Source organism: Bos javanicus, chromosome 11 (assembly GCF_032452875.1).
Source record: "Bos javanicus breed banteng chromosome 11, ARS-OSU_banteng_1.0, whole genome shotgun sequence".
In the NCBI taxonomy this organism is placed as follows: Eukaryota; Metazoa; Chordata; class Mammalia; order Artiodactyla; family Bovidae; genus Bos; species Bos javanicus.
In genome coordinates, this window is record NC_083878.1 from 87573176 (window position 1) to 87633317 (window position 60142).

A 60142-nucleotide genomic window follows, 5' to 3' on the forward strand; every position below is an offset into this window, starting at 1 on the left:
ATGTCTCATCCATCGTCTCGCCAGTATCTTCTCATTCAGCAGAGTTCACACGGGCCCCTGCTTTGTCCTGGATGTGGTCTAGCACCTGCTCACACACCATCAGCTGGCTCAGAGCTCAAAGCCCCATCGTCCAAGGCTTTAGATGAGTTTCTGTGCCCAGAATACACCTTTCAAAAGGGCACCAAAGAGGAGTTCCAAAAGCCAAGGAAGGCAGAGAGAGGCTGTGTGCAGGCTCTGAGAAAGAACCAGCAGGACAGCTGAGCTGCGGAGGAAGACAGACGGCTGTGGTCCAAGACAGCAGAGAGCGAGGAGGGCCTGAGTCGTCCACCTCCTGTGCTCCCAGACCCGGCAGGAGATACAGACATCATCCGGACCAGAAAGGAAACATCTCAGCTGCTAAAGAAGACCTGGGCAGGGTGACTGGAACCAGAGCAAGTTGGAAGAAGAAATGAGAAGCTGGAGAGTGAGGCTCGCAGACGCATCATGTGCAATGTTTTCTCCTGCAGAACAGCTAAGCCCGAGTTTTCAGGGAGGGAGGGAGACCCTGCAGGGAGCGGGCAAGTCCTTCCTTTCAGAACCACAAGGAATGGACAATTCCATCTCCGTCCAAGAACAGCTGCCAGGCACAGGGTTTCAGCACTGCAAGAGGCCTCAGAAGCAATGATGCTGATCATCATCACCACCATCAGGATTGTAGCAATAGCCACACAAACCGAGCACTTACTGTAGGGCAGATGCTGCTGTGCTTTATACAAATCAGCTCATTTAATCAACAACCACTTTACTAAAGAGGACACAGAAATGCAAAGAGGTTAAGTAAATTGCCCAGGGCCACACTGCTGGTGAATGGCAGAGCTGGGCTGAAATCCAGGGTTTTTTTGAGATCCACTCCAGACTCTATGAGTAGTCAGCTGTCTTTTGAATGCAAGTTTCAGATAATTTTTTCCTAGCACAGAAACTGTTCTGAGTTGCCACTGAACATTTAATGATCACAAACTATTCTTGTAAATTATTTCTCTTTAATAAAATTGATCAAAGTGTGCAGTGATCAAGGTCTATTCCAAAGTCACAGCACGTATCCTACAGTAATGATGTGGGAAAGTAGTTTGCCATCTACATAGGCTGTAATTTTGAAATATTTGTGAGCCAATAGGGTCAGAGGGGCTATTTAAAAATCAATTTTATAGGATCATAAATCCTCTCTCTTCCTCACACAAGAAGGGATGTGGGGGTCAATATAGAGAGAATAAAATAGAAAAAGATGCCTTGGAATAATCAACTCCTACATCTAATCAATATCTCTGAAATTTAGTCTTTCCGGCCTGTCTGGTCACCATCGCATTGCTTCCATTCAGCCTTCTTGGTTCTTCTGGAGTTTTCTGCAGCTGCTTTCTACCTTAAGTCTTCTAAGCCGTCTTTCATATCGTAGGCAGAGGGATCCTTCTAGAAAATTCCATCAGTTCATTCTCTTGCTTACAAGTATTTAATGAGGGACATCGCTGGTGGTCCACTGGCTAAGACTCCATGATCCCAATGCAAGGTGCTTGGCATTTGATCCTGGTCAGGGTACTAGATCACACGTGTGGCAACTAAGAGTCTGCATGCCCACAACTAAAGATCCTGTGTGCCACCTTGAAGACCCAACACAGCCAAGTAAATAAATATTTTAAAACAAATAAATAAAAGTATCTGATGACATAGACAGGAAGTAGATGGGAGTTGCCTGGGCTGGGGGGTGGGGGAGGCAGAATGAGAAGTTGTTGTCGATTGGGCACAGAGTTTCAGTTTGGGAAGATCAGAAATTTCTGGAGATGGACAGCGGCAGCTGGCGCACAAAGATGTGAATGTACTTAATACCAATGTAACCTAAGTTGCAAAATGGTTAAAATGGTCAATTTTATGTTATGTATATATGAATTAGTAGAATAAAAAAAAGAGAGTATCAGATGATCCCTGATGTCTCAGGATACCACCCCCCCCTTCCTGAGAAAGACATTCAAGGGTTCTCAGAATGTGGTCCCCTCTTCACTGGCAACCGTATTCCCCACTCCCTTGCTGAGTTGCACACGTCCCATGTCCCACCCACTCTGTTTCCCAAACACACCACAACTTCTCACGACTCCTTGCCTCTGTCTACGCTGTTCCTTCTGTCTGGAAGGCACTACTTACCCCCACCCGCCAAATGGCCGAGAACATCTTAATCTTGGAGATCCATTTAAACCAGGTCAGGAGGCTTTACACCTCCACGTCTGCACCAGCAACGATCTTCTTTTCTAAGGCACAGGCCCTGTCTTTGTCCCCTCGGGCTCCCCAAGGCCTCACAGACACTCAATAAATGTTTGTTGACTATTAAATGAATAAGATTTTTGTCTCCATCCTAGAGGAGCTTTATAAGTCATATATAAATGAAGTGATTCATTTCTAAAAAGTATGATGCAATTTAGAGGTGAAATAGCATCTTAGACCAGAGAGAGATCTTTGTGGATCTGGGAGGAGGTCAAGCTTGAATGGGGACAAGCCTTCCAGGTAGGGATAATGATGACAGCAAAGCAACCCCCCCCACCCCTTTTTTTCCAGAGAAAGAAAGATGAGATCCCTGCAGGCTAAGGCTTCTCTCAGGCTCCTAATTTCATGTACCAGCCCCCCACCCCCAACAGCTTTTGCTTTTCTTCATCATGTGGACCTGAAGCTCCAGTGTAATTGCAAGAAACTGGGCTATTTTGGGAGCCACCCAGCATTGAAGCCTCTTCTTTTATTGGAGGAATTCTTCACTTTATGAATCTTATGGGGGAGGGGAGGTGGAGGCATAGCCCACTTTCCTTTTTGGAAGACGTATACTTGAGGTACCAACCTCCTAGCTTGTCTTGTAGCATGACACAGCACTTAACTTAGGCCTGGCCAGACAACCCCACATTGGGATTCTGAATCTCAGGTGAGTGGCTCAAACAAGCAGGGCTTGTGGAGAGTTCTTTCTGGGGGCAGTAGTAAAGCTGCCTTGGGATTTCTATGAAGATGAACCCAGTATCCAGGGTCCAGGGTCTGGTGCCCATGGAGTCAGTGCAGTAGGGACCAATCAAGGTCTGGGGTCCAGCCGCAGAAGCAACGGGAATCCCTCTGGCTGAAGTCTGCGGTGAAATTTTGGCCATAGTTCTGGCTGCACACTGTCCCCAGTACCCACCCATCTTGACTGACTGGCTGGTTCCCCAGCCTTCTTCACAATTGATAAGGAGTAATGGTCTTACATTTAAGTCAGAATCAGTTTCTGCTATTTACAACTAAGGACTCTGATGCAGAAATTAACCTTGACCAAACTGCGTCCCTGGTCTTCAGGAAGGGAAAGGGAAGCATGCATTTTCTGAGCACCTCCTAGCCTTGTGACTAAATGTGCTTTTATGTGCGGAGGCTCCAAGGACCCTGGTGGCCCTCTCATGACTCCGTCTGGGCTGGCCAGACTTCTGACAGCAGAATGGCTGTCAGATTCCTGCCCCCTCATCATCACATCCTGGCTGAGCTTCAGCATCAGCCCCCCAATCCCTAACCCTTCAGGGACTGCTTATGTGACAGCTAAAACTTTCTGTCCATGACCCCAGACTGCCTACTTTGGCCCAGTGAGCCAAGTTCTCATTTCACCGACTTCCTGTATTTTTTTTTTTTTTCATCGCTCTTACTTGATCTCGTGTTTTAAATGCATTGGCTCAAGAGCAACAGTTTGTTGCTGCCTTTTCCCCTTTATTTCAGGAAGCTTGCTTGACAGCTGTAGCAGCTGCTGCTACCGCATTCTGTTTGAACACATTTCGGCAATTTGGCTGCTATAGGATCCTTCAAAGTGGTCCTGGGCTCATCAGTCTGCCTGGCATGTCTCTGAGTTTCAGAACCAGGAGTAGGGAGAGCGGCTGGGGATCATTCGCTTATTCACATTGATTAGAATGATGGCCGCCTCCAAGCGCTCCGTGGTCCATTAAAAACAGAGCAAGGCAGCATCTGCTCCTTCCTTCCAGGGGTGGCTTTTGATAGAACAGGCTTTCATGTATTTTGTTTAGATATATGACGTCCCTGGGGGCTTCCCTCATAGTTCAGTCAGTAAAGAATCTGCCTGCAATTTAGGAGACCAGGGTTCAATCCCTGGGATTGGGAAGATCCCCTGGAGAAGGAAATGGCAACCCACTCCAGTATTCTTGCCTGGAGAATCCCAGGGACAGAGGAGCCTGGAAGGCTACAGTCCATGGGGTCGCAAAGAGTCGGACACAACTGAGTGACTAAACCACCACCACCACGATATCACTAAATTTCTTACCTGGGTTTTAAGGAAATCCAGAAGAGAAACTGTCCAAATAAATCAGGGGGTTATTCATTTTCAAAAGGGATTTCCCTCTGCAACATTTCCTTCACTTGTCAGCAAGTCTATATCTGACTCTCTGTGACCCCATGAACTGTAACACACCAGGCTGCCCTGTCCTTCACTGTCTCCCTGAGTTTCGTCACTGGGTTCTCTTAATCACCATCCTTCTGGAGCAACTGGGAATTTGTCTATAGAGCTGGACAGGATGGAGGGAAGGGGAAGACACCAGGGGTTGCCTGGGGCTTCCAGCCCCTCCCAGTGAGTCACAGGTGCCTCCAGCCAGGGTTTGGGCTCTGGCCAGAGCCTGAGGCCATCCTGAGCCTTGCCCTCAATTCGCCCTGTCCTGTGGCTGATGTACACTTGTCTGTGACTCCTCCTTCCAGCGGTTGTTGACTTGTCTCTTCAGTTGTCCATCTCCTGGTACCCAGTCTAGCCACCAAGCACTCTGCTGGGCACTGGGGCTACCTGGACAAGTTACAGAGACATAGTTACAGAGATATATCCCCACCTTCCTGGTGCAGGGGGTGGGGAGGTGATGTCCCATGCTTCCTGCTTGCAGAGCACAGGATAGGGGAGCTTGCGTTGCTGGGAGGGGAGAGGAATCCAAGGACAGCCCCGAGAGGCAGTCATTTCTGCAGACTCAGGAGATGACGGGTGAACTAGGTGAAGATGTAAGGAAAGAGGGGATGGAAGGAGCAGAGCTCAGAAGAAGCCAAAGCACAGGTGAAGCAACAGATCAGACAGAAGAGAAACTGGCGTGCCATCACTGGGGGGTTTGTGAGTTATCTTAAGGATTTAGAGTTGATTGTAATGGCAACCCACTCCAGTGTTCTTGCCTGGAGAATCCCATGGACGGAGAAGCCTGGTGGGCTGCAGTCCATGGGGTTGCACAGAGTCGGACATGACTGAAGCGACTTAGTAGTAGTAGTAGTCTTCATCTAACAAACACATATGTGAGTGTGCTGCGTGCGAAGCCGCTTCAGTCGTGTCTGACTCTTTGCAGCCCCATGGACTGTAGCCCACCAGGCTTCTCTGTCCATGGGATTTTCCAGGCAAGAGTACTGGAGTGGGTTGCCATTCCCTTCTCCAGGGGATCTTCCCGACCCAGGGGCGGAACCTGTATCACTTAGATCTCCTGCATTGGCAGACGGGTTCTTTACCACTAGTGCCACTTACATGTCACTGTTCAAAGCACATTCTATTATAAATTCATTGAATCCTGATAACAACCTCGGAGCTAGGTCATCATCCCGTCTTACAAGTGAGGAGAGTGAAGCTCCGTGCACTTAACTAACCTCCTAGGATCCCCTATCCTGTGGGTAGCGGAGCTAGGCCATCTGGCTTCTGAATCCAACCACCATGTTGAGCTGCAGTTAAACGAAGCTGAAGGGTTTTAAGCAGGAAAGTAAAGCAGAGACCTGCATTTTTATGAGATCCACCCTGCCCAACGGCCCAGGACATTAATGGAACCAGTCTCCCCAACTTGCAGTGCACTTGTTAAGCTGCCTGTGTGATTGGGCTGTTATGCAGAGGGAATTTAAGAGACTGAAGAGGGTCCACCTCCACATTGTGGAGGCTGAGCCCTCCTCGGGTGGTCTGAACTCCAGCCTTCTGTCCAGAACCCCCTTCTTAGGGCTCAGGCCCATCCAGAGCTGACTCCCTCACAAAGAGGAGATGCTACGGCCTTCCTGCCCTTCCAGAGGCCTCCACCAGGACAGCGGAAGATGGGTATCCACACCATCATCATCTGGGTGGCACCCCCGCCTTTTACCATGATCCCCCTCTCTCTGGAGCCTTCTGAGCCCTGACGTCTTCTGCAACGGCTCCGGCCCACACTCATGTCTCCCTGCTCTCCACTCCCATAGCTCTCATTGTGAGAGCCACACAATCGATGCTGTGTGCATTGTTCTCCGGCTGTTGTGTTCATTCATCCATTCAACTGTCCTGAATTGTCTGCAGATGAGTCATAATTTGGGAGATGGTTGAAGATGTGTTGCTTTATGTACCCAAACTTAAAAAAATATCTAAACGCTGTATACACATACACACAGTGTTTATATTTTTAATATCTATACATATATATATATATAGTTGACATGAGCAACAACAGCAAAAAAAATAAGAACATAATGAGCATTTTTGGTGGTAATTGAGGCTCCTTGCTGCTTACCTAGACCTGCCTAAGACATATGGGTTGTGTGCCCTTCCACTAAAAGGCACCAGCTTCTTGGGCTTTCTAATTTGTTTTTAAATTAAATAATCTCAAATTTTTATTATTTTCATAATAAAACAAAATTAGGAAGCTCAAAACTGGATCACTTGGCTCTTACTCTTCTTCTGTCTCCTTTCAGCTCAAAATGCACGCAGCTCTTAATAGCTTGAAGTCTCTCAGATCTGCCAGTTGGGCTCAATGCATTTAAGCCTTAGTACAATATTTGCTGTTTTAGCCTTTTTCCAGAAAATCGGCTTCATCTGCCCACCACAGCCACTCTGCTCTCTGTCCTAACGCTGCTTTCCCTGGGCATACAGACTCCTTGCCCTTCTTGCACTGGGTCACGTTGTGGGGCTGGTGCTTGCCACACCTTTTACAGAAAGTCTGGTGGGCTTTAGGAAAGCTCACCACATTCACGAGCGTGCTGTCAGCATGGCGAGCTCATTAGCTTTTCATAGGTCTGTCGTCTCTATCTGTCAACTGATTGCCTTGCACAGACCTTCCACAGAGACACAGGGACAGGCCCAGGCTGGCCCTGGAGCCCCAGCGCTTCCTCTGCTCTGAATCATTGGATGAGAAAGAAGGTCGAGTGGATTTCAGAGGGGCTTTCAGGAGTAATTCTATTCTGAAACTAATTCTACTTTCTGAACAGTCACTTAGAAACCGCTGTGGCTGGGAAGTCAGGTCGTCGAGCAACTGAGAACTGAGAAGCCAGGGAGAACTCCCTGCTGCCCCTCTGAGCTGTCCCACCTCCCTGCTCTCCATCAGGCTCTCACCAGGCAAATGCTGTGTCTTTATTCTTTTTGGAATCCCAGCCCCGAGGGTCGTGTCTGACCCAGGATAGACCCTTCGATATTTTGTTGAATGAACAGATAGGAAGTTGAGTCAGGGGTGGGCAACTCCTTGGAGAGCTCATTCACTCCTCCATGGGTGAGCATCAGTGTGGAAACTTTAGGACTATTTCTGATGTTCGGGTCCCTTCGGGGTCAACCTCAAGGTTTTTGGTGTGCTTGTCAAAGCGGATGCAATTCCGTATTCATAGAATCTATGAATCTGCTTCACATGCTTTCCTCTGTGAATTTACTAACCTTCTAGTGATTTCGTATATGGTTGGAAACAAAGTAAGCACAGAGCACCAACTGGTATCAGAAATGTCTCCCTTAACGGCCCAAAAGTGTGAAGTGTGAACGTGTTAGTCACTCAGGTGTGTCCAACTCTTTGCGACCCCATGGACCATAGCCTGCCAGGTTCCTCTGTCCGTGGGATTCTCCAGGCAAGAATACTGCAGTGGGTTGCCATGCCCTCCTCCAGGGGATCTTCCCCACTCTGGGAATGAACCCGTATCTCCTGCCTTGCAGGCAGATTCTTTACCATCTGAGACACCAGGGAAGCCCCAAAACAAACCCTCTATGAATGTCTTCCATTAGTCAGTCACCAGGGATATGGAAAGCAGATGAAACTCTGCCCACTGGAAGGTCACAGACTTAAGGGCGCACAGGGAGAAGAGAGGAGAGACAGACATGTAATTAATTAAAGGGGACAGATAAAGGATGAAGAGGTATCCTCTCCCTGCAGAGACACTGAGAGTAAAAACAGAGACTTCCACATGAAAATAAAATCAGCCGCTGACTCACCAGCAGATATATACTTAGCCACCCACGAGCCTCAGATAACTAAACATTGTTCCCAGGCCAGCAAACACTGGAGTTTTCATCTTCCATGGCCGGTAGTGCAGTCTTGTTTATTGTTGTAGAAGAAGATTGAAATCACCCAGACTTGTTTTTTAATCTTACCTCTGTAGTTTAGCAATTGAGACTGGTAATTTAACCTCCCTGGGCATCAGTTTATTCACCCGCAGAGGAGGGTGGCTCACCTCTGTTGAGAGGGCACTATGGATACAAGATCAAAGAAGAAAACCCTAGCTCTCAGGAAGCTCTCAGAGGTGAATCTGATGTCACGGACAAACACTTAAAGCCAGTTAAAGATATCATATCATTTGTTGAATGAAAGTATTAATCAAGATTCTCCAGAGAAAAATCATAAGATATACAGGTATGCTAAGTCGCTTCAGTCATGTCTGACTTTTCGTAACCCCGTGGACTGTGTAGCCTGCCAGGCTCCTCTGTTCATGGGGTTTCCCAGGGAAGAATACTGGAGTGGGTTGCCATTTCCTTCTCCAGAGAATCTTCCTAACCCAGGGATCGAACCTGTGTCTCCTGCGTTGTCACCACCATACATACACTTCCCAGGTGGCGCTAGTGGTAAAGAACCCACCTGTCAATACAGGAGAACTAAGGTATGCCGGTTTGATCCCTGGGTCAGGAAGATCCCCTGGAGGGTGGCATGGGAACCCACTCTAGTATTCTTGCCTGGAGAATCCCGTATACAGAGCAGCCTGGCAGGCCACAATCCATAAATTCTCAGAGTCAGACATGACTGAAGTGACTTAGCACGCATGCATGCATATATAAGATAATAATAAGATAGATATATAGAGAGATTTATTACAAGGAATTAGCAAATCCAAAATTTCCAAGATCAGCCTGTAGGGCGGAGATCTAGGAGAAACTGTATTTCTGTTAGAGTCTGAAGTTTGTGGGAGACCCAGGGAGAGCTGACATCACAGAGCAAGTTCGAAGTCCGTCTGCTGGAAAATTCTCTCTTGCTCAGGTAAGATCGTTCTTCTTATTCTATTCAGGCCTTCGACTGGTGGATTTGGCCCACCCATATTAGAAGGGGCAATCTGCTTACTCAGAGTCCACCAAGTTAAATGTTAATCTCTCCCTGAAACACTCTCACAGAAACATCTGGAATAATGTATGATCAAATACTGGGCACACTGTGACCCAGCCAAGTTGACACATAAAATTAACCATTGCCCTGAACAAAGTGAAGAATGTAATCTTACGCATGTAAAACCACATGCATGTCTCCACATGAAACCAGCAGCTGTGTCTAGCAGGAGGTTCCCCCAAATGCCTGCAATGGTCCCCTTGCAGAGACAGCTTCACCGGTTCTTTTTATACTTTCTTTTGTACATTTATGTATTGTTTCATTTTTAATATGATGTGTGCCGATGGTTTAGTCTCTAAGTCGTGTCCAACCCTTGTGACCCCATGGACTGTATGTAGCCTGCCAGGCTCCTCTGTCATGGGATTTTCCAGGCAAGAATACTGGAGTAGGTTGCCATTTCCTTCTCCAGGGGATCTTCCTGACCCAGGAATTGAACCCAGGTCTCCTGTACTATAGGCAGATTCTTTACCACTGAGCTACAAGGGAAGCCATGATGTGTGCTGTTACACTTTTAATCAATACTGTCATCATCACTATTATCATTACAAAAGCAATCTTTTTTTTTCTTAAAGTACCTTACTGACATATAGGAAATGCTGGAGAAATGTCAGAATGCTGAAGTCCTTCCCCAAAAGGCTAGTGGACCAAATGTTGGTTCAGAATGCATGAAATTCTACCAGTAAACTTTTTTCTTTTTTTGGCCATGTTACATGAGTCCTAACCATTGGACCACCAGGAAATTCCCCTACCAGTGAACTTTTATTCTTCAAATGTAAGAGCTTTCTTTCTTTTAAAATGCAAATCGTGCAGAAGAACTATTGCCGGAAGACTTATCTGTTTTTTAATGATGTAATGATTTGATTAGATTTTTCTCCCTGAGAACACACAGTGAGAGTCGGAAAACAATAAATAGCCCATGGGTATCCAGGAGGTGCCAGAAATGGGACACTGACAAGCACAGACGGATGCCTGCAGATGGCAAGAATGAGCTTTGCCCGCTGCAGGGCTGATGGGAGACTGAGTTCCATTGGCCTGACCCAGGCCCTCAGCCAGGAAATGTGTGGGAAGACCCTGCCCTGACCAAACTGTCCTGGCTCTCAGTGACTCTCATTCAGCCCCTCCCAGTGGAGTGGACAGTCAGGCAGTTTTTCAACCACCCTCTCAACAGAAGCACTGATGGTGATTATACAGAAATCTGCAGTGAAAAGTCCCACTCACATGTTTGTCAGTGAAATACCTGCCACAAGGCAGGAGAGGAAGAAGTTCCTCGGGATGACCCAGTGCTCTGGGCAAATAAACCACTGAAACAATTTATGAGAGTAAACTCAACCAGAAGGACTCATTCATTCAGAAGTGTACACTGAGTGTAGCCATTCTGCAGACCATTAACTCCACTAATTACAACAGTGATTCAAGAGATAAGCCTTCACTAACTTTTTATAAGGCTCTGAGGCTTATAACAGAACTGGCACTTACCTTCCTCCCCTGCACTCTACCACCAAGCAGAGGGAAAGAAGGGGGAAAAACCGCAGTATTTAATGAACGCCTGCTGTATGCCTAACGTTTCCTGTGGGATAGCTCCACGACGTCTTTGGGGTAAGGACTGCTTTTACAGGTTAGAAAACTGAGGTCCAGAGAGGATCATGGTGTTCAGGGTCAAATGTTAGTGGCTCAGTCTTGTCTCACTCTTTGGGACCCCGTGGACTGGAGCCCACCAGGCTTCTCTGTCCATGGGACTTCTCAGGCAAGAATACTGGGGTGGGTTACCATTTTCTACTCCAGCAGATCTTCCTGACCCAGGGATCGAACCTGTATCTTCTATGTCTCTTATACTGAGCCACCTGGGAAGTTCAAGGTCAAACTGCAAATAAATAACAGAGCTGGGATTTAGGATCTTCTGGCTTCAAGCTCAGTGTATTCCCTCCAGCAGCTTCTTCTCACCAAGCAATTTAGAAAAAATAACAAGAACATCAAACAGATAAAGTAAGAACTCAATGCTTTCTTTCTTAGCTCTCTGTTCCCTAGAATTCTTCCCAGCACGTTGAATGTGGACATTTAACACGTTTTATATTAAGCTAGGATGAAACTCCTAGAGAACAGAGACTAGTGTGGTCTTTCCTAGCATCCCTACAGTGGTGAGCAGAGGGCTGGCAGAGCCATTACAGGGACGGGCTTTGGTCACCAGGCAGTGCACACAGGGGTACATCCATCCAGGCTCTGCCATTGCTAGCTCTTCCACTCTATGCTCAATCCAAGCATCGTGCCTCAGTTTCCTTATCTGTGAAACGGAGAAGGTGATCATAAGAGTAGAGTAAGTCCCCTGCATATGAATGAGTTCTGTTCTAAGAGTGCATTTGTAAGTCCAATTTGTTCATAAATCCAACAAAATTAGCCCAATTACTCAACGAACTCAATCGGCTGTATAGTACTGTATTGTAATGGGTTTTAATACTTTTCACGCAAATAATACATACAAATCAAACACAAATAATAAAACATGTTTAATCTTTCAGGACAGTCCCTTGAAAAGTACATTAGTACAGTACAACAGCTGGCATACAAGGGCTGGCATCGTGGGAACAGCCAAGAAGAGTTACTGACTGGAGGAGGGAGGTGGCAGACTTGAAGGATCGTCAATATGAGATGGCAGACAAGCTGCAGTGTCACTCACACCTGACCTTTGTCAAAGGCACATTCACATCTTTGCAAGTTTGAAACTTGAAGGTTTGTAGGCAGGGGACTTACTGTACTACCTACTTCATAGTGGCTTTAAGCAGATTAAATGCGTTAAGACTTGCAAAAGACTTAAAACGGTGTTTGACACATGTGATCACTCAATAAGTGTTAGCTCTTTATGTGTCCAGGGGCTTCAAGTCCCCAGAGCTTTAATTTTTTCTGAGTTCTTTCAGGGGCAGAGGACTTTAGATTTAACCTACCCCTCTGGTCCCTGATGAAATATAATTTTATAGTGTGCCATTGCTTCCAAGCAGTTCTTATCCATGAGTTCAGGTGACTGTAACTATATGAGTTGGTGTTCAATAAATATCTGATTGGATGAAAGCAGAAATTATAGAGACTGAGTTACAGAGAGAAGTAAACCTTGCCCAAGGTCACCTCGGGAGATGGCAGTACAGTCCAGGCTTTCTGATAAAGAATTAGTGTTCTTGCCCTTACCCTCCCTCCCTACCAGAGGTTCTATCCCCTGACCATCCTGTTCGGGGTCTCCATCCCCCACTCACCTCTGCTGGGCTGTCTCTCCTCTCGCCTGAACTGTCTCTAATTCCAGTAAGCTCGAAATGCACTGGTCATACAGAAAGCATTTTATCTGCCCTTGCACATGCAAATTCTTTCCATGGGGATTTCTTGGTGTCCGGCTCCACCCCAGCCCACATGGCCATAAACACTCGTGTGTCTACAGCCTGGCCCCAGGGATTCCAGAAATAACAGCAGGGCCCTCCATTAGAACCCTGCAACATAGTAAGGCATTTCTGCACTAAGACTCAAGCCCTTTCCAGCCCAGCCCTCTCCTGTCTGTCAAAGCACAAAGCAACCTTTACAAGTCAGGATAGGGAGGGGCAGCTGGGAGGGAGTTTAGATTTCTGGAAAATTCGCACCTTCTCCTGCTATCTGTCAGTGCTCAGATCTTCCATTCTAGAGAGTCTCCAGATCTGCTTCTAAGACCTCCACTTAGAATGTGAAATTCTTTCTTGGCTGTGGCATTCTTTGCTCTCAATGATCTGTTTTTCCTTGGATGTGCTGGAACTGGAATCACGGCTGTGTGAGCCCAGATGGCACAAAGACCACTTTCCAGACACCCAGGACAGCCACCTTATTTGGAGTCTGGTACTGGGAACATTCCGGAGAGAAGGGAGTGGCAGGAGGGGAGCGCCCACTTTAAAGGGAAGGGAAAGGGCTGGTGATGACCCTGAATAGAAGCCATCTGAGGCGATCGCTCTCATTTCAGAGGGGTGTTCACAAGGGAAAGTCAGCAGTCAACATCTAGGGAGAGAAGTTTAGCTTTTCGATTGTCCTCTCAAAAATAGTACTAGAATATAAAAAGCATGTACATGTAAGACAGCAGTGATGTGAAAAATAAGTATTTAAACGCGTGACCTGGAAAGTCTGGAAAGAAATACAAAAACAGTTGCTTTGGCGGGGGGAGGCAGGATTAAATGTATGTTTTTCTTCCAATTATCCCTAAGGTTATTTCCCACTTGAAAGAAAATCATAATATCTGGCACTGCCTGGACTTTTTTGGAGGAGGGGGGTAATTTTCCAAGGGAATTTCAGGTTTTAGGTGCCGGTCTGAAAAAGAACGTATCGTGTAAAACCCAAGCTTATGCCACTTTCTCCAGGAACTAATTCCTCTTTAATGGGGATGGGATTATTTCTAATTCACGGTCCCCATCGCAACGTCATTAAAGGCTGTGTTCAGTGTCTCGAGCTCCAAACCTTTGTCACGAATAGGAAGGTGGAGGAAAGACAGGAGTTTGGGTAACAAAACAGCCAATGGTATTACCCTCCCAGGTCCGACCTCACCCGGGCCGACGAGAGCCGCAGCTGCATGGGGAGCCAACAAGATGCAGTGAACCGTCTGCAACGCCGCAGCAGCAAGAGAACCCGGCCACCGCAGAAGAGGTCGTGCGAGCCTCCCGCTCCCGTGCCGCGCCCACGAGTGCCGGGGGTGGCTGGGAGGATGAGGGGCGTTGGTAACAGCATTGCCATGGTAACAGTGACGTCCTTTTACCCTGGATCTAATTGGAGGAAACCCCGTGGCCGAAGCCGCAGCCTGCCGGCCAACCGAACTTGCCCAAGCCGACCCACCCTCCTAGCCTCCCCTTCCCCCCTACCGCCCCGCCCCCTTCTCCTCCGCCCCCGTTTCCGCGCGCTCAGTCTTCATTGGCCAGAGGCGGGGAGGGAGGCGGAACTCTCGGGGACATCTCGGCGCGCCATTGGCGGGGGTGGGCGGCCGCGAGGGGCCGGGCCGCGCGGCGGCCCCGCCTCTCGGCTCCGAGGTAGGCTGAGACGGGAGGGTCCTCGGCTAAAGCCAGAAGAGGGATCCAAGAGGTGGGACTCGCGCCGCGGCCGCGGAGACGTGAAGGTGAGCGCCGGGGTTGCCCCGGGGCGCGGGGCCGGGTTGGGGGGACGGGGAAATCCCTCCTCGAAGGTCTGGCGGGGCCTGCGAGTCCGGCGGGAGGCCTTCCCCGGGGTGGGGTCGGGGGGGCGGGAGGGAGAGCGGCGGGTCTCAACGCCCGCTCTCAGGGACAGGCTCCGGCGGGAAGGTGCGGGCCAACGGCCGCTTCCATCTTGGGCCCCAGGCGGGCGCGGGAGCGGCCCTTCCTCGTCACCCCCGCCTCACCTCACCTCAGCTTCTACCTCAGGCCGCGCAGCCCGGCTCGGCGGGCGTCCCCCCCACCCCCCAGACCCTCTGGGGCGCCCCGCGGTGTGGGGAGCGTGGGCGGGGGGAGGGAAATTCAACTGGGCCGCGCGCGCGGGGATGGACAAAAGGGGCGGCCGGGCGGCGGGGCGTATTGTCTGACGGCGCCGCCCCCGCCCTCCTGCCGCCCCCCCCCCCACCCACCCCGGCGCCCGCCCTCAGGCCTCCTCGCCGCGCCCCCCCACCCCGCGCCAGCCCCCCAGGTCCGCGCTCGACCTCGCTGTCCGCTCCCTCGGCCCCCATGGAGAAGACGGAGCTGATCCAGAAGGCCAAGCTGGCCGAGCAGGCCGAACGCTACGACGACATGGCCACCTGCATGAAGGCCGTGACGGAGCAGGGCGCCGAGCTGTCCAACGAAGAGCGCAACCTGCTGTCGGTGGCCTACAAGAACGTGGTCGGGGGCCGCCGGTCCGCCTGGAGGGTCATCTCCAGCATCGAGCAGAAGACCGACACCTCGGACAAGAAGTTGCAGCTGATCAAGGACTACCGGGAGAAAGTGGAGTCCGAGCTGAGGTCCATCTGCACCACGGTCCTGGTGAGTCCCGCGGACCTTCTCCGGGTGCAGGGAGAAGTTGGGGGCATGGGGGGCGGCGGCCTCCCCTCCTTCCCTCCAGCTTTGTGTGAGGCCCTCCCTGGGACTTTCATGGCAACGGAATGGGGGCCGGGGCTTGCCTGATGGTCTGCCGCTGTGTTTGAGGTGGTTAGCTTTGGCCTCTTTGATGTGTCACTTCAGTTCTTGAGATCAAGAAGCTCTTTTTCCTCCCCCACCTCTCCCTCCTCAGTGGTAAGTAGATCTTTTCCTAGATAGTGGGTTGTTGCATTTCAGTTTTTAAGATCAAGAAGCTCCCCGCCCCCAGCAGTGGTAAGTAGATCTTTTCCTAGATAGTGGGTTGGTGCATTTCAGTTCTTGAGATCAAGAAGCTTTTTGGTTTTTTTTTCTTCCTCCCCAGTGGTAAGTAGATCTTTCCTAGATAGTGGGTTGCTCCACACCAAGTAACTTTGAAACGTGCGAGTAGATTGGTACCAGACTGAAACTCGTTCCTCAGCTTATAGAGGCTATCTGGGAACCGTTCTTCACATGTATTTAATCAATTCATAGGCTCAGGCTTCCGTTGAAAGAAAGTGCGGGACCTTTTGGATAGTGACAGTGTGAAGTCGGTTCTCCTCCCAAACCTAGGAATAATGCAAATTTACTTCGAAAATCTGAATAGATTGTTCATTTTTCAAGTAGAGTAGCTGTTGAGCTTTTTCCTCAAAAACGGGGAAGGGGGAAAGTTTCTTAAATGTGGAAAAGGCACAGCTAAATAAAAAGAATGAAGTATCCTGGTTAATTTCAGTACGGGATAACGTTTCCTTGCTGCTACATAGCCACACTTAAACCCTGAGGTGTTGAAATGAATTCCTATCTGGCATAGAGTAAGCAGGGAAAGCTGTCCAGGTTTTGAACTGTCCGGTCCTAGCTAGGGTGGCTTTTGGGTGGAGCAGGGTGACTGCTATGATTCACGCTTATTACTGAGAAAGAACATTTTAGCTTTGTCATTGTATGGATCTTTTGATTAGTAAGGTAAGATTTTAAAATTTCAGTACCAGCATTGTATCCGGAATGTTTTTAAGGGTCTGCTAATAAAATACGAAATACCTGATGTCGTTACCTGTTTTCAGTGCCACTTTTACAAGAGGGCTACTAATTTTTGATGTGACTGTTACACATGTTTTAGATGGGCTTATGAAAGACACATCTTGTAGATTGGTGATTTTTCAAGAGGGACAAGAGGGGATAATAACCTCTTGCTCTCCCAACCTTTTTTTCCTTGCTCCATCAAATTCATGGGGCAGGATTTTTTTTCTTTCACCTCCTTTTCCAGTACAAATAATAGGTGATCTGAACAAAATTGGGCTGATGAAGATAGCTGGTAAAGGGGGAAAGGAAGCAATGCTGAGAGTGTGTACAAAGTGGAGAAAACCATACTGAGATTTTTTGTTTTATGAAAGTCATAAGTTCATCTCTGTCTTCCACTCCCTGCCTAGTGTAGAAGAGGCATGTAGGATTTTTAAACTGAATTGCTTACATTAAAAAAATTTGCCAACTTAGAAATAAAAGTGATTGGAGACTTCAGTAGCATGTGGTAGCAGTTGTTGGCAACATCCACCGTGTCATCAAGGAAGACTGTAAGAACTCCCTCTGTTAACAAGAAGCATTTCTGTACAGGTGTTACTTTGGGGCGCTCTCACATCATATTTCAGTCTCTTGTTCTGTGCTGTTACTTCTTTGGAGTTTGTTACTTACCCTGCAGCAATTCAGAATGACCACAGAATTTTTCCTGTTCTCTAGCAAATTAACCGGGAATACTTGTTTTATTTTCTGGCTCCTATAAATTTTAGTTTTTATGATGGCTTAAGTAAAGGCGAGTTTGCTTAGTTGATAAGTGACTTCAAAGAGAGACCAAGAAGATCGTTTCAATAGGCCAGATCCCCTGAAATTAGGACAGGTTTTTTGTTTCTGTTTTTTAAACTAAGTGAAAGAGTTCAGATGCCAGGGTATAAATAAAACATTTTTATTAGTAAAATGGCTTAAGAAACCAATTGTGACTTATTGGCCAACTTACCAAAAAATCCTGAGAAAGCCCATCTTCAGGTTGGCTGTGTTTGAGAGGTTAGCATGTACAGGGCACTGTGCTAAGCAGCAGGGGAAGAACAAAGCTGAGAACCGGAGATTTTGCCCTCCAGTAATTTATAAAAAGGAGTGTATGTGAAAGTACTCAAATGTAAATATGTAATTCCCAGCAGACAGTTCTGAACAAAATGCTCTGTCGTTTGAAGGAAGAAGAAACCTCAGGAAAGGCTTTACAAGGAGTGGCTTTTGGAGTGAGCATCGAGGAGGAGGATGGGAATGGGAGTGTCAATATTTCAGGCAGAACAGACAGAAGGAATATACAGGATCAGCCTTATTCATGGAAAAGGGTTTGTGTGAAGAGCAGGGTATGTGTAGAGCTATTGTAGTAGAAAAGCCTGTAAGAGGGTAGGAACTATGTAAGAGAATGTCAGAGGGAATATTCCATATTTGATAGTGGATTTTTGAATGATGTGTAGGTGGCAGCATCTAGTTCATAGTTTGGGTGCTAATTACCAGTTTGTAATCTGAACTGATAGATAAGAAAGGGGTTGGTTAGTGAACAAGTCTGAAGATTGGTAAATTAGTGATTTAATAAGGAATCTATCTAAATAATGGGGAAAGAAAAATGAAATCTAAAATTGCTGAACATGAGTGCTAAGATTAGGTTTTCTTTTTGCCCCCCTCTGGTAAACAGGAAGAGGAATTTGGTGTGGAGGAAGTAGATGACACTGATGTGTTATAGGAGGCTAGTAGTAAAAGAGTAACATAGAAGATAGGTAGGATTTTGGTCATAAGTAGATATTTTCAGTCTTGTCTTTGATAGAGTAAGTTTTGGGTGGAATTATTTGGACTATTAACTCAAAATGAACATGGTGGACAACTCTCAACCTTTTTGATAATCACTGTATTGAGAGAGAATATTGAATTGTGGAGGCAGTAAAAAATGTTGAAATGCAAGTAATCTAAAGAGCAAACAAAATAACGGGACCCAAATGGTCAAGGCCAAGTTCTTTGTAGAATCTAAGAGAAGTTAGAGAGGAAGCTGTCACCAAGTTATCTGTCTTTGTCATTTGTGAAACCAGAGAGTTGGGCTAAAATTTCTGTTTCTTCCAATTCTGGTATTCTCGGACTATTAAAGTTATATGCTCCCAGTCATTCCACCTATGCTCTGACTTCCAACTCTAATGTGAGTAGTTTTTATAGTCCAGGTTGAAGAACATGTCGTTAGTTGTTAAAGAAATGTTAAAAACAACTTTGTATAGCACAGGGAACTATATTCAATATTCTGTGACAAACCATAATGGAAAAGGACATGGAAAAAGAATGTATGTGTATATCTATAAGTCGCTTTGCTGTAAGCAGTAATTAACACATTCAATATATACAGTCCCCCCCAAAAAAGTGTTGAAAAGCTGACAATTGCAGTGAACTGCCTTTAGGAAGAGGTGATGAAAAAGTCATGGGTGATCCTATTAAATGTTGGAAATGGTAAAGTTTAAGTAAAAAAGATTAATAAGTTGTATGACAGCAAGGCAGTGGTTAACAAATTGAGTAAGGTGTTCACGAGTCATTAAGAACTTGAGTGTGAGGTAAGGGCAAATTGAAGAAACCAAAGGAGTATACAGAGCCCTTCTCGGACTTGGGAACAAACATCATGTACAAAGTCCATGACTTTGTAAGAACTTTGGAGTTCTTACAAACTCTTACTCTATTACTTTGGAGTAAGAACAGGACACTTCAGCGAATGCAGTATACAAGGTAACCTCTGTCTCACAACCCCGTGTTGTCCTTCTGTATTGATGGTCTTTTATTAGACTGATTTCAGTAGATTGCTTCAGTATAATGTTTAAACAATTTCAGGAGTTAAGGTCTGTGTTCTTTTTTTTTTTTAATTTAATTTTATTTTTAAACTTTACAATATTGTATTAGTTTTGCCAAACATCGAAATGAATCCGCCACAGGCATACCTGGTGTTCCGCATCCTGAACCCCCCTCCCTCCTCCCTCCACATACCCTCCCTCTGGGCCGTCCCAGTGCACCAGCCCCAAGCATCCAGCATCGCGCATTGAACCTGGACTGGCGACTCGTTTCATACATGATATTATACATGTTTCAGTGCCATTCTCCCAAATCTCCCCACCCTCTCCCTCTCCCACAGAGTCCATAAGACTGATCTTAAAATATATAGAAACTGAAAGTTGTTTCTGTTGGTGTGTAAATCCTATTACCTTAATTCCATAATACATTTGAATTCAGTTGTGTTCTAAATGAGTGTCTTATAGAAAATGTGTCTAGTACTAGTTATTATTTTGAAGTAAGAAACCAGTATGTTCTTGATAGTTAGTCTCAACGTAAGCTTACTGACATGACTGAAAAATCATGGGCTCTAGAGTCAAGACCGACTATTTTAGGATCACTGCTCTGTAACCTTATAATTTTGCGATTCTAGGCAAGTTTCTTTCAGCCTGTTTCTTTATCTGTGAATTGGTGAAGATGATGCTTGTCTTTATAGGCTTGTAGTTAAGATAGTAGGTAATAGCTGACATTTACTGGGCTTTTACTATATGCCAAGTACTGCTTTAAGAACTTGATATACACACTGTGTTAAGAAAACAGGGACGTGAGGAAGTTAAGTAACTTGGTTGATGTCACAAAACTGAGTTTGGAAGAGCAAGGAATCCAGGTGGTGTGACTCCAGATGAAATTGTGTGAAACACATTTAGCTCTAAATAACATAGTAACTGACTAAAAGATCAGTGTTTTGAGGAATTTGTACAGTTTGATAAATGTAAGTTAGAGGAGGGAGGGAGGGTAGATCTGTCGTGAACAAAACTCACCTGATCTTTAATTTTGATGCCCTCCTCAATAAAATGCAATAACATTTTAAAACTTTTGCATTTTTTTTGCTGTTAAAATGTAAACTCCTTGAAGCTAAAGAGTTCTTTCTGAAGAGTGAAATGGAGTGAAATATTGTATATACGGATATATAAGGCTTGATCAGTGGTTCTCAGTCAGGTGAATTTACCCACCAGGGGACATTTGGCAAGTTGTGGAGATAGTGTTTTTGGTTGTCAAGACTAGGGTGGGAGGGAGGTTTTTTGGTTGTCAAGACTGAGGTGGGAGTGAGGAGGTGCTACTAACATACTGTAAATAGAAGCCTAAATGCTGCTGATCATCACTTAACGCATAGGAGAATCAGTCCCCTGCCACAGAGAATTACCCAACCCGAATGATAGCATGCCAAGGTTGAGGAACTCTGGGTTAGGTCATAAATAAAACAAGCAGTGTTAAGTTGTATTGAATTGTATGACACCTGTCCTTTAGGTTCTTACTAATATATTGGCATCTTGTCAGAATCCTTTGTCTAAGATCTCAGTTATTTTTTATTTCTTTGTCACTCTGTATGCTGTTTAACTCTACAATTCACCTTTCTGGCAGTTACTCAGGGGACCCTGTATTTTCGAATTTCCACCTTAGGATTACCTCTAAGGCCTTGAGCTTTTTTTTTTTAAGAAAAAAAAAAAACCAACAACAACAAAAAAAACCCCAAAAAACCAACCTTGGCACAGAGAAAAAGGATCCAACTGAAATTATAGTGAAACCTATTTAGAAAGTGGAAGTTAGAACTGATGAGTGGCAAGTATTTCCCTCCCTTTCATAACTGCCATTAATAGTTTGGCATACGTGTTTCTAGATGTAAACCCTGTAGTGTGTTTATTTGGATGTTATATAATTATACTAATGCCCTATTGAACATTTAGATTGTAAACAATTTTTCTCTTGTTACAAACAACACTGAGAAGAACATCCTTGTTGCATGCTTTATGCAAGAGTTTACTTAGTTAAGTTTTTGGAAATGAAATTTCCAGCTTTTTCCCAGATAGCCCTCGGAAAAAATTGTGTGTGTTTATACTGTCATCAGCTGTTGTTGAGAATCGCCATTTCCCATTACCCTCTCCAGCACAGATAGTTGTTTGAGGTTAACAAAAATCTAGTTACTGAAAGGGTTGAAATTTTACCTCCTTGTTCACCTCCTAAGAATGTAATGAGGACTACCTTTGTTCTCACAAAGGGCTAGTTATCAGACTTTTTTTGAATTCTCATATATGGTGTCACTTGCTATGATAAACTTAGACCAGCATATTAAAAAGCAGAGACATCAGTTTGCCGACAAATGTCCATCTAGTCAAAGCTATGATTTTCCCAGTATTTTGTATGACTGTGAGAGTTGGACCATAAAGAATGTTGAGGGCCAAAGAATTCATGCTTTTGAATTGTGATGCTGGAGAAGACTCTTAAGAGTCCCTTGGACAACAAAGGAGATCAAACCCACTAATTGTAAAGAAATCAACCCTGAATATTCATTGTAAGGACTGATGCTGAAGCTCCTGTACTTTGGCCACTTAATGCAAAGAGTTGACTCTTTGGAAAAGACACTGATGCTGAGACAGATTGAGGACAGGAGGAGAAGGGAGGTGACAGAGGATGAGATGGTTGGATGGGATCACTGACTCAATGGACATGAGTTTGATCTAACTTAGGAAGATAGTGAAGGACAGGGAAGCCAGTTCATGGGGTCACAAAGAGTGGAACATTACTTAGCGACTGAACAACACCAGTTTCACTTATAAAATGATAACCATGTCATGAGATTAGGTAATTCAGAGTGCTTGACAATTGGGAAATCTGCTTGATCATATTGATGTTTATTTCTTTATGATATTTATCAATACCAGATTTTGTGTTTAGCACTAGTTCTTTCAGAGTAACAGCAGGTTTCTTTGTACCATTGACTTTCTAGGTATCAAGGAGGGATGGTAGAGAAACATCATTTGAAAGATGTGAAAAGAAGAAAAATTATAGTTCATTTCTACTTTAATAGTTAAACACTTAATCCATGGGTAAATCAAATGAAGGTTTCTTGATTATTTCATAATAAATAATTGGACCAGATTATAAATGTTGTTTACATGTTGAAGTATTTAAAGACACAATGATGGTATCTACAACTTCAAAATAGTATGAAGGGGTTAAGGTGAAACAGGTGTGTGTGTGAATTAATAGTAGCTGGCTTTAATGAGAACTCATCATGCTGTTCTCTCTTCTTGTATATGTTTGAGATTTTCCATGATTTAAAGGTTTTTTTTCCCCTAGAAATTTTCCACTCTTAAGTTTTTACATTAGAGAAAAAGCCCTGTACAAGAATGACCATAGTAGCTTTGTTTTAAAATCAGGAAACTGAAAACAGTCCATTATTAGGAAAATGAATTAACTGTGGTATATTCATAGAGTACTACTCAGCAGTAAAAAGGAATGGACTATTGATACATACTGTAATATAGATGAATTTCAAAAACATGCTAAGTGAAGAAGTACATAATGTCATTCTAGTTACATGAAATTCTAGAACAAGCACAAGTAGTCTCTAGGTGAAAAATCAGAAGAGTGGGGACCTCAGGGGATGGAGGAACTTTCTTTGGTGATTGTAACGGTCTTTGTGCTGATACAGATTTGAATGACACATGTATATGTGTTTGTGGAAACTTGGCAAGAATGTGCTTAATGTTTGTACATTTTGTTGTATATAAATTTTTACTTCAAAAGAAAATAAACATTGGCTAGTGACAGTCACGTACTGATACCTTCAGTTTACACAAAAACAAGTAGAATTGTATAGATATATGATAAAGCAATTTGGTCAAAGGTTAATTGGTAAGATATGGGTAATGGGTAAGTAGGTGCTCACTGTTGCCATGTTAGCAGTATAATTCTACATTGCTGTGGTTGAATGCCTTTACTGCCAAAAAAGAAAAAAAAAACCCAAAACAGTGAAGCCCATGTCTTGTTGACCTCAAGATAGGAGAACTTATGGAAAGGTATTGCTGTCCACTTAGAAGACTGGACTGATAGACTCTGCACCATTGCTTTTGCTTTTATTTAAGTGCTAAGTAGATTAATGGAGGTAAAGAATGCAATGGAAGACTTACATAATTGACTATACTCTGGCGTGGTGGTTCTCAAACTTCTTGGTCTTAAGACCCCTTTGCACAAACTTTAAAATATTGTGGAACAGCAACAACAAAAAATTGTGGAATCTAAAACTTTTTGTTTGTATAGATTATACCTGTAGATATTTACATTATTAAAATTTTAAACTGAAGATTTTGTAACCCATTTTAGAATAATAAACACATTAGAAATTAACATTACTTGTATTTTTTTTTTTTAATTGTGGTAAAATATACCTGATGTCACTTCCCTTGTGCCTCAGACAGTAAAGAGTGTGCTTGCAATGCGGGAGACCTGGGTTCAATCCCTGGATCAGGAAGATCCCCTGGGGAAGGAAATGGCAACCCACTCCAGTACTCTTGCCTGGAAAATCTATGGGCAGAGGAGCCTGGCAGGTTACAGTCCATGGGGTCTCAAAGAGTTGGACACAACTGAGCAACTTCACTTATACTTCACTTAAACCAGATGTCAGATTTACCATTTTAAGCATGCCATCTGTGGCATTAAGTACATTCGCTTTGTTGCACAGTCATCACCAGCATTTCAGATCTTTTTCATCTTCTCCAGATGAAACTCAACCCATTAAACACTTAACTCCGTATTCTCCCATCCCAGGAACCACCGTTTTACTTTGTCTGAATTTGACAACTCTAGATATGTCATATAAGTGTAATAATAACACCTTTTAAAAAGAAAATTGAGAATGGTGGCATTGTTTTATTTGTTATATCACACCTTTTGTAGCTTGTGGAAAACTCCTCTCGTGAGAGCATGACAGTGAAAAAGCAAATAGTATCTTAATATGTATTATGAAAGCAGTTTGTGCTTGTGCCCCACCCCACTCAAAAAAAATGGGGGGAGGGATCGGAGTTCTCAGAAAAAAACAGAGACATTACTTCGATGCTTACGGTCCATCTGGTTGAAGCTGTGGTTTTGCCAGTAGTGATGTATGGATGTTGGATCATGAAGACTGAACGCTGAAGAATTGATGCGTTTGAGCTGTGGTGTTGGAGAAGACTCTTGAGAGTCCCTTGGATGGCAAGGAGATCAAACCAGTCAATCCTAAAAGAAATCAACCCTGAATATTCATTAGAAGGACTGATGCTGAAGCTGAAGCTCCAATACTTTGGCCAGTTGATGTGAAGAACTGACTCATTGGAAAAGATGCTAATGCTGGGAAAGATTGAAGGCAGGAGGAGAAGGGGACAACAGGATGAGATGGTTGGATGGCATCACTGACTGGATGGACATGAGTTTGAGCAAGCTCCCCGAGTTGGTGAGGGACAGGGAAGCCTGGCGTGCTGCAGTCCGTGGGGTCGCAAATAATCGGACATGACTGAATGACTGAACAACAACAGGGGAGTGCTCAGAACACACTTTGAAAATTGCTGTACTTGGATCATTTTGTGTGATTGAGCAGGTTTCTAAGTAGTTGTGATTATGTGGTGATAATGAAATTTGTAACACCTTCCCCTCCTTTCTAATTGCCCAGTCCCTCTACCCCCCAGAGTATTCTAGGAGTATAGATTTGGAGACAGAAAAATCACAGACTTGATAATAAAGAAAAATTTATTTTAAGTATTGGGAAAGAAAGAATCCCTGGTTAATTCCTGAAAAACTTACTTAAGAACTCATATTTGGAATGGCTTCTGCTTCCTTATGTTAGAATGGTTAAGGAAGGTTAATCTGATTTCACTCCCCGGTACCCAGCCTAGAAGCTGAGTTGGCATGAATGAAATTTGTAGATAATGGCTTTTGGAGCTGGTTCATTTAGGTTTGAAAGTTACCAGCTCTTGGAGATAGGAAGTCAGGTAAGCTGTTAGCCAGCGTTGAAGCATTTTAATGAAACTTTTGCACAGATCCTTGACATTTACATTCTTATTCTTATCCATTCTTTTCTTATTCTTACCCATTTACATTCTTTCCATCCATAGGAACAGCACTTTCCATGATTTCTTTAGTCTGCTGCACGTTTTGCTCCAGATGGATTTGCCATAGTCTGGTGCTAAATATATGTTGTAAAGTATCCTCAGTTAGACATTAAAGCTTTGAACATCCTCCTGTATGTTTGCTGTGTTGGAGAAGACTCTTGAGAGTCCCTTGGACTGCAAGGAGATCCAACCAGTCCATTCTAAAGGAGATAGCCCTGGGATTTCTTTGGAAGGAATGATGCTAAAGCTGAAACTCCAGTACTTTGGCCGCCTCATGCGAAGAGTTGACTCATTGGAAAAGACTCTGATGCTGGGAGGGATTGGGGGCAGGAGGAGAAGGGGATGACAGAGGATGAGATGGCTGGATGGCATCACTGACTCGATGGACGTGAGTCTGAGTGACCTCTGGGAGTTGGTGATGGACAGGGAGGCCTGGCGTGCTGTGATTCATGGGGTCGCAAAGAGTCGGACGCGACTGAACTGAACTGAACTGAAATTCCTGTTGACCCTGTTCTTCTCTTTATGCCCTGAAATAGATTTTGTAGACTAAAGGCTAGACCAGAGGGTTGTATATAGTACAGCTGCAGAGATGAATGCGTTTGGTGCGATTTAGCCATAGATGGGAAAGTTAATCTGCAAATAATTGTGTAATTTCTATAATGTAGAAATGTGTAGACTCACAAAAGACAAAGCTCATGTGAAAGTACACTGGTATCTTCGCCGTTATCCATTTTTGGTAGTTTTCCTAGGATATAGCAAAACTTGACCCATCTACTAAGCTAGGAAGGCACTTTTGACCTATTTTTAATTGCTTGAATGTATTTTCTTTTAGGATGTCTGTCCAGTTGGATTACTTAGGACCAAACTAAGATTTGACTTCCTGTTCTGTTCGTTTTGTTTTTTTTTCTTTTCCTTTTAAGGAACACTCTTGTTTTCTCACTATCATTTGTCTTGTTTTACTTTGCACATTGCAGGGGCTAAAATAGTTTTTGGATGCTAACATAGTTTCTTAGTCTCTAAGGGGAAGGAAGTATGGACATTGATTTTCGCCTTGGTTCTTCTGGTAGCACTGATCTGTAAATGTTGGCAAATTGTGGCTGTGTATGTGTAATTGTTTTTGATGCAGATTGGCAGATTTGGAAAGCAGTATTAGTATTGCCAGTGTATGTATTAAACTGTCCTTCCAGACCTTTGTATTTTGGCCAGAAAGTTGGGAACTTTGAGGTAAAAGGATAACATTCCTATCTTGCTGTTGTGGCCACTCAGTATCCAGCTGCTAAAACATGGAGAAACAGCAGGTCAGAGACAAAGGACTGGACACTACACTTGTTTCTAAGCGTATCTGGAATTGGCTCGGCTGCTTTGGGTGAAGTAAGGGGACAAAGATCGTGATTTTCTTTAACGTTGTAGTTTACACAAGCCTCATTATTTGTCTGAGGCTAAAACTCTTTCTGTTATGTGTCTTCACCACTGCATTGTAACAGCTCTGTAGCTGAGTTGGAAGATAAGACAAACTTCTTCTACAGGAGAGTATTTTTATTTTTTAAGTGCTCATTGTTTAGGAGAGGAGAGAGGGGTATTGTCCTCACAAAAGGGCCCCTAAAAGCGCCACTGTGCTCCAGTAGATGTTGGCAACTGTACTGCTGTCCCTGGTGCTCGTTTCGCCTGCGTCATGGGATGCGCAACAGCTTGTGGGCCAGGAGAAAGACTTCAGAAATAACTGGGGACAGGGACATAGTAAAGTTTTTTCTCTTTTTCTGAGAACCGTGAATTCTTTTTTTGTTTCTTCCCCTATTTATCTTCTGGGTTTTATCTCCTTGTTTCCTTTTGCCCACAAAAATAATTAACCACACAATTGCTTGGACCACTCTGGCTTCTTTTGCTTTCACTGTGACTACAGTAGCACATATCCCTTTGGATCTGAGGAATCTATATTAATTTCTCTGACCACGATGACAGGTCATCATGTCACATTAATTCATATTAATTTTAGATTATTAATTTGACATATATTTCAACCAGCATTGAATTTTAGATCTTTTATTACTTTTAGAATCATATCTCAAAAGTCTGAACACTTTTTATACAAGGTGGTTTTTAGTCTACGCCCTTTCTCCCAGAATGGCATGTTCACATTCATGAATGTTCCAGAGCTGTTTACATTTTAGTAAATAGAAATTGGGAGATATGAAGACTTGATAACACATCTTTACAGATTTCCCTCCCTCAGGTCAGGATAAGGAAGAATTGTTTGTTGGTCTGTCTGTCAGGGTGCCAGATGAGCAACAGAGCAATGTACACTTACAGCCCAGCGTTTGTCCCCTTGGACTCATGGGCTCCAGATGTTCATTGGCACACAGATAGGGGAGCTGCCAGAGCTACAGGTGAGGCAGTCATTGTCTAGCAGTGTTTACTGTTTGAAGACAAATTTATTGGAGAAGCCAAATTAGCATTAGAAGATTGTTTGATGAGCACAGAAACCAACAAGAAGCAGCAGGCCGGATTATCTTAATGACTAAACTCTCAACTCTGCTGTGTCCAGCCTTGCTACTTGAAGACTCTTCAGAGACCCAAGACCATCTTCTCTGCATAGTGCTGGAGATATTATACTTACAGCGTTTGTCTTTTCATGTGCCCATACCTACTGTTTTGTTTCTTAGCGTGCTGCTGTATTTCAGAGCTACCTCGTAATTCTCTGCTCCTCCTGCTAGTGCAGCCATGAAATTAAAAGACGCTTACTTCTTGGAAGGAAAGTTATGACCAACCTAGATAGCATATTCAAAAGCAGAGACATTACTTTGCCAATTAAGGTCCGTTTAGTCAAGGCTATGGTTTTCCCAATGGTCATGTATGGATGTGAGAGTTGGACTGTGAAGAAAGCTGAACGCCGAAGAATTGATGCTTTTGAACTGTGGTGTTCGAGAAGACTATTGAGAGTCCCTTGGACTGCAAGGAGATTCAACCAGTCCATTCTGAAGGAGATCAGCCCTGGGATTTCTTTGGAAGGAATGATGCTCAAGCTGAAACTCCACTACTTTGGCCACCTCATGCGAAGAGTTGACTCCTTGGAAAAGACTCTGATGCTGGGAGGGATTGGGGGCAGGAGGAGAAGGGGACAACAGAGGATGAGATGGCTGGGTGGCATCACTGACTCAATGGACGTGAGTCTGAGTGAACTCCGGGAGTTGGTGATGGACAGGGAGGCCTGGCGTGCTGCGATTCATGGGGTCGCAAAGAGACACGACTGAGCGACCGAACTGAACTGAAGTGAACCTGAACCTGCTAGTGCAGGAGCGGTGATAATGGATATGTCTTGGATGTCAGTCACCCGAGACAGTGCTTCCCAGCTTCTTTGTGTTGTGGCATACAGGAAGAGCCATACTGTATGGCACACTGGGGAAATTGGATCTCTCCCCCAGCTTCACCCACTGCTGTGATGGCCGAGGACATCAGCCCTTACTTATCACTTACATTAGTCAAAGGCTCTAGGTTTGGAGTATAATCTTGGAGGACCATGTGCACTAGGCTTTAAGTTTATTCTTTAACAGGCCATTAGGATTTTTTGAACAGTGGATTAACATACCCAGAATGGAATTTATGCTTATTAATCTTACAGCAGGGTATAAAATGGGTTAGAGAAAGAAGAAAACCTAAAACCTGGTAGATCAGTTAGATTATTGGATTAGTTGAAGTGAAATGATATGGTTAATTCTGGGTAGTAGAAATAGGAATGAGACTGAGAGGACAGGTGAAAATATTGGCTGAACAGTTGGTGGTAGGGTGGGAAATGGAGAGTGAAAAATCAGAGGTTGTGATGAGCTGTGGGTAGGAGTGATGGTGCGATGACTAGTAGAAATAAGCAATGGAAATATAAAAACAGGTTTAGAAATTTATTTCTGTTTAGGGCATATTGAGGTCTAGTGGCTATTCATATTTCAAAAGGTGTTAGAATACTCATCCATGTGACACTGCAGAGAAGTAAGATTGTGGATGGAGTGGTGGGAAGGGGGTGTGTTACCTCTGGGAGTTTATTGTATGACCTTCAGCCTTGTTGACTCAAACACATCAGGGTGGAGCTATTTTTCATAGATAGATCCAGTGATAATCAGGCTCATGTAACTGGTGTATGAAACAGATAGTATTCATTTATTCATTTACAGTGAGGAATAACTAGCACAAAGATTGAAGTACGTGTGGTGTGACCAGTAAGTACTCATTCAGGAGGCAGGCTCACATAGGAATCAAGTCATAATGAGGGAGTTGCTTAGGAAATGTGGCATTATGACATGAGAAATTGCATGGCTGCTCACATGTTTAATGGCTGTCATCTCCTGGGTAGGGCATGGATTAGTCAGTGAATTGATTGGGATTCTCACTCACCTAAGACTATAAATTAATTGTTATCCCTTAGTATCATGGGGATTGATTTCCAGGAGCCTCCATGAAACCAAAATCTGCAAATACAAGTCTGTCACATAAAACGATGTAGTATAATAAGTACAGTTGGTCCTCCAAGTAAGCAACTTCCTGATTATGACTGTATATTGTATCCTTTTCCTTCAGTGTCTGTATCCTTCTTCTGTTTCCATGCCTTTGAGCACTGTTCAGTCTGATTGACTCATCCTTATTTTTAAAGTATATTTACATACTGTCATATTACACTTGTCTTACATTTTTGTTAACTTACTATACAAATGTGTGTGTGTGTGTGTGTGTGTGTGACTCTAGATCAAATAAAGTCTTCTTTAGTGGTTTATAGTTAAGAGAGGGGAGATGTGTGTTCCAAAAGTATACTGTGCTTCTTCAAGAAAGTTTCTAAAGTCTTGGAAAATACTACATCCATAGGCTTGAGTGACTAAATATGGGGTGCTAGGGGAGTGATATGAGGGCTTCCCTGATAGCTCAGTTGGTAAAGAATCCACCTGCAATGCAGGAGACCCTGGTTTGATTCCTGGGCTGGGAAGATCCGCTGGAGAAGGGATTGACTACCCACTCCAGTGTTCTTGGGCTTCCCTTGTGGCTCAGCTGGTAAAGAATCCGCCTGTAATGCAGGAGACCTTGGTTCGATTCCTGGGTTGGGAAGATTCCGCTGGAGAAGGGATTGACTACACACTCCAGTATTCTTGGGCTTCCCTGTGGCTCAGCTGGTAAAGAATCTGCCTGCGATATGGGAGACCTGGGTTCGATCCCTGGGTTGGGAAGATTCCGCTGGAGAAGGGAAAGGCCACCCACTCCAGTATTCTGGCCTGGAGAATTCCATGAACTGTGTAGTCTGACACTAAGAGTCTGACATGACTGAGCGACTTTTCACTGATCACTGATCGAGGAGTGAGGCCAAGGAAGCACTAGGATAACACTCAGGTTTCTAACTAGGGCAAGGGAGTGCTTTTCTGAAAACAAAATTTAGTACGGGAGGAGAATTAATAGGAGATGTGTTTGGAAGGCAAATTTAATATGTTTTAGGATGAGTGAAGTCCCAATGGCCCATCCCAATGTCCATAAATACAGATAGGAGCACTGTGCCCGGTGCTTAAAGAGACTTGTGTGGTGGTGCGCGGTGATGGAGATTTGTGTACCAAGCAGTGTTCTAAGTAATTTATGTTGAGTCATTCAGTCTTCACAACAGGCTACAAAGTAGGGATTGTCATTAATTGCAGTAAAATGAGGTAGGAGCTACAGAAGTAAATTACCTAGCTAGATAAAAGGCAGATTTTGTGAGCATTAGCATATAAATATTGGCTAAATTCCTGCCAATAAATATCTAAAATGAGTCCACATCTTGTCAGTTACCTTAAAATAGATAGTGAGCTGTTGAAATGTTTCAGATCCATGATTATCCTAGTGAAATATTTCCTTCTAGTAGCCAATTGAACTATGATAATACAAAGTGTAGTCTTAAAGCCAGACACTTGTTGGATTAAACAAGGGGGAACATATTAACTATCCTTAAAAATTTAGATAATCTTCTAAAAGAGGATTGGAAAGCACATGTTCTTAACAGCCAACTCAATCCTCTGCACATACTTAATATGAAAGAACTTTTGGCCTTATAAATAATCTGAAATACTATCCTCTGCAAACATGAGGTGTCACATATGTATTGTTATTCAGCATCTTGTAATGAGTCTATATTGCAATTTTGGAAGAGTTGTTTTCATAGATTATGACCAGGAATTTTCCAGTTACTCTAAAATACATATTTTAGTTACTGTATTACTCTACTTGGTGACTTCTCTTGTTCCATTACTTTCTTCCTAACTAAAGGGGTTCTTCAGTAAAGGTCTAAGCAGGAACTTCTATCTTTGTCTGGAAACGTCTTCATTTTGCACTTGCTTTTATATGGTACTTTATTTGGTTATGAAATTTTAGCTGACAGTTTTTTTCTCCTCACTTTTAAGATACTTGATTGTTTTCTCATAAAAAATCAACTTGTCAGCCATATTGTTGTTTCTTTCCTTATAGGTAATGTGTCATTTCTTCGGTTGCTTTTAAGAATTTTCTTGTCTTTGACATTCCTCAGTGTTCCCATGCTGGTCTACATATGAATTCGTTTTTGTTTTTTGTTTTTGGATTTAGTGTGCTTTTCCACTTTGAGGATTATTTATACTAGTAACTGGAAGAATCTCAGCCGTTATCTCTACGTAACATTTCTTCCTCATTCTAATTTGTCCTGGAATTTCTGTTGCATATTATCTTGCATCTTTTTGACTTATCCACATTTTTTCATCTTGCTGGTTCTTTGTTCTGCATTCTGAGGAGTTTCTTCAAACATGCCTTCTCTTTTACTGCTTTTTTAAAAAATAATTTATTTTGGTTGCACTGGGTCTTTATTGCTGCTTGGGCTTTTCTCTTGTTTCGGTTAGCGGGGGCTTCTCTTTGTTGCAGTACACGGGCTTCTCATTGCAGGGGCTTCTCTTGTTGAGGAACACAGGCTCTAGGTGAAGGTTCAGTAGTTATGGCACATGGGCTTACTTACCCTGATGCATGTGGAATCTTCCAAAACCAGGGATCAGATCCCCCGTCCCCTGCATTGGCAGGTGGATTCTTACCCACTGGACCACTAGAGAAGTCCTTTTTTTTAATTTAAAAAATTCTCTCCCCCATCTCCAAGATGCTTTTCTTTTTTTAAATTGAAGTACAGTTGTTTTAAAATGTTGTGTGTGTTTCACCTGTACAGCAAAATGATTCAGCTTTACATATGCATATATCCCTTCTGTTTTGGATTTCCTTCCCACTTAGGTCACCACAGAGCACTGAGTAGAGTTCTCAGTTCTGTACAGTAGGTTCTCATTAGTTATCTATTTTATATATAGTAGTGTATATATGGGGCTTCCCTGGTGGCTCAGCAGTAAAGAATCTGCCTGTAGTGCAGTAGACTTGGGTTCGATCCCTGGGTCAGGAACGTCCCCTGGAGGAGGCATAACAACCCGCTCTGGTTTTGTTGTCTAGAGAGGAGCCTGGTGGGCTATAGTCCCTAGGGTCGCACAGAGTCAGACACGACTGAAGTGACTAACTGTAGCAGCGGCTGTGTATATATGTTAATCCCAGTCCCCCAATTCATCCTACCTTCTCTTCCTGGTATTCATATGTCTGGGTCTCTATTTCTGCTTTGCAAATAAGTTGATCTGTATGATTTTTCTAGATTTCATATATAAGCGGTATTTGTTTTTCTCTTTCTGACTTACTTCACTCTGTATGACAGTCTCTAGATCCATCTACATCTCTGCAAGACGTAGGCACAAATTTCATTCCTTTTTATGCCTGAGTAATAGTCCATTGTACATATGTACCACTTCTTTATCCTTTCTTCTGTTGATGGACATTTAGATTGCTTCCATGTCCTGGTTATTGTAAATAGTGCTGCAGTGAACATTGGGCTGCATGTATCTTTTTGAATTACGGTTTTGAATTATTGTATCCTATCTTTGGACTTCTGTTATTTTTTTCCTCTCCAATATTTTCGGCTGTTTTAATCAAGAAAAATTTCGAACTTAACAAAAATAAAGAGAATGTTGTAATAACTCCCCGTGTACCATTACCCTGCCCTGGCAATTATGAATTTTGTTTATATCCCCACAGACACACATCCATTATTTTGAAGCCAGTCCTGGGCATCATCTGTTTAATCTGTAAATACTAAAATATATATCCTTAAAGGATTCTTCAAGAGTCTTTATAAACATTTTTCTTAATTTATGTTTTAATGCACACTGTTTCATTTAAGTTTTTGGGTACTAACCATCTGTTTGTTGATCTCTCATCATGGTGTATCTGTTCCTTGATTAGTTTTGTTATTTTAAAAATTTTGGATGTGGTATTTCCTATGGAACTTGTGTGGGTACCTTGGATTATGGAAGTGGTTTTGATGATTTGTTTCTGCTGGGCACAATAAGCCACAGCCCACTTTTACGCACACTTTCAGCTTATAGAGTCAAACATCATATATGAGATAAAAATTTGAATAGCACCTGCACAGATTGTGTTTGGTTTTTAGTTTTTCATGGGAAACTATGCCCATAACCCCTAGAAGTCCAGGAAATTGCTTTCTTGCTACTTCTCAGCAATGACAAAGTTTTGCTTTTTGCTCTAACTTTGTTTCATCTTCCTATCTAGCTCTTGAGTATCTCCCTTCCTTCCTTTGGAACTTTGCTATAATTTTTTCTACTATTTTATCTATTTCTGTTTAGCATTTTGATTATTTTTAGAAGGGAAAGTGCTTGGTCTCACTGTATTGCCCAACTAGAAAGTTACGTTTCTACCTGTCTATTTAAGGTGATGTTATAAATTTATTAAATACTTCATATAGGAGTGAGTGAGAGGGGTGTGTGTGTATCTTTTAATCTGATATGCTAGTGTTCAGGTTACATTTAATATGTGTTCTCATTTCATCTGGTCAGGTGGGCAGAACCTAAACACACATTCAGACTTGTATTTCAGTTAAGTCTTCTGCTTGTATATTTTGTTTGTGTTAGAATCAAATAGTCGTTAATTTATGGGTCAGAAACGTTGGTAATATTACATCTGATTTAATATAATTTATTGCTAGATAGAATCTTGGAATACATGAAGTTATATGAGATACATCTGAAAAATGGACATATATCTCTACATAACAGTATAACATAACATATATCCGTACATAACAGTAAGGGAAAAAACTCTTTGGGAAAATGGCAAAGGATTTAAACATACTGTTTAAGAAAACTGTAAATAAAATTATAGTAAGATTTTTTCCTTATTAGATTGGAAAAGATAAAAAATGTTTGATAATACCCTGGGTTCAGAAGGATGCTGAGAAATTGGAACACTCACACATTGCTAGTGGGGATGTAAATTAAAATTGCCTGAGGAAGGACGCTTCAGCATCTTTCTTCCAAGGATCAAGTGTACATTTGGTACATTGTTGGAAATACCACCAGATGGGAAGCAACTTAAATGTTCATCAGAGTAGACTAAATTATAGTAGGCATACACAGTGCTCTTCAATGTTATTATGTATTACAGAGTGAGACAGTTATAACATGTGAATAGGGAATGATCTCAGAGGAATTATTATATGGAAAAGGCAAGGTGTACATAGTAGACTAACATGAGAATGGGAATGTATGTGGATTTAAAATGTATAAAATATCTGGAAGAACGTAGAAGAAAATGATGGTGATGGTTGCCTTGGGAGGGGAAGAACTGGCTGTCTCAGGATCCAGGGAAGGGAGAGAGAATTTATTTTTCACTTTTGAGTTTTAGGTGATGACATGTATTACATATTATTTTAATGGAAACCAGAGTCTGTCTTTGTGTGAAGATCCAAGTAAAGGAAGAAGAATCCTGTGAGGTTGAATTGGAATTGTGGATATATTAGTATGAGATCATGATTTCTCACACACACACACACACACACACACACACTTGCTGAAGGAGTTAAACAGAGAAAAGAATGGGAGGGACTTAAAAAAAAAATTTAGAATGCTGGTTAATTAATGATTGTACATTATTACTTTGATAAAAATAGAGAATTAGAAAAATTATTCAAGAAAAGTCCTGTGCCATTTTAAGCCCTGTACTTGTACTATGTGTGACTTTTTTTTGCTTTGCATCCATTTCATTACCATGTGGCTATGTCATGGTTAATGTTCATTTAACAAATAATGAGTCTTACTGTGTGGTAGGCAATGTGCTAAATGTTTAACATACCGTATTTACAGAATTTTGTGAATGAAAAATATTAAGGAAACATTTTTATCTGGAAGTTGCTCTACTTAACAGGTTGCTCCTTTGATTTAGTACCTTAGAATTAGCGTAGATTATTAAAACTAGAAAATATTTCTATTATTTTGTAGAAGAAATTAAGGAACTTGTTATAGATGGAAAACCAGATTTTTGGTTCAGCATTCTATTCGTTCCACTGAGGTTCAGTTGTAATTTATGATGAATATTGTGAGATTTGATTCCTTTTTAAAATGTACTTTTGGTATCTTGGGCAATTTTTTCTACTTTTTGTTTTAAGATTTTACCATCTTCAAGTGACTTTCTACCTGTTTGTACAGTTGTGCCTTTTCCTGTGACATGGGCTCTGCCTTGGAAATGTCGTCTTCCTCCATGGTTTCTGCCTGTTTATAAAATCCAATAGAATTTCCTGGATGAAATATGACTTCCTTCTTGAGTATTGAATTTTACTTTGATTTTGGTCTCTTGGAATTAAACCTAACAGTTTTTTCTAGAGACTTAATTCTTCCTACTTGTCAGTGGTTCTTTATACTGTATATAATTCTTGAAGTTGGGATTTATTAAAAAAAATAGCTTTAGATAAATAGCTTAGATAAATGTTCCATTTGTTGAACAGTTATGTTACTCTATATTCTTTTGTTTGCTAATTTACTAATTGAATAATTTAAGACCAAAGCCTTATCTCTGATAGATACGCTCCATTGTTTATAGGGTGGTGCTTAGAATGCTAGCTTTATTTTCCGATTCTGGTCCCATCTAATTTATTATATGACTTTGTAAAGTTTCTTGATTCCTTGGTGATTTTATTCATTTTTAAAATTTATCATAATGGTTCTCTCTATATAAATAACATACATGAGTGGTTAAGATACAGCTTGGCACAGTTTAACATACTGTGTTAAACTATTAAACACAGTTTAACATATTGAACGCTTAAATATTTGTTGAATGAATAATGTAATCTTTTGTGATAATGTGCTGATAAAAATATACAGATAGTGACTACTAGTATATATACCCTGAAGTTAGAAATTGAACATATTAGTAGTATTTTTATTTAATGAATTTCAGTAAGCTGATAGGAAATTGAAACTGCTTAGAACATTTTTTTATTTCCTGTCAATTATTTTGTTTGTGTTTTAAGATTCTTCATTGGTTATTTGCTCACTTAAAAAATCAGTTTGGTGTATAAACTATATAATGAGGAATATGTTTTGTCTATAAAACAAATCACTTATAAGTAAATTTAAGGTAAAAATATTTGTTGAATGCCACAGACTATTAACCACTGCAGCCTAATGAAGTACTTTGGAAAAGTTAATTGAAGTGATGGTTGGACTATTGTATGTAAAAATAATTCACTCCTAGAGATAGAATTAGTATTGGAGTTTGGTTATTCCTAATCTTTTCTCTAAGATATGGGGTTGAGGAATTAGTTACTGTACTAAATCTGCATCACTTATTTCTTGACAGTTTCCATTTCTTGGGTGGTTCTTTACCACTTTTATGATACAGTCCTCTTTATTGTTATCCCCATCCTGTTTTTCTGAGATTAAGCTTATTCTAAGGTCTGTCAGTGTCTCCTGAAATGACTTCTATAATAATGGCTATTTCCTCTGACTTTTGCTCGTATTTGAGTTTCTTTGGTCTAGAATGTTCTGTTTCTAGTACATCTTGTAATTTTGGGTAGTTAGTGCACTGACTTAGTCACATGTCTCTCAAAAAGGCATGTACTTCTTGGTTCTGCCTCTTGGTCAAGTGACACTCAGCCCTGGAGGGAACCCGGATTTAGCTCTCCAAGCCTCCCAGGATCATAACATTTGCTGGTTGAAGAGTTACAAAGGGGATCGCCTGTTTTATCGATGAGAGTAATGACAGGACAAATTAGTGGAAGCGACTTTTAAATACGTTAATGTTAAAAATTGATTCACTTCCTCTCTACTGACTTTTTACCAATGACCTTATCTAGGAAGATTTTCTCATTCCAGGGAGCCACTTGTCATTTTGGTTTTTACTGTCTAACCTGTATTGAGTCTTCTTTATAATTTAATTTTTTTTTTTTTTAACAAAAAAAAATGGATATCTATGCTATATACCATAAGTATGTTTAACCTTTACTCTATGTGGTATTAATAATGAATAACTGGTATGTATAATACCTGATATAGCCATTATCATTTTGGTAAGACATAAAGCAGAATCCAATGTTTTTTAATTGGGCTAAAATCTGCATGGCTACTGCTTGACAGCACGTGAAAAGACAGAGTTATTCTGTACCTGTTGTTTCCTTCACAGAGAGCTAGTGGCATCTGACAAAGAACCATGACCTGGCTGAACTCCAGGATGGAAGTAATGCACAAGTCACTTAATAAAAGCCAACACTGTAAATCGTACGTAATGGCTATATGCAAACTAGTGATCAAAGTTAATCATTTTAGAAGGGAAGAGTGTACAGTTTGCTTAATAAGTGGCTGTGTAACCACTAATGCAGTAGCTGTTTAGCAGCTTTCTGAATCCTTGGAAGGCCAGTGTGTCAGTAAGACAGTCCTCATGAGCACTCTCATATATTGCCTCAAGTGATGGAGGGGTGATGAGAGCTAGAATCACGTTTCTCTCTCATCTCCCCATATCTTCATTCCAGTCAGGCTTTTCTGAGCCCCTGCTCCCACATTTCTGCCAAACTTAGTCACAGAGATCTAGGTCTTAAATGTTCCTAGTAGCTTTTTTTTTCTTTTTCTGATTGTAAGTACTGTGTTTTCCAGAGCTGGCACTGTTTTGGAGATCCTCTGTGGAATCTCACTTGGAGAAAAAGAAAAGTGAGAGGCACTTCATTTTACATTGTAGTTCCTTAGTTCAGATGCAAGTAGCGGTGTTGGTTACCACAGTAGAAATATTGTGTTGGCGTTGTTTGATAATGCTTCTCAGAATCTACTTTTGGTTTACTTTTTTTTTTAAGTTAGGGATGACTGAGTCAGTTTGAGATTTAGAAACTCAGAGAACTTTTTTGTGGCTGTCTTACCATTGCACCCCTATCAAAAAAAAAAAAAAAGACCTAAATTTCAGTGTCCCATAGATGTAATTTTAAAGTTAAAAGTCATCCATGATATGTAAAAATGGCATTCGTAGTATTTGCTAAGTCACTTCAGTCGTGTCCGACTCTGTGCGACCCCAGAGACAGCAGCCCACCAGGCTCTGCTGTCCCTGGGATTCTCCAGGCAAGAACACTGGAGTGGACTGCAGTTTCCTTCTCCAGTGCATGAAAGTGAAGAGTGAAAGTGAAGTTGCTGTCGTGCCTGACTCTTAGCGACCCCATGGACTGCAGCCCACCAGGCTTCTCTGTCCATGGGATTTTCCAGGCAAGAGTACAGTAGTATGATTTTGTACAATTCTGGGAAAGAGTTTTTCCTCAAGTTTGTTTCAGTACTATTAAAATTGTATTAGTGATGTCCGGCAACAGAAAACTCTTAAAACATGAGCCTTCAATTAAGAAGCAACATTTAGTCTCAGTTGACTTCAGTGTTTGGGTGTGGTCCCTCTGTTACTTCGGCCTTGGCCCAGCAGCTTTCCAGATGTAAGCCACACTTTTGATAGCTGCCACTTTTATAATGTATATGGTTCTGGGGCTTCATTAGGTAATTTAACTGTAATCCTAAGTTTAACTTCCCTTGAGCTTCAGACCCTTTTAAAATATATTTTTTTAACCTAAACATATTTTTCATTAAAGATATAAAATGTTTTTATTTCCTTTAACATGCATATAATCACTGCATTTTGTTTAGGTGCTTTTTATTCACATAAACAAGAAAGTTCTTGAGTTAAAGGTATATTTTCTAAGCCATTTTTTACTTCTTCACTATCTATTTGTTGATTTTACTCCCAAAACAAATCTGAGGTGTGTTTCTGTTTTAAATTTTCTAAAATAATTTTATTCTCTATAATATTTTTTATTACAGAAAGATTTTTAAATTACTTAACATCAAGCAAAATTGATAGTCCAAGAAGATCTATCATGTTTGTTTTTTGTGACTTTTTAATACTCCTAGGGGCACCTTGTGCAAATACCTCAGTTTGAGAGGCACTGGCTCATTGGATCAAGTGGACATTTCCTAGTACAAAATGAGGGAAAGAAAGACATAAATATTATGACTTAATATATTAAGTCATATATTAAGTCTTAATAAAAGACTTAAATATTAACCCAATTTAAAAAAATAGTTCCACATGAGGGACATGACTCTCGTATTGCTTGAAACGTTTCTAGAGCTCTTCCTCTCGACCCCTGTACTTCTCCCCCTTTCGGATGAGCTCTAGTCTGCAGAGGACACTGAGTAGCCCTGCTCTAGGCCATAATGACTTACTTGTTCTGGGACTGTAGTCGTCTTCATACTCTATGTCTTAAATATTTTATTTCTCCTCTCTAAAATGATTGCACATCCTTGTTTTCTAACTGCTGCATTCCCTCTGTAACTTCTTGACAAGTCAGACACCCCGTCTCCAGGGAAGCCTGTCTTAACGATGACCATCTGCAATAGAGCGAGACATTCCCTCTGTGCTTCCATAGCCTCTTACAGAGCTGCCCTGTTAATGGTGTACTCACTTCTTTTCTTATTAGACTGTGGACTCTTTTGAGGGCAGGGACTTTATCTTTATATCCCCTCTGGTCAAGTAGAGTGCCTAGCACCCAGCAAGTATCGTGAAAGTGAAAGTCGCTCAGTTGTGTCCAACTCTTTGCAGTCCCATGGACTATAGAGTCCATGGAATTCTCCAGGACAGAATACTGGAGTGGGTAGCCTTTCCCTTCTCCAGGGGATTTTCCCAACCCTGGGATCGAACCCAGGTCTCCCTCGTTGTAGACAGATTCTTTACCAGCTGAGCCACAAGGGAGGCCCAAGTATCAGGAAATGCTTGCTTAAATGAATGGATGAGTAGATAGACAGGCTCTTTCTAATTAGTGTTTGATGTAATCTAGCTTTACCATTATGACTTGTTGTGATCCCAAAGCATTCAACTAATGATAACCACCTGACCCCTGCTTTCTAGCCATGCTTCCAGTCCAGGGTGGTATGGTGTGGATTACTGTGGCAGTTGTTTTTACTAGTGCCTAATGTTGTAACTTATTTCTTTCAGGAATTGTTGGATAAGTATTTAATAGCCAATGCAACTAATCCAGAGAGTAAGGTCTTCTATCTGAAAATGAAGGGAGATTACTTCCGGTACCTTGCTGAAGTTGCTTGTGGTGATGATCGGAAGCGTAAGTGTATTCGGTTTATGGGTAAAGCTAAAATATAAAAGGAAGGGAGAATAAGTTTGTAATGTTATCTTATGTTCTCAAAAATGAAAATACAGTCATGAATTTACATTATGTGCTCTTTATGAAAAATTCATAAACTCTGATTATAATCTGATAAGATATTATTAAAAACGAACATAATCTTTCAGGCTTTAGAATTTGGTTCACCATATTTTTAGCCCCAGAGTTCTTTACATATGCTTTGGGTGATTCTGTTATGTCATGTGGTCTTCAGCATCTTGTATCTTGAAACTTAAGATGACTAAAAATTACATACAGAAGACGTTTTACTTCTGCTTGACATATTAATTTATTAACTCTTACTACCTGTTTTGAGGGCTCATAACACTGACTAATTACCCATAACCAGATACAGAGGAGAAATGAGATGAGAGTATTACTGCTGGTATATAATTTATCACAGAAAGCAGAGATATGGGGAAAAGAGGAACCAAATTTCCTAACTTGACTGTTAAAAAAGCTGAAGTGAATTTATTAGTAGTGAACCCAGTCTCTGGAGTATTGGTAGTTGAGTATACTGTAGTATGTTATGTATGTGCCTGCTGCTAAATTTATCAAGGAAGTTTTAGGTACAAGTATCACATAACTCATTTTTTTTTCAATTAGTTTATTTTATTCCTAATTTTACCCCATCCGAAAAAGGCATGCCCCTGAAAATGGTAGTTATGGCTGCTGCTTCTCTTTTCTACAAAGAGTTACTAAGTAAATGTGAGTTTTACTATCCCCTATATCAGTGTAATTGAAGATAGAGAAAACTTTTGTACTTTGCTGTAACAGTCTGTACACTTAAACTGTTGTGTTACCAATGTATAATTTCTTTTGCCACAAAGATAAGCAAACTGGTATGTGAAAGATGTTTGCACAGACTGAACATTTATAAATGTCAGCTCATCAAGGGATATCTTTGGAGACTGGGCCATAGCCCCAGCATTAACTGATCTAACCCTTGCTGGTTTTTTGGGATTTTCTCGTCCTAAACGTAGAACACTCCAGCAGTCTGGGACTTGTAAATAGTCTGTATTTACAGTCTGGAAACTGAGACACTTCAGTGCTCCCATTGCAGCACCTCCTTGTGTGCGAGAGAGCAAGCTCCTTAGTTCAGTGTGAGGGCTATACCAGCTATGTTTAGATGAGTAAATGTGCCATTTCAGAGGAGAAAAAAAAAGTGAATATTTGGGTTCTAAAGGGATAACTTAATTTCTGTTAGGTCAGGCTTTTTAGAGCTTGTAATGGGCGTGGTGGCCTCATTCAGAAAAGCTAACCTTTTCAAGATATGACATCATCAGATTAGTGTTGGTAGTACTTCCTGAAGATTTTTTTCAGGAAGGTGACATTTTTATTAGGCCAGTCATCAAACTCAGATCAGATTGTGATTATATACTGGCACTTTTATGTTGCTTTCACATTAATATATCTTGAAACCAAGGATCAGTATTGTTTTTACAGATAAGTAACAAAAATAGAGTCTCTTATGTTGTCGTTGTTGATGTTGTTTTAAACTAAGCTGAGTATAAGCAAGCAGCCTTATAAACTAGTGTTTTTTAATAACCTGGTACAAGATAATGTTTTGGGTTTACTACCGTGATTTCAAAAGAATGCTGCAGAGCAAAGACTGGTTCTACCAACTTAGTAGCGTGTGTTAAAGGTGTGACTGTATACCAGATGGGATATTTTCAGTACCATGTTTTTTTATTTCGTTTTTTTCGCTTCACAGAAACGATAGATAATTCCCAAGGAGCTTACCAAGAGGCTTTCGATATAAGCAAGAAAGAGATGCAACCCACACACCCCATCCGGCTGGGGCTGGCTCTTAACTTTTCTGTGTTCTACTATGAGATCCTCAATAACCCGGAACTGGCCTGCACACTGGCTAAAACGGTAAGATGCGCATCCAGAAATACCTTGCTTAGGTTATTTGAGATAGCAAGCATGTTAATTTCTAGGCATTTTACTTGGATAGCCAGGTATGATTTCTCCTACATTTATTTGATTATCTCCTTCTTTTTCTTACCATCATGAGACCTACCACTACCTTACTCTCCCAGCTTTGTTTGTAAGCAGTAAGATCTGTCTAAAGAGCATATTGGTCAGAGTAATCAAAAAAGTATGAAAGAAATGTAGAGGGTCAGAAAGTAATGCCTACCAAGTGCGATTACTAGAATTTCTGCACTCCTCAAAGTATTTTAAAATGGATGCATTGAGAGGGATTTTGGCAAATAAATACTAGTTCTTATTTGTAAGAAATATATTGGGCATAGCTACTGTGCTGTCTGTCCTATGAAAGAACTAAGAAATGCTTGTGTAACTGACTAAGTATATATATCTTTATAAATTTCAAGTCATCCTCAAAAATTCTTATGTTGAGAATCTGAGAAAGTGATTTGAGTTTTCTTTTTAATGGATAATAGAAAGTAAGGTGGCTGTTCATATATTACATAAAAATGGTCTGTGATCGTAGAGTATCAGTTTATGTTGATGTTAAGTATTGTTCATCATGGATATTGATATTTGTCAGGCTTTTGATGAGGCTATTGCAGAACTCGACACACTGAATGAAGACTCGTACAAAGACAGCACCCTCATCATGCAGCTGCTGAGAGACAACCTCACAGTGAGTGTCCCCCTTTTTCTCATTTGTATTTCCTGTTTAGGGACAAAAGTGTCAATATCTATTCAGGCTCTCTGTCTTCCAGGGAAGCTACAGTAGAACTACACCTGGTTTTAGAAAACAGATGTATAAAAATTACACAAAAATGTTAAATACATGCTAGTATTTTGTATAGGACAACTCTTCTTTTGTAGGCAGTTGAATAGGCATTTTATCAAGACCTTCCTGAGAAAATACACTAAGATTTTAGGGACTCATTAACATTATTGTTACACTGGTATGAAGATGTTGATAAATTATGTTAATATGGAGAGTTTGTCTGTTTTAATTTGTTTTTTTCTTTAGTTTTCCACCCTACTTGTATAGAAAGGGCATCAAGGAAGAAGTAATAGAGAAAAAAGTACAGGTTGAGTTTTACTTAACTTTTGTAGGTTCAAGAACATTTGGTATGTCAACATCTTACACAAAATGTGGAAGAAGGAATTCACCTTTTAATATAAATGTAGTTCTCCTGTGGCCCCTCCCCTTGCCCCAGTTTTGATGCTTTTTCTTCTGCTAGATAAAATTTTTTGGCCTTATTACTCTCATAAATTATATTTCAGTAATGCTTTTTAAGAATAGCATTGAGCTGTCAGGAATTGAAACTAGCATTAAATTCTAAGGATGTTAGTTACCTTCTTTTTGACTGATATTACAGTAAGCTTTAAAAATGTACTCAGAGTATATCACTTTGCACATATACAGTGAAAGGTCTCCTAGAATACACTTTAGGAAGAGTTGATGATATTTGAGGTTTTGAGAAATATAACTTCTAATCTTAGTCATAGTCTCTATTTGAATAATTTACTGCTTTCACAATTATATTTTAATATAATAGTTGGACCTGAAATAATTGTCATCTAGAAATAGTAACTTAATGTGATTTTTTTTTTTTTCTTTCCAGTTATGGACATCAGACAGTGCAGGAGAAGAATGTGATGCGGCAGAAGGGGCAGAAAACTAAGTGCATACAGGGTGTCATCTTTCTTCCCCTTGAAACCTTTTTACTCATCTCCATTCCTTATTCCATTTGGATTTCCTATAGCAAAGAAACCCATTCATGTGTATGGAATCAACTGTTTATAGTCTTTTCACACTGCAGCTTTGGGAAAACTCCATTCCTTGATTTGTGTTTGTCTTAGCCTTCCTGGTGTGCAGTTACTGCTGTAGAAAAGTATTAATAGCTTCATTTCATACAAACATAAGTAACTTCCAAACACTTATGTAGAAGACTAAAAATGTATCTGGTATTTAAGTAATCTGAACCAGTTCTGCAAGTGACTGTGTTTTGTATTACTGTGAAGATATGAAAATGTAGCTAATTACAGTTTAAAGAGTGTTCTACATAACTTCTTAATTTCTACATTCCCTCCTTTACTCTTCTTCAGAGATTTCCTTTCAGTGAGCAACTTTTCCATCCTCTTAATGTATTCCTTTTTAGTAGGAATCCAGAAGTATTAGATTGAATGGAAAAGCATTCAACATTTTGGGGCTGGGGGAATCACAGATTAAATGCCTCCTGTATCATATGTGATGGAGGTCTTGTGTATCTGTGACAACAGGGAGTTTCCTTATTCACTCTTCATTTGCTGCTGTTTAAGTTGACAACTTCCCTTCCCAATAAAAACTCACTTACACCTCCTGCCTTTGTAGTTCTGGTATTCACTTTACTATGTAATAGAAGTAGCATGTTGCTGCCAGAATACAACCATTGCTTTTGGCAAATTAAAGTGCATGTCATTTCTTAATACACTAGAAAGGGGGAAAAAAGCACACAGTCCAGTCTAAAACATTAGTACTTTTCCATGCAGATTTGTGCACATGTGAGAGGGTGTCCAGTTTGTCTAGTGATTGTTATTTAGAGAGTTGGACCACTATTGTATGTTGCTAATCATTGACTGTAGTCCCAAAAAAGCCTTGTGAAAATGTTATGCCCTATGTAACAGCAGAGTAACATAAAATAAAATTACATTTTATAAACCATTTACTCTGGCTTTGTAACAGTTGCATATTCACATTTAAGGGACAGATGAGTGTACTGCCTTCTGAAGTTTACTGCTGCTTCCTTTTTGCTTCTGTGAAATGGAGCGGTGCTGCCCGGTTTTCTGTGTTGCGATCACTTGTCTTGGGGAGCCTGGACCTGTGTGAAGCTGGATTGCATTTCTTCCGAGTTGGTGTTTTACCTCAGATCCGTTTTGTGGACACTCACTCTCTTCCTTAGACGTAAAGGGTATTAGTGAACTGTTAAAGTGGGCATTTTAAAACCAGACAAAATTAAGTGATTGTGAGTGCTTTGGCTGGTGTTAGAATTATGCTTCAGTGGCTATTCCAGCAGAATGTTAAAAGCTTAAGAGTACCTTTAGTTTTCAAATGATTCTCTTTGTAAACAGTTATACTGTTGATGAATTCCAAATAATTTTGGTTTTATAGTATCACCATGGCTATTACACTAGCCTGTCTTGAGTATTGGCCTGAGAATTTAAAGTCAGGAAATAATCTGTGACTATGAAACAAGGTTTCATTTACCTTTGATTTGTTTTCTGAGGGAAAATGAAAAGACAGAATTGAATACAACAGTTATCAGTCCTAACCAAGTTGTAAGTACTGGATAAAGTAATCACTCCACTACTTTAGTGAGTTATTAAAGTACCTTCCTTCTTAAAGAGCAGCTTAGTCCCAGATTATCTCGTTGCTGCAGAAGTGAACATCTTTAAGAGTGGGCCCAGGCTATGGTATTACCTCCAGATGAGTAGAGAATATTTATAGAGTACTGCAGAGAACTCAGTTGGGATAGAGGAAGGGTTTAAAGCCACATTTAAGCTTTCTTAACTTTTATAATTACTTTCTGAGATAGTTCAGAAAATCTAAATGTTACATCTATTTTGTAGTTAGAATTTTTCTTTTTTTATTTGTCTATTTGGCCATGCTGTGTGGCATGCAGGAATCTTCATTCCCTGACCAGGGTTCACATCTGGACTCCAGGGTATTCCCCAATAGTTGAACTTTTTCATTGACAGTTTTCCCTTTAAAATGTCATTTAGGTTTTAATAACTGGAAATAATGAAGGGGGGATTGCATATTAATGCTGATTATCCAGAATCGAAGCATTAGGGATTTCTCTTCCAACATTTAGCCTTGATTATTAGAGCTTAGATTGGGAAAGAACAGTACTTTTTTGGGATGGGATTGGTAGACTACATTCATGTCTACACCTTTATGAGTTTATGAGTAGAGACTCAGTTTTTTAAAAACCATGAAAAGTAGGAAAGCCCATGTAAAGTGTAAAAATTCTAGTAAGAGTAAAACAATTCGAGAAGATCAGAATTCTAGTCACTTAAATAGATTGCTTTTTTTTTTTTTTAATGGCGTTAAGGCAACCATTCAAAAATATTTGAGGGCTTATTTTAAGCACAAATGCGATCAGTTCAGTTGCACAGTCATGTCCAACTCTTTGCAGCCCCATGGACTACAAGCACATGAGGCCTCCCTGTCCGTCACCAACTCCCGGAGTTTACTCAGACTCCTGTCCATAGAGTCATGATGCCATCCAACCATCTCATCCTCTGTTGACCCCTTCTCCTCCTGCCTTCAATCTTTCCCAACATCAGAGTCTTTTCAAACAAGTCAGCTCTTCGCATCAGGTGGCCAAAGTATTGGAGTTTCTGCTTCAACGTCAGTCCTTCCAATGAACACCCAGGACTGATTTCTATTAGGATGGACTGGTTGGATCTCTTTGCAGTCCAAGGGACTCTCAAGAGTTCTCCAACACCACAGTTCAAAAGCATCAATTCTTTGGCGCTCAGTTTGCTTTATAGTCCAACTCTCACATCCATACATGACTACTGGGAAAACCATAGCTTTGACTAGATGGACCTTTTTTGGCAAAGTAATGTCTCGGCTTTTTAATATGCTGTCTAGGTTGGTCATAACTTTTATTCTAAGGAGCAAGCGTCTTAATTTCACGTCTGCAGTCACCATCTGCAGTGATTTTGGAGCCCCCCAAAATAAAGTCTCACACTGTTTCCACTGTTCGCCCATCTGTCTGCCATGCAGTGCTTGGACCAGATGCCATGATCTTAGTTTTCTGAATGTTGAGCTTTAAGCCAACCTTTTCACTCATGTTTCACTTTCATCAAGAGGCTCTTTAGTTCCTCTTCGCTTTCTGCCATATGTGTGTTATCTGCATATCTGAGGTTATTGATACTTCTACTGGCAATCCCGATTCCAGCTTGTGCTTCATCCTGCCTGGCATTTCTCATGGTGTACTCTGCATGTAAGTTAAATAAATAGGATGACAAAGTACAGCTTTGATGTACTCCTTTCCAGACTGGAACCAGTCTTTTCCATGTCCAGTTCTGTTGCTTCTTGACCTGCATACAGATTTCTCAGGAGGCAGGTCAGGTGGTCTGGTATTCTTATCTCTCAGAATTTTCCACAGTTGTGATCCACACAGTCTTTGGCATAGTCAGTAAAGCAGAATTACATGTTTTTCTGGAATTCTCTTCCTTTTTTGATCCAACAAATGTTGGCAATTTGATCACTGATTCCTCTGCCTTTTCTAAATCCAGCTTGAACAACTGGAAGTTCACAGTTCACGTACTTTTGAAGCCTGACTTGGAGAATTTTGAGCATTACTTTACTAGCATGTGAGATGAGTGCAATTGTGTGGTAGTTTGAGCATTCTTTGGCATTGCCTTTCTTTGGGATTGGAATGAAAACTGACCTTTTCCAGTCCTGTGGCCACTGCTGAGTTTTCCAAATTTGCTGACATATCGAGTCAGCACTTTCACAGCATCATGTTTTAGGATTTGAAATAGCTCAACTGGAATTCCATCACCTCCACTAGCTTTGTTCGTAGTGATGCTTCCTAAGGCTCACTTGATTTCGCATTCCAGGATGTCTGGCTCTAGGTGAGTGATCACACCATTGTGATTATCTGGGTCGTGAAGATCTTTTTTGTACAGTTCTGTGTATTCTTGCCACCGCTTCTTAATATCTTCTGCTTCTATTAGGTCCATACCATTTCTGTCCTTTATTGTGTCCATCTTTGCATGAAAAATTTTCTTGGTATCTCATATTTTCTTGCAGAGATCTCCAATCTTTCCCATTCTATTGTTTTCCTCTTATTTCTTTGCACTGATCACTGAGGAAGGCTTTCTTATGTCTCCTTGCTATTCTTTAGAACTCTGCATTCAAATGGGTATATCTTTCCTTTTCTACTTTGCTTTTCTGCTTCTGTTCTTTTCGTAACTATTTGTAAGGCCTCCTCAGACAACCCATTTTGCCTTTTTGCATTTCTTTTTCTTGGGAATGCTCTTGATAACTGCCTCCTATACAATGTCACAAACCTCTGTCCATAGTTCAGGCACTCTATCAGATCTAATCCCTTGAATCTATTTCTCACTTCCACTGTATAATTGTAAGGGATTTGATTTAGGTCATACCTGAATGGTCTAGTGGTTTTCCCTACTTTCTTCAATATAAGTGTGAATTTGGCAATAAGGAGTTCATGATCTGAGCCACAGTCAGCTCTTGGTCTTGTTTTTGCTGACCGTATAGAGCTTCTCCATCTTTGGCTGCAAAGAATATTATCAGTATATTATATTCTGATTTATACTGATTAAATATTTAATATTTAATACTGATTTCAGTATTGACCATCTGGTGATGTCCATGTATAGAGTCTTCTCTTGTGTTGTTGGAAGAGGGTGTTTGCTATGACCAGTGCGTTCTCTTGGCAAAACTCTGTTAGTCTTTGCTTTGCTTCATTCTGTACTCCAAGGCCAAATTTGCCTGTTCCTCCAGGTATTTTTTGACTTCCTACTTTTGCATTCCAGTCCCCCATAATGAAAAGGACATCTTTTTGGGCGTTAGTTCTAGAAGGTCTTGTAGGCTTCATAGAACCTTTCTACTTCAGGTTCTTCAGCATAACTGGTCAGGGCATAGACTTGGATTACTGTGATATTGAATGGTTTGCCTTGGAAACGAATGTGATAATTTTTGTTAAGCTACTAATATGAGCCAGGTTTTATTTGTACTGATTATAGATAGGTGTCATTTGATACATACAAGACTAACACTTAAACTCCTCATTCTTATGGTTTAGGAAGACGTCTACTTTACAGTGATTAAGGCAATTATGTTGTCTGTTTTATTCTGCCATGTATCATCTTGCCTTGTATAGTTTGTGTTTTACCAGCTTTGCAAGAGGACGGTTACCATGTATGAATATCATATACATTACTATTGAGTTTTGAGGCCATCACAGTTAAGTATCAGTATGAACAACCTGCCACAATAACATTTTTCATCCATTCAACAGGTGCTTAAGAAACCTGTAGTACCTGAAGATGAGTCCAGACCATCATGAAGTCCAGTTCACAGCAGACTTGCCACTTACTGCTTAGCCACATTTACTTACAAAAGCCTCAGACCTGATGCTTAAAGGGAGTAAGTAATAATAAATAGACAAGGGAAGAAGCTGGAGACTGAACCATTGTCAGATTATAGCACCTTGAGCATGGCCATAAGTAGTCTGGCCCTTTTGTTTTAGTTACAGGGAATCTACATTGATTGAAATCATTCTAGTGCAGGGTCATGTACCTTCATATTTAATCCTCTCAGCTGCCCTGCCAAATAAATTTCCCTTTGACCAATAGGACATCTGATCAGAAAAAAAAAATGAAGTTATTTGTCCAAAATTATGTGTCTTAAATGGCAGAACTATAGTTTGAAATCAGACCAAATTCATTTCTGTGCCACTGTTGCCAGCTGTGGGTGCTTCTACTTGTTTACTGTGGCAGATAAGTAGAATTAGTTTCTTTTCTCCCGTATTTGGAGGATTTGTTATTTTAACTCTTGCCCAACTTACCCCTTAATCTGTCAGCTTTACCTTTGAGGGACCTTAAAACCAGCTCAAGCAGTATTAGGACATTCTGAACCTAACCCATGGTTATGGAAAGAAGTCCAAAAAAATCAACTGACTTTCCCAAAATCCCAGCTAATGTCAGACCTGAAACTAGACCGAAGTAGACAAAAACAGGTGAAAATAGCTCGATTTACAGTAGTTCTCTGCTGCGTAAAGTGAAAAGAATTTTCAATGAAAATTGTTTCTTTTGCCATTCACATTTAGAAATTGAAGGCTTTAGTTTATATTTCTCTCATAAGTCTTTTTAAAAGGTGTGAGTCATCTAATGATTTTCAGAAAGTAAGGGGAAAAATAATGTTCATCACCAAGCATTTCGCGTGGTTCACACTGAAGGCCCTCGTATAATCAGTGTTAATCATATACTAACGCTGTAGTATGGCAGTAAGGCCATTGACAGGGTTCTATCCCAGGGTCCCCACTGACAGCTGCCTGTGATCTTGGGTGACTGTATTGGGAGCTAGACTTACTCATCTTCACGGGTTATGTTTTTAAGCATCTTCACAAATTCAACTCAGTTTCATAAAATTTGGGGGGTAGATTTCTCTCCTGATTTTTGAATGAGGAAACAGGCACGGAAGCTAATGACATGCTCTAGGACTTGAGTCTCATAGCTAAGTGAGTATTCGTATCAGGATTCAAACGTGGGTAATCTACCTGAAAGTTGGTACACTTGCTACTGTGTTAATGTTGCCCTTTTTTGAGATTAAAAGTGAGATTTTTTTTTTAAACTAGATATGACCAATTAGTGGACAATGGAAACCTAGTGAGTCACAGCCATCCCCTCCCCTTTTTTTAATAGAAATAGGGGCATGTTAATAAGGTAATAGTTTTAAATCATTTTCAATTTATGTAAACAGTGGGTTGTGATGTAAAATTGATTTCAATTGAATTTAAGAGTGATTTCTTCTAGATGAGCTTAAAGGTTTCTTGACAAGATTCATGTCCTAGGATTGCAAGTTGCTCATAGTTTTACTGTGGTTAATGGTGTCAGAGTTTTAATGGTGGCACTGCTGGGTCCCTTCCACTAAACAGTATTGTGATAATGGCGCACTTTCTGCTTTAGACTGTGCTGAGTAGTGAGTCCCTTGATGCCCTTTTAAAGAAAAAAAAGGAGATTCCTTTTGAGAGTGATACTTTTATTCCACTTGCTGGAGGGATTCTGTAAAGATTAATTCTTTTGTCTTTTCGTTGTCCTCAGACACTGATTCTGCAACATATCGAAGCCTTGGCCTAAGACCATCGAAGAGGCACTTAAACCACTAGCAAAGAGGCTTATTAAGGGCTTTCATGAGACATCAGTTATTAAATGGATTTCAAACTGGGTTGAGTCCTAAGTAAAAATCAGTACAATAGGCCTTACTACTCTAGGCTCTTAAGTTCTTTTATTTGAGCTGAAATACAGTTCTGTGAGGAGTATCTGAGGTTCTTATCCAAGTGCCTATCAAAAAAGTTGTGTAATGACTGTAATTTGAACTAAAGACTTAGGAATTTCTTTGCTAATTTAGACAAATGAAATTATATACTGTAGACTGATTTGTTTGGGATGCTGCGCTGTGGCACGCGGATTTAGTTGTCTCTCTCACTCGGGTGTTCACTTTGCTCCTGGCTGTGATGGTCTGTGCCCCTGAGGTTAGTGTCCACTGTCACCAAGGCTATTGGGAAATGCCCTGATGTAGTTATTAATAGTAGAAATTTGCCTGTATATACAGGATCACAGTTTTTCATTCTGTGGCAGCAGAAAACTAGAAAAGGTTTGTTGAAGGCCAGTTTAACTTAGAATACACTAAGAAAACTTAGTGGTTTTCTTTCCACTATGGAAATATAGGGGAGCTAAATCCACTCTGAGGCTCAGATTAACCTCATTTCTGAGGACATGTATACATGAGGAATTGGCATTTATTGAAAAAACTCCCTCATTTTGTGAGTGCCACTCCACACCATCTGACTTTAACTTGGGCCCATGAAGGAGATCAGACTACTTGTTTCTCATTTTCTGCTGGTGTTGCCAGGTTTTTTGCCCATTTGGAATTAGTGCTGAGACCTGTAGGTCTTTAGACATGGCCCTGAGCGTCTAAACAGAGCCATTTCTGTAACAGGTGGTGTTCTTTCAGCTGTTCTGGAACTTAGAACCTTGGAGGATTCACTGGAAAGATTTCTGAAGACTGTTGTTTTCTGAGACTGAAGCAATACCACCACTTAGGAGCTAGGAGCATAAGTGGGGCAAGATTACTTGTCGATTCATGTGAGAGACATATGATCTGTCAGAAAGAGATCTAGCTTACGTGGTCATTCATTCTTTTATTCACTTGTTTAACTTGCAGCTTTGCCACTTTTTTAGTTGTAGGCCTCATCTCTCTCAGCTTCAGTTTTCTTGCCTATGAAAGATAGATACCTTCCCTGCCTCTGAGCCAATACATGAAAGTATTTCTAGGTGTAAATATTTGTGGGATGCATAGATGAGGACTACTTTGATGCAGTAGCAGGACAGCCTGATTTGAGAATTGAAAAGTTCTAATAAGGTGAAAGCAGTCTTGTGGAAGAGAAAACCAACCACACTTGGACCAGACCTATTGCCCTAGATTTTCAAGGACATGGCAGACACAAAAAGAAAATGACAGTGTAACTTGGGAATGCAAATTAAAAAAAAAAAAAAACTATTAAGCATTGGTTTTGCTTCTAATTAGCATTCTCTGATGGAAAAGATGGGGAAAGCTCATTTTGTTGAAATAGGTAGAGAATAAAGACCCAGAGAACAAGTACCAAGAAGAAATGCCTTTGTTTCTCAAGAGTTAACTGTGGTAAGTGATTGTAGTGCCACAAGGCCATAATTATCAAACCTTAGCATGCATCATGATCACCTGGAGGGCTTACTGCAACAGTTTTTGATTCAGTAGGTTTGAGGTAGGGCCCATAGATAATGTGCCTTTCTAACAAGTTCCCATGCCATGCTGATGGTGATGCTCAGGATTTGGTTCTTAGGAGACCACGGCTTTAAGGAAGCATGGACAATAAGGCCAAAGTAAAAGGTCAGGTGATTTTCACAGCAGGGGAATAAAAAGGAGTCACTTTCAAATCTAGCAGCACACTTGAGAGTTGTGCCCACCTGAGGCAGATGAATGAGGGCCTTCCTCTCAGCAACAGACATTGTTGCGTTGATAGGCAGACGAGCACAGGAGGTTCTGTTTCACTCTGTGTTGACCCTCGCACTCATGCCCATGTTAATGGTTTTTGTATTAAAGTAAAAATGCAGTTATAGTCTAGTACTAAGCAAGCAGATTGTGTGATTTGACAAGCTGCTGAGAGGGTGACTTAGAACTGATCCTGAAGGTCTTAGGTAATGGGGATCTATCTGGCTGGTGGACATGCGGTTAGAGGTCTGTGTTCAGAATTAATGGGAGATCAGTGTTGGGAGATTGAGGCAGGAAGCCAGGGATGTATTAACATCTCAACCATGGGCCGGAAGCCTAGAAACTTGTTAGGGCCTCGTATGAGCTGATCAGTAGCTCTGTGGGTCATGAATCAAACTAGAGGCCCGATGTTTCTCTTGCGGGGTAGAGCAGTTGAGTTCCTTCTGTGTTTATTCTATTAATCCCTCTAGTTCTCAAATTGTTGATTCAAGGCAAAAGTAAAATTTGAATGAGCTTTCTCTCTCAAAGATAAAATGGAAAAAGTATTACATAGGCATTTACTGTTGCGTTGTGTTGACGTATTTCATTTGCTTGTAAGGTGCAGGGCTGCAGCTATCGATCAGAATGCTTATTTCAGACCAAACCACAAGTGTTTCTCGCAGGGTAACAGGTATTCTGAGTTTAGCTCTACAAATTTTGCTTAAACTTCTAATAGATCAGATAGTGAAAGGAATAATGTTTCAAAGAAGTGATTCAAGTTGTTGCTGACCTAGTATATTTCCAATCCTGTATTTGGCAACAAAGGCTCTGAAGACATACAGAGCTGGCCTCACTCACCTGTCAGGTTTGTAATCTGACGAGGCAGGCGTAATGAACATATGAAGCACCAGACATACCGAAACACAGTGCCTGTTCCATGCAGCAGCTCAGTCAATCCCAGTGGATGAAATGTGTGTGGTGTGTCTGCATTTCGGAGTGGGAGGAGAGCACAGTGTGGAAGAGATGTGGGGAAAGGAAGGTGATGCAAATAGCCCATGCCGTCTAGGATCTTTTGGTACCACCTGCTGATACGGATCACGCCTGAAGTTACGCTAGATTTCCTATAGTTCTTGTTGTGAAGGAAGTAAAGTCAGATGACTCTGGATTTGAATCTTGCCTCCACCACTTTGTAGCCATGTGACCTTGGGAATAATGCTGGAAAATAAAGTAGGATAGAGATAATGCTTCAAAGGATTTTTAGAGGAGTCAGTGCAGTAATTTACACCTCCTGTGTGTAGCAACTATTAACATCTGATGATGATATGCCATGCATTATGCCAAGTGAACAGAACAGACAAGGGCCTGATCCAGGCAGGAGTAGGAACCTAACAGACGTCTACCTTAGTGTTTCATGTCGCTATATCATTTTGCTTTTGTTGCTCAGTTGCATCTCACTCTTTGCAACCCCATGGACTGCTTACACACCAGACTTCTCTGTCCTTCACCATCTCCTGAAACTTGCTCAATGATCATTGAGTCAATGATGCCATCCAACCATCTTACCCTCTGTTGTCCCCATTTTGCTTTCATTCTTTATTATGAAATAAAGTTACTTCTCTTAAGTGTTTTAAAGCAAATAACAGGCATTATGTCTTTTCACTATACAAATTTAAGTGTATATCTCTTAAACATAGTATTTCCTTTCATAATAACAGTGATCACACCTAACAAAACTACATTCATTGTTTCACATCATTTATTATTCAGTTCATATTTCCCCAATTGTCTGAAAAAATACTTGTAGTGATTTGTTGCCGTCTAGGTTCAAAAAGGGTCTACACATTGTGCTTGTTTGCAGGGGGTCTTATGTTTCTTAATGCGGAGCACGCTCCTCTTTTTTGAGGGGTGGGAGCGTCATCTTGTGCTGAAGTCAGGTTCTGTTAGATGTCCCCATTTTGGACTTGTCTCTTGCTTCCTGTGCTTTTATGTAGCGGGTCCCTCTATTCTATCCATGTCTCCCTTTGCTGCTTGTAGTTTTATGTAGCTGGTGTTTCTCTGCCCTCATCCACATCTCCTGTAAGTGGAAGTTAGCTCAAGAGGCTTTATGAGAGTCACGTTCAACTTTCCTGGCAAGAAACCTGTGATTGTGCTGTGTGCTTCATGTCACAGCACATCAAGGACCATGGTTGTGTATCTTTGTAAGTCTTGTTCTCCGTGTCTAGAACATCCTTCCCTTCCCTTTCTGCCTAGCAAATTCCTATTGTTCTTCAAAACCTTGTTTTACTCAGCTATAGCTAGAGAAAACTCATTGCTAACTTATTCAGTTTAAAGTGCAGAGGATTCCTTATGACTTTGGGGAGGTAGTATTTTTTAGCAGAAATGAGTGTGCTAAGGGAAAGGAGAACGTCAAGGCTGTATATTGTCACCCTGCTTATTTAGCTTATATGCAGAGTACATCATGCAAAATGCCAGGATGGATGAAGCACAAGCTGGAATCAAGATTGCTAGAGGAAATACCAGTAACCTCATATACGCAGACGACATCACCCTTATGGCAGAAAGTGAAGAATTATTAAAGAGCCTCTTGATGAAAGTGAAAAAGGAGAGTGAAAAAGTTGGCTTAAAGCTTAACATTCAGAAAACTAAGATCATGGCATCCAGTCCCATCACTTCATGGCAGATAGATGGGGAAACAATGGAAATAGTGACAGACTTTATTTTTTTAGGCTTCAAAATCACTGCAGATGGTGATTGCAGCCATGAAATTAAAAGACGCTTGCTCCTTGGAAGAAAAGCTATGACTAATCTAGACAGCATATTAAAAAGCCGAGACATTACTTTGCCAACAAAGGTGCGTCTAGTCAAGGCTATGGTTTTTCCAGTAGTCATGTATGGATGTGAGAGTTGGACTATAAGAAAGCTGAGTGCCAAAGAATTGATATTTTTGAACTGTGATGTTGGAAAAGACTCTTGAGAGTCCCTTGGACTGCAAGGAGATCCAGCCAGTCAGTCCTAAAGATCAGTCCTGGATGTTCATTGGAAGGACTGATGCTGAGGCTGAAACTCCAGTACTTTGGCCACCTGATGTGAAGAACTGACTCATTTGAAAAGACCCTGATGCTGGGAAAGATTGAAGGCAGGAGAAGGGGGCGTCAGAGAATGAGATGGTTGGATGGTATCACCGACTTGATGGACATGAATTTGAGCAAGCTCCAGGAGTTGGTGGACGGGGAGGCCTGTCATGCTGCAGTCCATGGGGTCACAAAGGGTCAGACACGACTGAGTGACTGAACTGAACTGAGTCTCTTTCTCCTTAGTTCTTTACAGGTTAAACCAGAATAAAAGATTAGGCTGCCCTCCCTGTCTTTCTCTTCTTATGAACTGTAAAGAGAGCATCGTACCCTCTCAGTCTCTCAAAATAGATGTCTCGTTTGTTTGAATTTTGCATTAAGTGCTCAACTAAGTGCCTGTTATGGAGGTATTGGAGATGACAGCAGGTGGAATACGAGTCTTCCAGCTGTTTTTTCCTGTATTCTGCTGGGTGCATGATCCTGTTACTACCAACTGTTGGATTACGTTCTTGGGTCAGATGGAAATCGGAAACTGGCCTGTCTCAGCTGGGGCCCATTTTCAGTTGCCTAAGGAGTTCCCACGGTTTAAGACTGGCACAACATTGTAAATCAACTATGAAAAGTGAAAATGGAAATTGCTCAGTCGTGTCCGACTCTTTGTGACCCCATGGACTGTAGCCTACCAGGCTCCTCCATCCATGGGATTTTCCAAACAAGAATACTGGAGTAGCCATTTCCTTCTCTAGGAGATCTTCCTGACCCAGGGATTGAACCCAGATCTCCTGCATTGTAGGCAGATGCTTTACCATCTGAGCCACCAGGGAAGTTAAATCAACTATACTTACCGCGGCCCCCCCCCCCAAAAAAAAAAAAAATTAGGAAAAAGAAACAGGAATTTCCCTGGAGGTCCGGTGGTTAGGATATTGCACTCCCAGTGCAGGGGGCAGACGTGCCCTTCCTGGTTGGGGAACTAAAATCCTATAAGCTGCCACTGTGTAACCAAAAAAAAAGTTACCATGGTTTAGATAACAAAGTTGTGGACTGGAGATCAGAGCCCTGGATTGTCATTCCTGCAGTTAACTTGCTCTGGGACTTGGCGAACATCAGTGGCCTGGGAATTCTAGGAAGATGTTTCAGGAGTACTTCAATCCTAAATGCTCTGCTTTGATCTATTTTATACATTAAGTTTCTGTGAAAGATTTCTTTTGGAGTAGAGTGCTACAGCTAAAAACAGTAATAGCCAAAAAAGGCTTCCAAACATCACCAAGGTAGATGACAACTACATCACCTTGTTTGTTTAAAATTCACATCTTTGTCACTAAGCTGGAGTGTTTTTTTTTTTTTTTAATTTTTCATCTTTTGACTATGTTTCATTGCATATGGCATCTTAGTTCCCCCACCAGGGATTGAACTTATCCCAAAAAGTTCCAGACATATCTTTTTTATGGGACACAATTCCACCCATTACAAGCATTAAATTGTCTAATTTGTCTGATTAACGGGAATAGCCTTCTGTGCAGGACTGTGTTATTTGCTGTTGAAGGTAACAGGGTCCTTGCCTCAGGAACGTGTGCTTTTGTGGAGAAAGGCAGGATACCATTGGTGGACAGCAGTGTGGGACAAAACAGGAGAGACTGTGAAAGAGGCAAGAAGTAGACATTGCATCCAAGTGTAATCTGAGACCAGAGGCAAGAAAGTCACATCAGAGGCTGTTAGACGGACAGAGGAGAGAGAGGGAGGGACTGAGCTGGGCAGTTTCCATTAACACCAGCTAAGCATGTTAATGGTGCTTCTTTAGAAACAGCTTTGTACGACCTAAAGAATAAAAAGTCAGTGTGTCTATAAATACAATATGGTATCCTGGGATGAATCCTGGAACAGAAACTGTGCAGTCCTATTAGTGGTTATCAAGGGCTGGAAGAAGGGAGTAGTGAAGAATGACTGCTTAGTGGGTCTGGGGATTTTCTGTGAAGGTGATTTCAGTGTTCTAGAACTAGATAGTGGATGTCCTGAATGCCACTAATGATACATTTTATGTCACGTCTATTTCATCATAATTTTTAAAAGACTTAAAAAGGCACACACTTCTAAAAATTGTGAAATCTGATATTTTCTAGTTTTGATAAAACAGACCTAGATTATGTAAGATACTAACATTAGAGGAAGCTGAGTGAAGAGAATATGGGAACTCTGAACTATCTTGCAGCTTTCCTGTACATCTGAAATTATTCCCAAATGAAAATTTTATTTAAAAAAATTAACAGGAAAAAAATGCATAACAGCTTTGTTTTTAAAGACCAGTATCACATTGTATGTGTTTTTGTGTTTCTCTGTACCTTTCATTTTTTAGAATGTAAGTCTATTGAGGGCAAAGGTATGAGGCGGGTCTCTGGTATTTTTTTTTCCAGCCTTATTGAGGTATAATTGATAAAAAATTGTATATACACACACAACACATATATATTTAATTGTATATATTTAAAGTATACAATGTGTTAATTTTATATACCTTTTCACTGTGAGATGATTATCACAATCAAGCTAGTTACCGTATCTATAGTTACTGTTTTTGTGTGGTGAAAACACTTCAGATCTCCTCTCTGAGCAAAGTTCAAGTATAAAACAGTGTTCTTAACCATGGTCAGCATAGTGTACCTTAGATCCCCACATTTATAACTGAAAACTTGTAGCTTTGACCAGATCTCCCATCCCCACCGCTTCCATCCCCAGATTCTGGCAACCACTTTTCTACTCTCTGCTTGAGTTAACCTTTTATATGGTTTTACATATAAATGAGATCATACTGTGTTTATCTTTTTGTGTCCTGACATTTCATATAGCATAATGTCCTTCAGGTTCCTCCCATGTTGTTGCAAATGGCAAGATTTCCTTCCTTGTTATGTCTGAATATTCAATCTCTCATTGTATGTATATACCATATATTCCTTACCCACTTGTCTGCCAGTGGACACAGGTTTTTTCCAAATCTTGGCTACTATGAACCATGCAGTGAATGTGGGGGTGCAGGTATCTCTTTGAGATACTGATTTCATCCACTTTGGAGGTATTTTCCTAAAATGCTAGTAGAATTAGCATATTTTAAACATTCAGCGGCTGAGTTCTGTTTTTCTAAAAAGGATTAAATAGAACATGTTTTCAATTAAGGCCTCCGGTCACTGCGGAACTGGAGGGTAATTGGTGCTTGCCTTCCCTCTGGGGCCTGTCAACCTGAGGGTCATGACTTTTGGCCACTTCAGACCCGAGGTGATTTCAAACCAGCACAAGTTGACATTTTTTTCTCTCTATCCAATGTGTTCTCTATGTTCAGTTATTCACTTGGCTCAATTTCTCTGAGATCTAAAGAGAAGAGAGATTTAAGAAGGAAAAGAATACAGCTCCATATGTTGTATGGTATACAGTTTGTAAGAGATATGCTTTGCTCACAGCAGCCAGATTAGCTACTGCAAATCATTCTGTGGTAAAAGACAAGGATGACTGTAAAAAAGATACATAAAAAAG

At 41.2% G+C, this 60142-nt stretch overlaps 1 protein-coding gene and 1 pseudogene across 1 annotated transcript; one reads left to right on the forward strand and one right to left on the reverse strand.

Annotated features, from left to right (window-relative positions):
* Positions 1 to 6643: 6643 nt before the first annotated feature.
* Positions 6644 to 14069, reverse strand: LOC133256606 (large ribosomal subunit protein eL42-like; annotated as a pseudogene).
* A 218-nt stretch (positions 14070 to 14287) lies between these two features.
* YWHAQ (tyrosine 3-monooxygenase/tryptophan 5-monooxygenase activation protein theta) lies at positions 14288 to 45504 on the forward strand. Its single transcript, XM_061433351.1, has 6 exons — positions 14288 to 14445; positions 14944 to 15316; positions 40687 to 40810; positions 42585 to 42748; positions 43386 to 43481; positions 44422 to 45504. Exons 2-6 carry the CDS (start codon positions 15023 to 15025, stop codon positions 44479 to 44481), a joined length of 738 nt encoding a protein of 245 aa, XP_061289335.1. The 5' UTR covers positions 14288 to 14445; positions 14944 to 15022; the 3' UTR covers positions 44482 to 45504.
* The last annotated feature ends 14638 nt before the right edge of the window (positions 45505 to 60142 follow it).

Coding starts and splice junctions, on each gene's coding strand:
- YWHAQ (XM_061433351.1), top strand. CDS start 15,023: ATGGAGAAGACGGAGCTGATCCAGAAGGCCAAGCTGGCCGAGCAGGCC. Junction 15,317..40,686: donor CCATCTGCACCACGGTCCTG/GTGAGTCCCGCG, acceptor TATTTCTTTCAG/GAATTGTTGGATAAGTATTT. Junction 43,482..44,421: donor TGCTGAGAGACAACCTCACA/GTGAGTGTCCCC, acceptor TTTTCTTTCCAG/TTATGGACATCAGACAGTGC.